General features: G+C 39.8%; 2 protein-coding genes across 2 annotated transcripts in view; both read right to left on the bottom strand.

The window, feature by feature from the left end:
- Positions 1-14,156: 14,156 nt before the first annotated feature.
- wnt10a (wingless-type MMTV integration site family, member 10a) lies at positions 14,157-51,418 on the bottom strand. Its single transcript, XM_058623238.1, has 4 exons — positions 50,719-51,418; positions 48,854-49,119; positions 33,354-33,727; positions 14,157-17,086 (listed from the first exon to the last, which is right to left on the bottom strand). Exons 1-4 carry the CDS (start codon positions 50,778-50,780, stop codon positions 16,526-16,528), a joined length of 1,263 nt encoding a protein of 420 aa, XP_058479221.1. The 5' UTR covers positions 50,781-51,418; the 3' UTR covers positions 14,157-16,525.
- A 10,581-nt stretch (positions 51,419-61,999) lies between these two features.
- wnt6b (wingless-type MMTV integration site family, member 6b) overlaps positions 62,000-62,997 on the bottom strand; it is a 20,857-nt gene continuing 19,859 nt past the window's right edge. The window contains exon 4 of the mRNA XM_058651969.1: positions 62,000-62,997. This exon is cut by the window's right edge and continues 356 nt beyond it. Coding sequence (XP_058507952.1) covers positions 62,892-62,997 — 106 coding nt within the window. The 3' untranslated portion in view covers positions 62,000-62,891.

Here is a 62,997-nt window from a genome sequence, read left to right as displayed (position 1 = left end):
CCGTTCTTTCACCTACTTGTAAATATAATGCAATATAATGTTATGAGAAAGTTTTGTAACAAAAGATATCTGCTGTAGGTGCAGGATGGATGAATGGATGGATGGGAATGGACATCCACGAAGGATGACAAAGACACCATCAGACAAACGTATTCTCGTTAACTTCATACTACCATCATTAGGGTCTCAGCTTTCCACCCAAACATGTAACACAGTGTACTCTCACATAATAGAATGTGTGCCAAATCACCCTGCAGAACCTTAGCAACAGACTTCCTTTATATAAAGTACATACCAGTGTGATTGTTTTGAAGAACGTTTGATTCCCCCAGGCCAAAATTCCGTGTAGGGTCTAATTAAAATCCACCATCAAGTGCAATTTTTCAACATTATATTAATAATCCCAGACAGCTGGAAGAGTCTCAACAAGTGTAAGTTGGTCTAATTTGCATGTTGCTCCTGTTACCAAATCACTACAATGTCTTTGGAGAGGAAACAGGCTTCATGTCTCATTTGAGCTTTTCTACAAAATTAAATCTTGCTGTCCATCAGTTGTTTGCCTTGTATAACTCCTGTTCTAAACATAGCAGCTCAAGATGGTGGCCTTCGTAAAGCAAGGTTCTTTGAAATGCTTATGCTACAAAAAATGATAGACCTTTACAAACATATTTATTGAGTAATACAGTCAATTTCTTACAATAAACCCTCCTAATTGTTTCATACTGGACCTGTAAAGGCCCTGGTATACTCGAATCAGGGTCCACGTAATGAGTATACCAGGGTCTTAAAGGTGACATCGAATGCTTGTATCACACATATGTTAGTTATGGAGGTCTACTTACATATATTAACTTGTTTTCATGGTTAAAATCCTCCTAATCGCTGCAAACGAGACGATCAAAATATCTCCTCACTGATGCTCTCGTCAACCACGCTGTTTCAGACCAAAATCACACCCCCAGAACGTGGACTGTGTTGTGATTGGCCAGCCAACGAGAGCTTTCCCACTGTCCTGTGATTGGCCAGGTACCTGGAAGTGACATAATAGATAGGCCAGCTCTCAGATACACAGCTCCCCCTCTGGCACGGTGGATGCTCTGCATCTCAGCAGCTACAACGAGAGTAGTTCTTCTTCTTCTGCGGTTGAATGTATGCAACCGGATGTGCCCAGACTAGTGCCCGCACCAGGAGGCACTACGGTGGTGAGAGGAGTGGTGAGGGATTCTGATGACGACATCAAATTACGGAAGTGCCGATCTGCTTCGCAGAGCCCAGGAAAGCAATACAACACTATTTTCTCAGCAGTGGCTGCACTGTTTGTTCTGAAACTTCAGGGTTTCATAAACGAGGTAATGACGCAGATACACACACACAAACGCAGTGTTAATTGGAGCTTCTGGTCTATGTGGCCTTTAAGTTGCTCACTTCTCACAGTGTTCCGTCCAACACCTGTTACAAGTCACTGACCCATCAAAATCACTTTGATTGTGTCATTATTTTAAGGTAAACAAAAAGTAAACATTCAATTATTTTTGATTTGGGATATGGTGGATTGATCCAAATACATCACCCATCAGCTGGTCCTCTGCACAAACTAGCCTATTCATTTTATTACCAGCAACAATGAGGACCTCCATAAAGGACTAGGTGTTGGCAGTTTATTCTAACGGCACATACACTCTAGTTTTAGGGTGGAATTCCCCCTTAGGGAGGCACCGTCAGTCATATGACAGTGAGGTATCTCACTTGATCCTCTGTTGTGGTTTCTGTAGGTGAGATGAAGGCTATCACTGTGACTCCGGGAGGCAGGCACTCTCTTAAATGCTCTCCCTTTGTGTCTGATCCACCTGACGTCTTTGTTCCCCTGCACTGCGGCACACGCATGCAGCACATGAATGGGAATAGACAAAGATCAATGAATGAATGCAAGTACCCGCGGACACGCATGCACACATGTTTGTCGAGCCCTGTAAGAGTATACTCTTAATGTCACAACCCCGATAAAAGCGTAGCCGTCCAGATGTATCATTGTCTCTGGCAGATCACGTAAGATGAATTAGTATTTTGAATTGTCTTTCACACACACGTCATCCTGCCAGAAGGTGAGATCATGTCAGTGGTGTCAGCAGTGATGAGACCAGCAGTGGCTGCCTCATACAAAGAGGAATGTTGTTCTTGAGACATCTGGTGCAGTTACGGATGCAGCCCGGTCAAATGGGCTATTATGTCATCATGTTCAGGTGCCGGTGATGAAGGAAGGGAGTGTTTCATCCAATTTGTTGAACACTCAACACACAATGACATAAACTGCCGCACTCTCTTTGACGCACAGCACAAGCACACAATAGCACAGGTGTAATTTTACTTGTGAATGAATCAGGGGCCACTCTCTGGAAAGAATGGTGAGTGTGAACAATTGAATTGTGCTGTAAGATGTTTTTACATACATATTTATTCATTACACTTGTCTATTCTTTTTTTCATTCTTCTCACTCACAGTTACATTACACGTCATTTAGCAGAAGCTTTTATCCAAAGCGACTTACAATGGAATTGAGTACAATCAGGTAGGGGTGGAGTCGAACTGCGAACTGAATTGCGACCATGATGTCTTTCACACACAGGATACTGGTCATAACCACTGAGCCACTCCACCCCATTGCAGGAGCAACCTTTTCACTCATTCTTAATTAACTCGTGTTGAACTGTAACTGCTGAAATCTGTTTACATAATCCATGCATCATGGTTTTAGTGGTCATAAAAAGTAAATCACGCTTGTAAACAAAGAACCAAGGTCAATCACTTATCACTTTCTACTTATTACCATTTTCAATCAATTAAATTCATACCAATTTTAATTTATTATTGCCTTGTGTCTAAACCTGTCCATACAATCTGTTTCCCCTGCATTAGTTATTATTATATCTCTTTTTGTAGGCATTTAAACTCACTGGTTTCTTAACATTTAAAGAAAAAAGAGATGGGTGCCCATGTTTGTGTGGAAATCGATCAACTTCATAAGGGCTTTGCATTTGTGAATTTCTGCCTATTTGTGACTTTGTGTATCGTACACATGGGACTTTTTCTAATTTTCCGTATGAGTACGCACATGCACCTATATATATATATATATACAAGTGCGATCACACGCACAAGCACGGTCACACACCCGCCCTCAGCACGGGACAGGTCTGAACACTGTGGCAGCAGTGAAGCCTTGGCACTCCCCTTCTGACATGTTCAAATCTGTCCTCATCACTGATTTTCCGTTTAATCTGCACTGGATCATGTCCGTCACATCAAAAGGAGATGGGAGGGTGGCAGAAAGACAAATGAGGCATTCTGTGTGTTCCTTCTATATTACCACTGGTTGGTTACTAATACGAGGTTGACAAAGTACTTCTAAGTTAAAGTGGAAGTGAGGAGAGCGGCACCCGGTTGATGTGGTGGTGATGGGGCGGCGGACAGTGGAGAGGACATGAAACAAGAGCTGCGAGCACCAGTCACACCTGTATGAAACAGAAGGTGAAAGTGTTGGGCCGCATTCCGTTCACTCTTCCCTTAAGTTAAACACACAAGGAATGCACTGTGTGCTAAAACAGTAAGAAACTGTGACAGTGCACTGGTGCTTTTCAAAGGTAGACGGCCAGAGGCACATGCATGCACAGTACACTGCAGACTTCACATGGCTACAAATGTGGCTTCTAAAATGGTCAAAGGATTCACTTGTGACATCTTCTCCTTTCTGTGTTTCTTTGTCACAGAAGATGTGTGTGTGTGTGAGCCACAAGACAGAAATGCTCAATAAGTCAAACAAGGCCAGGTCCATCCATCCTTTTTCTGGCACATGTGCCCACGTTCAGCCACATTCTGCAGACAGCGTTGCCCTGCGGCATCATAACAGGGAGAAAGGAGGAATGGACAGGTTGGAAGAATGCCAGGAATGAAGGTTGAGCTCAGCCTTGCAGGTCTGTGCAGCGACAGCGTGCACAGTGAACTCTTGAGAGAGGTTTAAGAAATGGCCCGGGGACACGTCTTTGCCTCTGCCTCTGTATCTGTATCAAGGATTTGCTTCTGATAAAACAACATCTAATCAACTCATCCCTCATTCTCTGAGACTGAACCTGGCCAATGTTAACCATATAAACCACAAGGCAAGTTGGCATATAGGGTTGAGCGATAATATGATCTATATACGGCTGTATCTAAAATTAGCCATTGTATCAATCTGCTGGAGCTTTATACACAGTAATATTGAATACCAAGCCTGGCTCTTTAAGAAGGTTATCCTTGTGGGTAGGAAATGAAGTTTGGTAGAAAGTTGTTGTTAGCTGCAGCTGCAGAGATGTGGTTACATGTGTGCATTTAAGTCACTCATCCCTGTTGTGGACAGTTAGTCACAGAGCAGCTGAGTTGCTGCTTGGGCTGTTTGATGTAACCATTGATGAGATGAGCTCATGTAGCACCAGCGATGTGAAACGTGAGTCCACACCTTCCTCGACCCTCCGAGGATACCTCAGAGGATGCAAGGGTGATAATATCATTTTGGCTGAGACAAAGACAGAGTTAGAGGCTGACGTGCTGTGACTGAAGTGTGTGTGTGGGGGGGGATGGGGGGGCAACAAGCAGGTGCTGTGGCCATGGCTCAGGGCCACTATGGGCTGTCTCTGACGCAGAGAAACTTTCATTGTCATCATTGAGAGCAAGCAGGAGTTGTCAGTAGGCTGAATAAATATACAAATAAATGGATTTTATGAATGGTTCATGGAGTTTAGTTAAAATATTAATTTTATCTGACATGTCTCACTACCTGTTCTCCTGTCAGTAAGTCAACAAACAATGTTGGCAAACGATCTGTGATATATCCTTTATAATATGTTTTCATGATAAAATGTTAAAATGTTGAACTGGAAACATGTGATCAGAAGTGGAGGAAATCAATATCTGTGAGTGAAGTCCTTTTCAATGAAGACAAGGAGGGAAACTTGCAAATTTCCCTCCTTGGGAAGGCCCCTAATTATGATCAAGAGTTTGAATAACTGACATTTCTCTGCAGTGTTAAAAAATGGCTGTTGTTTTTGGTCAGTTGATTTGACTTTCCTGAACAATACCAATGCAAATTGATCAAATTTAGGAGTGATATTGATCACCATCATGTAGCCTATGTGATCGATAATAGATGAACTCACAAAATCAACCTATGCAACAACATGGGTCAAAAGAGATTATCTTAAAGCTACAAATAAGGAATTACTCACAAATGAAATCGGTCGGCTCACCACTAGGTTGTTAGATCTGCCTGTAGAACCACACACACCCTCCGTCTGAGGATTAGTCTGGTTCAAGACCGTGGGTTAAAGTCTCTCATGGGTCACTGGAAGTAAAGATGAAGGTGGGAGGTGGAGAGAAGAAGGGACATAAAACAACCCTCAGAAGAGCTTAAGATTAAAGGGACCACTGCTTGTCCCTCGTTGTGTTATTAATGCCAAAATTACTAATTATACTGTCTCAGATGTTTTTTAAGTCTTGGTTGATGATGCAGCAATTTAACTTGTTTGGGCCAGATAAGTGATCAAAGCAGAACACCCGCCTGGGCCGTCGCGGGGAAGGTTGAAGTCCTTGTAACTATGGGAAAAGAGAGAGAGAGAGACTGTGGTATGAAGCAAGGTAAAGAGAGAGACTGTAGTTGGAAGCGAGGTAAAAACTATACACATTTCTGTTAAGCATGACTGCATGTGAAGTGAATTCCCAATCCTTTGAAGTATTATTACAAACATAGTTCATGTTTTTAAAATGACCTGAATTTAAAATCAAGCAGGTTTACGGTTATGTGGTTATTATTTGGATTAATTCGCACCCATAAATCACGCTAAGTATGCACCTGTTACCTCACTGGGAATTTGTGATGTCAAACGCAACTCTTCCAGAATGGAAGAGTTATCAGTATCATCCAAATTAATTACAGAAACTACTGTGGTTAGCTTAGGGCACCACAGGAATTGTACCTATGACACACGATGTCGGCTACAACAAAGCTACCAGACCTTTTGAACGCTGCGCTGTGTCTGTCTGGTTCATCCCAATTTCTCAAGAATATCTTGAGGCAATCCTTTCAAATTTGGTGCAACCGTTCAGTTGAATTGACAGTTGACATAGGGCGAAAGGCGGGGGAACAGGTCGCCAGTCCATCACAGGGTCACATCGAGACAAGCAACCATCCACTCTCACATTTACACCTATGGACAATTTGGCCTAATCCCCAAAGTTTTTGGAATGTGGGAGTAAACTGGGGAACCAGAAGAAAACCCACACACAAGAGGGGAACATGCAAACTTGTTCTGACCGGATTGTGAATCCGGGTCTTCTTGCTGCAAAAGGTGCTCAAATGATTAGATGTCTGTGGTCAAATGTCAAGGTCACGGAGACCTCGGAAATCGAATTTCTTGACATTGAGAATGAATGTTCAAGAGAGAATCTTTTGACATTTGGCACAAAATGATCACATGGACTCGTGGATTAACAGTTTACGTTTGGGTGGCCCAAGGTGAAGGTCAAGGTGGCCTCACAAAACTTACCTGTTACACATTAAAATCCTTAAAAGCCTTGGGTAAAAATGGACTGAAACTTGTCTTGTCAGCAGAGACATGACCACTGGGAATTCATTCTTGTTGTTATCAATCACTGTCCTTCTTCACCTGCGTTTCTTACTCCAAAGAATGCTATGATCTTCCTTGTTTTGGCTACAGAATGGGAAAGGCATTTCCTCCGTGCTGTAAATTGAGGCGTCATTTTCCTGCGATGGAGACACTGTAGTGAAAGCAAGCAAACGTGGACCAATAGAAGCACGTATGGTGTTGTTTTCCTTTCACCATTACACTGCGCATTGCTTTACTACTACTCTGTTCATGAAAGGATTGTCGTCAACAAGACAATCCAGACTCTTTTCGTGTGTAGTTCCACGCTGGTGGGATGACCTACCAAGTGCTAACAGAACAGGGGTGACCCTGTCTATCTTCAAGAAGCTCTTGAAAACCCAGCTCTTCCAAGAGCAGCTTCCATCCTAGCACTTACCATACCCCCCTCCCCTGCATCTCCTTCTTCACTTGGATCCACCTTGGCACTCTCACCCTCTATCAGTCCACTGTTCCTATCTAGTGGAGTTCTTTCCAAGACTACTTCTATGTTGCTGATTCCTCTTCGCTTTGGATAAAAGCGTCTGTTAAATGCTTAAATGTATAATGTAGTGTTTACTGTAAATACAATGCTGAGTGCACGACCCGTGCAATCACCGTTTTACAGCCAGTTTCTCCGAGTCGGGGTGATGGCAATGAGCCATCCACTAATTAACAATTGAATGGACCTAACAATTTCCATGGATTTCTAAAATCCAGTACATGCAGGTCAGTGGGTGGAAAAGGGCAAGGCAGTTGTAGAGAATGTGTGACAGATGGGGAAAGAATGTAAAGATAAACCAAACTTAAACGGCACATTAAGTGCATTCCTTTATTTGGGGGCCAATAATGAAGATATCATCCATCCAAAAATGTGTCCTTGACTTAAAGTGAGGTCCGGTCTTTGAGATTAACGGTGTAGTTCAGTGTTGAAACTACTCAAACTGGAAAATTTAGAAACTGCTCAGTTCAAAGTTTACAAAAAATTTGCTGACCAGCAACTCTAAAGTTAGCACACCTTATGATGGTTTTAGAAACACTCTGTTCGTTGCCATTTTTAGATGTAGACTAAACATATTTTTGGTTTCAACATGCAGAAAATCCTTTTTTATATTTGAAATAGAAAAAAGATTTTTTTTACTTAGTTTTTTTTTGCTTTTTAACATTCCTTTAATCTTTAGTCTCCTGAACTTTTAATTTATTTTACACTCTTTTTAACAATTTGTAAATGATTGTAATTTTTTTATATCTCTATTAATTTTTTTTACAATTATGTATGACCTATTTTCTCACCTTAAATCTGCTTTTGTGTATGAAAAGTGCTCTATAAATTAAACCTTGCTTTGCCACTAGTTTAATCTCTACAGAAACTGAAGTGCAAAAGTGACATTTATTGAAATAATTGTGTGCTGGACAGGTTGGGGATTGTCTAGCGACTCTTTTAAAATAAGCATATAATAGTTTATCAAATTATTATTAATTGTAATTTGTGATGTAACTGCATCATCCTTAAAATTGCAAAATAGTCCAAAATATTTTAACTACATTTGGTGAAATTAACATACAACGTACAACAGTAATACATCTGTCTGTCTTTGAGCAGCATAACTCAAAGGTTATGATTTTGCTTAAATGAATGTAGGACACCACATAAAAAAGTACTTTTCTCTAGTTGAAATCCTGCTCTGGTAGACTTAATACACTATTTATATCCCCTTTACCAATGCAATACCACTCAATGTGTTAAATGCTATCAGGCTTATATCGCGAGTGATTATGCTTGATTTGATTTGATGGACAGTTGGAAGCTTTGCAATGAACCTTCATGAGCTAAGTTGATTAATTCGAAGCCATGCAATCCTTTAAATAGGCTTTCACCCATATGTCTGTACTTTTTTCCTGCTGATTCATAAAATCTCTCCTAATTCACAGCTCACAATTGGCCAAGGAAGGCCCAAATACCTACCAGCTGTCTTCCACTTGGCGGAGCTTAAAGTGCAACCATTCCTCTGGTAAATCAGTAGAACTTTCTCTTGGAGAAGACCAAAGGAGTTAGACCTCTTCCATATATAGCCCCTCTAATGAGGACATGTTTGACCCTCGCTGATCAATATTTTAGGAAATTGCTCCTCGTGTCACTTCCTATGTCCCGGGATGAAAATGACATGATTGCAGTGTGTCTGAGAGAGAGTGAGAGAGAGAGGGAGACGGAGAGAGAGTGAACCGTCAGCAGGCCCACGGCACAGTTCTCTCTCCACCATCTCATTCCATGTCAGACTTGAAGAAAATGGAACTCAAACCAGTGAACCAAATGTCAGCTTAGGTCGAATGGAACATGTTGCAAATGGTGTTAAAAGCATGTACTTGTCGGCCTCTGCTCTCAATAATGAATGTGTGGGGGCCCACAAAAAAAATGATCCCTGTTTCCCTCTTTGATCCTTCCCTGGTGGAAGAGGTCATGAATTAGTAACACGGATCAAACTGCTGTGTTAGCGCAGATCAAGTATTTGTAAAGAAGCTGAAAGGACTTCATACAAGAACAAGAGAGGTCCTATGAGATAATGTGGATGTGCCTCGGATGTTCCCTGTTCCTGTCACATAAAATTTTCATTTGGAATAGAGCAATTCTACAAGATATAAGAGCAATGCATTATTTATCTAAAGGCAAGACCTATCTTTAGGTCAGAAATGTCTTGAATAAGTTTTTAAAAGCTGTCTAAAAAAAAAAAAAAAAAGGAAAACACAAGGAGCATGAAAGGCGGCAGTCCTCAATCTTCTGGAGAATGTACTTTAATTTAATTTGAAGCCAGCGAACAAATCAGTCAACAACAAATCATTTGTACTGATATAACCTTAGACTTAGGTTGGACTTCTAATTGGATTTAACGATTCACTGTGTGTGGTCTCCTCTGATCTAGACACAAGTAGGGCATCTATGCTGACGTGGTAAAGTCAGCAACTTTAATGCTTCCAAACATTTACTGTAACACGCAGTCATGGCTCGGGTCATGAGCTGTCTATTGCTTGTTGCAGGAGCCATGCAAGACGGGGGGGGGAAAAAGGTGATTATTGGAAGTATCCGGTTACAAACATGGTGATGATAACTGCAAACACCTTTCTTCAATATTATTTTTCACCTCAGTTTACTTGTAGGGACTGGTTCATACATTTGTTCTTTTCAATCCACCCTTGAGGGAAAAGTCAGAGAGTTCCTCGCCGAGCTTGTAGCAGCGAGCTGCCTGTGTGTTTCGTTACCTCTGCTTCTCTTTCTGTCTGTGGCATCGCTTCTCAACTTTGCACAAAACTCCTGCCTGACCATTTCTTAATGAACCTACTTCTCATATTTTTGCTTTGGGCTGCATATTGTGGTTAAGCCAGCGGGGAACGATAGTCGTTGGTATATTCTGTACAGGTCTGTCAGGTGCTCTGGGATATTTCTCTGGTGGTCTGAGCGAGATGTTGTACAGACGTAACCTCCACGAATAACATGCAATTGATCAAATTAGATATGAAACAGTTGGTAAAAATCTATAGCAAATGAGGGCACAATGATAAACAGGAAGTCTCCCTCTGACAGTGGTCCTGGGAACCCACTGCCCTGCATGTTTTAGATTTTGCTCTGCTCCAGCACACCTGATTTAAATAAATGCCTTCCGCAGAGCTTGCTGATGAGCGGACTATTTGAATCAGGTGTGTTGGTGCAGGGCAACATCTAAATATGTTTACTGGTCATTTTGACCTGATTTGTAGATTTTAGATTTTAGATTTGTAGATTGTTTTGGATGATAACAGTACTACGCGTGACACTGGTTTATTTATCTAGTGATTAAAACACATAACACATGACGTCATTTTCAACATACAGTTAAGGTATTGGGTAATTTCGTGCACCCTGTACACTGAAAAACATGTTACTTCTTGTGACCCGTATGCACAGTGACTGTCCATTGAGAAACCATTAGAGCGTGTTTATAACAAGTGATGCAGACTTGCAAGTTCATGCAGAGGGATTGTAACATTCTAAATCATATTTATCAGTATAATGTTTTTTTCAGGTCATATCTGAACTTCACCTTGGGACCTGCTCTCTATCAAAATAACAACCACTGTTCAAATAAGCCTAACACACAAGCCCAGGCCTGACATTCACTGGCAAGAGCTTTTCCTCGTGAAGATTAATGTTTCTGCACTTTCTTTCTTTCTCTCTATCTCTCTTTTTTGTTTTTGTTTTTGTAGTAATCTAATATTAAACAAGTGTTTGTCATGGTCATTATATATCTATATCACGGGCTCTGAACACATTGTATGATCATTTGTTTCTTTACACGTGAGGAGAGATTTTGACTCATTCACGTATCCACTTCTTTGTCTCTCTGCAATAAAACAGATCGGCTGAACTTTGATTTGGCAGCGGCTCAATTTCACTGGTGGAGGATATTGGCAGGGATGTCTGAGCAAGAGTTACTCAACCTTGACTTAAAGTTCATTGTCAAATTATACATACAATCACCGGCTGTCACCTGAATCCGTGTGCCTACAGAAGAAAAGCAATGTACATGCTCACATGCACTTCACACACATGCTGTTGTCGCCACCAGTTTCCCACACATGCACTATTTATGTATGTTGAGAGGGAGATGAAGAGAGTGTTCACTTGGCGCTGTGCATGTTTAACTCGACATGAGAGAAGTTGCAGTGGAAAAAGCCATGTTTCCCCCCCCCCTCTCTGAATGTTAGTTTGGATAAGAATAGAACGGCAAGACTCTGAAATAGCACCTTTTTTTTTTACTGCACATCTGTTTACTTTGAATCTTTTGGATTCTTACACTTGACTTGGTGACTTCATAACTTCCCTCAGGGTGCAGAATACATAAGTGAGTCAGGACACTCAACCTGATTTCTCTTTGCACGCAAGCAGCAACTGGTAAGGGAGGAATATGAATGGTATTATTGGGTCCGGCTATGTCTGAAGGTTACAATGCACAATCAGATGTAATGACTTTAATAACTGCAGTTATATATAATACAAGTATTTCAACAGTGGCTCTTATTTTGAGGTTTTCCAATTAGTGTTGTGAAATAAAATCACCAGCCACTCCTTTTCCCCAATTAAGTGTCCAGTCTGGTCTTCTGCATGCTGTAGTCCATCTGTTTCAAGGTTCAACATGTTGTGTGTTTAGACTTGGTCTTCTGCATACCTTGGTTATAATGAGTGGTTATTAGAGTTACTGTTGCCTTTCTGTCATCCTGGACCAGTCTGGTCAATCTCCTGTGACATCTGGCATCAACAAGGCGTTTTTTAACCAGAGAACTGCCGCTCACTGGATCATTTCTTTTTTTGCAGATTAATTCTCTGTAAAATGCTGGTTTCTAATGCTCGGTTTGAACTTCAGTGCTGTAGGTCATCTTGACCTTGTTGCCATGTGATTGGCTCATTAGATATATGCGTTAATGGATAATTGAACACATTATACGAGTGCGTGTATAGCCAAACTTGCTTTAAAATACCTTTTAAAGAGCTTCACATCTTCAAATGCTCATATCTTTTTTCCTGGATGAATGCCATGCACATATGGAAAACAAAAGTATATATAAAAAAAGATTGAATTGCAAATTTGGTGCAAACTGAATGTTTATGTGATTTGCTATGGCTCCAGAGCAGTTTTCTAAACTTTGGATATCGAGAGATTACTCATTACAAACTGAGGCTAAGGTGTTTCAAAGGTTTATTAGTCACTAGTCATTATTCAGGTCAGGGCAAAATTCTCAGGCCAAGTTTTTCAAACTTTGAAGAGCACTTGCCCAAGAAGGAGCGCAACTCCTAAGAGGGAGTCATGTCGGGAGACAGGTGAGGCACAGAGGAGGTGCGTGAGGTGACTTGTGCAAGTTGCTAGTCAAAAATCTCACATTTTTCAATTATAACTCATAACATGCAGACATGACACACGCATTTGCAGTCTCACTAACGCCGTGGATATCATTATCTCTCATGTCAAACATCCATAAATCTACCGAAAGCTTATCGTGAGAATTATCACAATTATGAAGCGAACGCTTTGCATCAAATTAATCCAATTATTGTCGTCTCTATCGTGCGCTCCGGATAAAAACCCTGCAAATAGCTAAATCAGCCAACATTTAAAGAAATAGGGATTAAAGAAATGAGGCTCAAGTTGAAACACAGTTTACATTCTTGGCAACTTTTCACTTGTTTTTAAAACATCCCCCAAAGCACTATGGGATCTGTGTTCCAAAAACCCCGGAACTTAGATTGGCAGTTGTCTTGTCAATAAATTATCGCTCTGATTTGTTGGAGGGCTGTTCTACAACTGTTAATGATCTAGAATGAAGTGAGGGGTCAATGACCTCTAAAGTACCATAACTATAAATATACCAACAGTTAAAGTGTTCTCGCCAACTGTGTTGAACCTTTCCAAATATTTTTGATCGCATGCAAACATCATAATCATGTCAAGAAGTATTTTATGGCTGTCAGTGATAAACTTTTTGACAGTTTGACAGCTGTCACTGAGCTAGAATGTCCAGACTACATCTACATTATGCTGGGTTTTTTTGTTTAAGAAGACATAAATTCTGCTCAAGCAAGACACTGAATAATGGTGGTGATAAATCTTTGCAGCAGTGTGAGGCAGCATCGGTGTAGCAAGAAATGAACGAGTGAGGAGAGTTAGGAGTGTAAATTGACCGCCTTGGTGTGAGAGTGGCTGTGATTAGAACATGAATAATAGATTGTGGTCAGCAGATTACAGCTGGGGTTTAAGACGAGACAACAAAAGTTAACGAAACGGCCTATCTTGCAAAGTTAAACAGAAAAAAGATCCTGTATCATTCACTCAAAGGTACGTCGAGTCCTTGTATGTACATGCTACAGTCTATATGTCGTCTCCTTCTACTTCCAGGTAAAGGCCGGGGAAAAGTCGTAAGTAGTAATCGGACTATGAATTATCCATTATCCAGGTATGTTAGTCCGACTAAGACTAGCTCTGTTTTAGTCAGACTAACGTGTTTACATGACATTTAAGAAAAAAAAAAATATTTTAAGTTCGACTAAAATTGGACTTTTAACATGCATGTAAACACACTGATTGTTTTCCACTTTATCCTCCATATGAGGGTCGTGGGGGCCTCACTCGGGACATTCACTCATATATTAACACCTTTGGTCCATTAAAAGTGTTAGCGAGAGGAACCAGAGAAAAACAATGCACACATGGGGAGAACATGGGATCCAAACCGGGATGTGAACTAGCAACCGTCTTATTGTAAATGCTCCACACAAAAAATCCTGTATCCATTCCCCTTTGCTTCACACTCCACAACAACATTTCATGCAAATCAGTTCCTTAGTTTCTGAGTAAAAGTCAAACACACGAAGCGAAAACATGCCATCACTGGCAGACGTGACTAAGGAATTCCTCATCATTATGCAGATCAAGCAAAAATCAATTCTCTTACCAAACACACTCTTTTCACATATTTTATTATTCATCACATTAAAGCCCCTTTCAATATTATGCTCTTTCTTTTTGTCTTACAAATATTAATTTATCCACAAAAATAAAATAACTTAGATAATAACCATATTAAAACATAAAAAAAATGAAAACATACATACATTACATTTATGACGTGAAAAAAACAAAAAAACAAATGTATAATAGATATTTTCCCAGAGTTTTCCTGGACACAGTTCTGTGTGTGCAAACTACTTATCAGAACCACAATAATCTTTTGCACTGAAAGCCTAATCCCAGACTTTGTTTCCCCCTCAGCTTTTAACACTTAAACATAATATTTGCTTAAAATAAATTACACTGTCTGATAAGGAGCCTCACTCATACAACTTAACTGAGATCAAATATGATCTTCACAATGTGCACAGGCAGATAAATCCACATCAAACTTTTGTTTTTTTTTCAACATACTTTGAAGTCATCTTCAAAATACCTCCGTTGTACACGTTGACGTATGAAGGAGGTGAGTGTATATTACAGTATATTACAGTATATTACACACATTGCATCACAAAACAGTAAACGCTTTGAATGTTTATAGTGGGATGAACTGAAGCCTGTCCATGTGCACTCAGTTTCCTTAGACACTTTATACGTGTGTGTATTGTTAGTGGTGCAGCATTAATATGTTTTATTTATTTACAATGCTGTTCAGATCATGCTGAAGATGAAAAAAACAACAAAAAAACAAAAGTACAACTGTTATATTAAGGTCTTCTGTGCACTCTTATCATGACACACCACACACAGACACAGTGTACACACGGTACGTTTTGGACACTGTTGATGCAGGACATCTGAGTTTGTGTTTTATGGGGAGAAAACAAATGTACAAGCTTACGTGCTCATGTTTACAAACAGTGATATTTTTTTTGTCTGATGTATGAAGTCTGGTTTGAGTGAGTTTTATTTTATTTTAACACCCACCATTTTATTTTCGAAAAGGAAAAGGATGAGATGCACAAAGTGGCAGCAACAATCAGAGATTTCACAGTGGTCACAATTTATTTAAAAAAAAAAAAAACCTAACTTAAACAGCTATGTAATTAGATTTTCATGAAGCGAGCAACACTTTATGAATCGAGCAAACAAAAATGAACAAATACACAATACAATATCGATTTAATCATTCAAAAATATTGTATTCTATTTGTTTGAAAATACACTTTCCTTTTGTTTGCGCCGACTCTTTTGTGTTTGTACTCCCTGATTTGTTCTTTGGGAAAACTTGGGGAACGACAAACGTCGGAGCAAACATAAAGCCTATTTTCAAACAAATAAAATACAATATCTCTGAACGATTAAACCGATATTTTATTTGCAATTTGTCTGTTTTGAGTTTGTGGTTCATTTTTGTTTGCTCAACTCATCGAGTGTTGTCCGCTTCTTAAAAATCTAATTCCAGAAACAGCTCTGTATGCCCTGAGCCACGATTTGAACATTATTATAAAGCGATGCCACTGATTTTTTTGGAATTATCCGCTATCCTGAGCCAAACTATCACTAACGTGACACCTGCTTAACAAAGTAACAGGCAGGAAATTCTTAAGTGCTCCAAATGTGCTGGTGCTCCATCACAATCCCGTGCATTGTGAATCCTGACGTGTGAAAAGGACGGACTACACTTGTCCCTGTATGTAACAGATAGAGACAGCACATGCCATGTGACATGACTGTGTTTATGCTGTACGTTGCTATAAAGAACTACTGCATAAATTGTGATCTGGTTAAAAACATTATAGATGCTCGCCGGCATTATTTAAGTGTCATAGGATACAGACAGTCTTCCCACCTTATATATCCCTGGTGCTATGAAGCATTATTATTTTTTCTTTATGCATGCAATCTACTCCTCACCCTCCCGACTTCCTCTTCTCTCACTTGTACCTCACGCGGCTGAATGTCGGTCAACATGCGTCGATGAAACAGCAGCAGTTTGTTCTTCCCAGAGCTCGGATCTTACGTTTGGCGTTTGTCAGATATTTATCTGATATGACTATGTTCCTTTATCTCAGGAGAACGGCAGCATGACATGCAGTCTCTCTGAGTTGTGGCAGCTTTGGACAAAAATGCTGCATGTGCACACTCTTTACCGACATGCACGTCTCTCTGCTGGCTCAGCTGCTTCACACGCACGCACACACACACACACACACACTGTCCTCGCTCTTTAGGAAAACAGCAGTCCACCGCAAAAAAATGAACGGGGGTACATATTATTATCATAGTCATATTCCCCTTTCGAATGAATAGTCTCTGATGTCTAACGTCTCTTTTTGTTTGTTTTCTTTGATGTAGTCTTTTTGACGTGTGTTTCTTCATTTACAGACACTGACCCACTCTGTTATCCGGCACTCTTCGCAGACCACATAGCAGCACCAGTGGAACTTGCAGTTGCAGCGTTCACTCCGCGTCTGCTGCAGGATGTTGTGTCCTCTGCCACAGCACAGACTCTCACAGTTGTCCATGCCAGGGCTGGTCTTGTTGCAGATGCGGCCCTGTGTGCCGGTCGAGTCCGACCCCAGGTCCCGTTCGCAGAAGTCTGGAGACTTTTCAAAGTAGACCAGCTCGTTGATGTTTGGCCGCCGCCGGTGTGTGTGGTGGTGGTGATGGTGGTTGTTCTGATGATGGTGGTGGTGGTGGTGGTGGTTGTGGTGGCTGTGATGGTTGTGGTGGTTGTGGTGGTTGTTGTGGTGGGAATGGTCGAGCTGTCCGGTGTTCCGGTTGTGAGCTTTGATAAGTGTGGCGTTGTGGAAGCGCTCTTTGAGGATTGAGCCCACGACACGGAATTCGGGGGTGACTTGCCAGCAGGTCTTCAGCTGGCAGCTGCCCGACGTCCCGTGGCACTTGCATTTCCTTCTCATGTGGTCAAGAACCACCTGCGAAACACAGATGGTGGAGACAGACAAAAGGAAAGAGTGGGATGGTGTGAGGAAATGAGCAGAGGAAAGAAGGAGGGAGGGAAGAAAAGGAGGAGGATTAATAACTTTCTTGGTCACTGGTTGCATTTGAAGTGTTCAAGCTGCAAAGTGTTACTTTTAAATATGAACAAATGTCTGTTCACACAACACTTTCATCTCCACACGACTCTGCGTCTCTCAATGTTCAGACGCAGGACGCAGCATACATTGTTTCTGTTCACCAAGACCAAACAGAGGCAGAATAACAGCATCAACAACATAAATCAACACAAGTTTCACACTGCAGTTTTTAGTACAGTGTGTTGTTGCATGTTGCATCTCGTATTTCATGTGCCAGCTTTTACCTCACAGCTTTTCATTTGTTTATTCTTCTGTGCAACGACCGTTTCCCTGTAAACCAAAAGACACATAATGCCCTGCAGGTAAAAGGTCCCATATTTAAAAAAAAAACCAGGTGGTCCAGGTCTGAGCTGGTTGTCAAACATACTGATATCAAATAACACAGATGGATGCAGGTATTATCCAAACAGATGTGTTTGTCATTATTCATATTTTGGCAGTGGGGTATGACTCCAGGTTTAGCCCACATGTAGTGGCACAGAGGCACCGGAGCATAACAGTATTTACATATTTCCACTGCAATGGTTTCATTCTGGATATTGGAACTGCATGCATGCACAAAACAAAGCAGAGTTTTCTTTTTTTGTTTTTATTGTCTTACCAGAAAACAGAATGAATGAATGAATGAATGAATGAATAAAGCCATTTTCACATACATCTTGACCCAAATCAGAAAATGCTAAAACTCGCAAGGTCAAAAGAATGTGTATTGATGTCTACTGAACATCTGAATATGTGTGCAAGCACAAACACAAAGTATCCTGTTAGAGCATGACTACCACTTCAGGACCTACCCACTCTCTGTCAGTGGCACACACACACACACACACACACACACACGACCATCACATAAATCCTGTCCTGTAATGTTCCTCGAGGCTATGCATGCATGCGTCGACTATAAGTATGTACATTTGTGTGTGTATTTATCAGTCATCACCCATTCTAAACTTTAAGATTGAATTACCAACAGGAAACGGGGGCCACCCAGACTAGTGACAGACGCTTCATGCTGCTCCTGTGCTGCCGCCGCCGCTGCTGCTGCTGCTGCTGCTGCTTTCGCCCCTATATATACATTCCATGCATGTGCTAGCAATAATGGTAATCTGCACCGTAACACAGAGATTATAAGAATGAGACAGAGATGGCAGGAAAACTGGTATGTGGTGTGATGGTAATAGCTGGAAAACAATTAGAGATGTGAGAGATCTGTCATCTACACTTTGAATGGACTGATGCCAAAAATCACATGCTTCACTTTTCTGATCCTTTGTGTGACCCCGCCTTTCTCACAGGGACAAGACCAGGCTGTTTAAGACTGTACTACTTAGTGCCGTGCTTTGGTTTGTGTACCGTGAGGCTCCTTTTCCAGACTGTACAGTTCCAACCCGGTCTGGGGCATGAATGAACGAAGAGGTGGGTGAGAGAATGAAAGTGTGATAAATGGAGCTATACTTGACTCATCTGTTTGGAATGAACGTGTAAAAGAAGCACGGCAAAAGAAAAAGAAAAAGAGGAAGAAATAAAAACAAACTCCTGTTTGCAACAGAGCCAACGTTAACAAGGATCAGTGATGCTTTACAAAAAATTGGGGTTGCTGTTGCAAGTCATGTGGAGCTGGAAGATTAGGATGCATCCACTAAGAGCTGCTACTAATTAGTCGAGCAATACTCAGCTCAAGACTGAAAGACGTGCCAGTGCACTTGTGCAAATATAGCTCTCTTACATATATAGACACATTTATAAAGTCTTTGTAACTTAGTTTGTACATATTCCTATATATTCCTGCGGTCACTAATCAGAAGAAGTGATGGTGTGGATTCAAATCATTCACATGGTATTTGATTACAATGGTGCACAAACGTAAAACGTAAAAAAACGTAAAAAAAAACAACATATTTTGCATGTTAGTGAGTGAAAAGAACATCTGAGAACAGCCACGGTTTCTCTGTAACTGAGAAGAAAGTTGAAAGAAACCGTGATCAGTGGTGAGGAGATAGAGGCCGTACGACTTAATAGTAAACAACACAATAATAGCTCAAGCAGCACTTGCACTCTTGAGTTCAGATCGCAGCTTTCGGCCGAGTTTTTAAAGACAGAGGCAACCCCAGAATCACAAACGCACTGGCCTTAAACACACAGCAAAGTCTGTAATCATAAAACGCTCTAACCTAAACCTTAAGGAGTCAAACTGACCTAACAGTCATAATTGCATCCACATTGCTACTGTTTGATGGTACTTTCACAACAGGATAAGGGTTTTAAAGGACAGTAAAACTACAAAAACAGCCTGAAAAATATGTGATTTCCACTCAAATAGATAATAATAATAAAAAAAAGGTCTACATATTCTGGGAAATGGGGGAAATGTGCATCACAGTATAGCATGTTCTTAACAAACAGTGATCCCATAAAACAATCTTTCCAGTAGTACACACAGCACATCTGGCTTCCATACCTAATGTTCTGAATGCACCATAATTTAATTCACCATTCGCTAAATTCCTCCTGCAAACAGCAGTTGTCCAGTCTTAGTTTGGCACCCGCGCGTCGCTCGGCATGGTGGGTCTGACAAGGCTTGGATTTCTCTGGAGTTATAAGAAAATCTCCACGTTTTGAAGAGTTTGGAAGGAGTCTGTTTTTTCCATTTTACAAAAGCAAAAGTATGAAAGATGTACAAAAAAAATTCAAGGAATGTGTTTGGCTGTTCTGATGTACTATGACAGCGTTTGCGTGTCCGAGTAAACGACCTAACGAGCTCACCACTTACTGTATCGAGTGCATTTCTATGAAATTCATGTTCTTCATTATCCTTGCTCAGGACGTTGTGTTTTCACTAGTGTCGGTCTGTTGGTTTGTGTGTGATTTAGGAAACTATGCAAGGATTTTTTTGCTGATGGGAGCCATTGTGATGGTTAAATGGCTTGTTCTCTCTCCACTCCCCTCTACCTTCTGTTTTAGGAAAAGAAGCCTTGCAAGATGAGGGCTGGCGACCCAGAATCCCAAAGTTTCGGGTCTCACGAGAAACACAAATGGCTTCAGGGTATTATGTACTACACCCTAGCCAGGTACCGGCTATAAAATCAAGGCTGCAGTATCGTTATTTTAGGCGTTCATTATGGCAGAGCCGGGAAAATAGAAGCAGAGAAAATCATTGTCGCAGGAAGAGAGAAGCATGAAAAATGAATGCTGACTGGTGTGGACGTGGCTCCAACACTTGATCTGGACTCTGTTGAAAATAAATGGCCAGGAGTCAGCGAGTTTGTGAGGATAAAGTGGTAGACGATGGACGGATGGGTGTTTACAGTGGTGTCGTAAAAAAAATACGTACACCGAAACTGCAGGGGGAGCTCCATAGAGAACCAGACCTGCAAAACTGACTTTGGTGTAATTTGTGGAGGGATAGGACGCGAGCCAAGAAAAAAAAACATTAAATATGGGCCAATACATTTTGGATAAGTTGGGTGGATCAAGGAATTTAATTAGCAGCTAACTAGCAATGCATTGAAAGGGGAAGTTAAAAGTTGCTGGCTAGAAATGAAAGGCAGTAACATAAAAAAAAAGAAATAAAAGAAATAAAAGGAGTCACACTTGTCTGACAATGTGTGAAGTCCAAATGAGCTGTGCCAAAACACAAAGCTTCATAAAGCTTATAAGCATAGCAAACCAGGGTTGGGCCTTGGCAAAATGTTTCTTTTTGTTGTTTTTTTTTTACCCCAGGTCTCCAATGTTATTCATCATGTGTTGCCAAAAATGATAATGCTTCATTCTAGACATTTGATTTATTTTCTCAGCCTCAGGTTTGCAACTTGTTGCTACTCAACTTAAGTCCAACTGAAAAGACCCATTTGCTCAGATGTGAATAGCAGTCAAATTAAAGTAGCACACCGCTGCCAATTCAACATTAAAGCAAGAGCATGTATGAGCTCTGCTTTAGGGTGGAATTATATCATTCTAACCTGGTAGAGCTTTTTGTTCTAAGAATATTACAAAAGAACATGACTCCAGGTGAGGAGTAGCCCATTATCTCTGAGTGAACATGTGTGGAAGAAGGATGTCAGATATTCCCTTTGACGTGCAGTTGAAAGGCAAGCAGGTATAATCCAGACCCTTAACTGGTTATATAGGAAATAGGGAAGCTGTCTGCTCTTGCTATAAGAAGTGGTCTGTCAGTGTGATATGTGAAGTGCTGATCTATCTAACAAAGGAGGCAGGGGAAACACCAGTGAAGAACATTTTGTACTAAAAGTACTAAAAACGCAGGTGGGGGGGGAATGAATATGTGTGACATAATGAAAAGCAACGTTTTTGAATTTATTATTGAATGACAAAAGTTTAAATAGAGGGTAAGACAGAAGGAGAAACAACAAACTCTTCAAAGACAAATCCTTATCACACTGGATATAGATAAATGATTAGATGAAAGTTTGTAATATTCTTGATTTCTTGTGATCGGTCACACCTGTGCTCTGTGAGGCAGGTGTGTGTGTGTGTGTGTGTGAGAGAAAACACAGAAGAATGTTGTGGGTCTGTCTCTGTCTGTGTTTACGGGATCTGTCTTGACTACTGTGGAGGGAAAAAAAAAAAAAAAAAGGAAGAAAAGTGACGCATGTGATTTATTGTTACCCCGTTGTAGATCTTGAGATTTAGCCCGAAGGACGTGCAGGACTGATGGAGGTGGGGGGCTGGATGCTGGATGCTGGGGGGGGGGGGGGGGCGTATGGTGAAAGGGAGCAGATAGAAGGGCAGAGGAAGAGGAGTGTGGAAAAGGGATGACAGGAGGAGGAGATGATCTGTGGATTATCTCTTTGCTGTCCCTCCAGCTTTTGATTCTCAAGTGTGTGTGTTTGCGTGTGTGTGCATGTGAGCAAGCATTCGTCTTGTGTGTTCTGCCCGATGCACAATGATACTCACACCGGGAAGTTGTGCTTTTATTGGGACTATCATATTAAGAGTATACTCTTACATGGATCCAGTGTGTGATGATGTCTGTAAAAGACAGTGACGACAAATTATGATTCAAACCTATCTTTGTGAGGACATTTTGGGATTAGGATTAGGGAATGCATTGTCCTCACTGAGAATGTAGCACAAGAATGTGTGTCTGTGTGTGTGTGTGTTTGTGTGTATGCATCTTGCATTAAGTTATTATGTACAAATCACCTGTGGGTGTAGTGCTCTGTCTAGGCTAGTCGAGATATCCTGCTGCTATTATCTACGTGAGATTGTAATCAGATCAATAAAACTCAGATATAAATGTAATTTATGTGACTTTGTGCGCTGAGATGCTGTTGAGACCTACATTTACAGAGCACTGCACAGAAAATATAGGCTTGGTGGTTTTTAGATGATACACATGATAATTATAATAATAAAATGTGTTTGTCTAGCACCTTTCATACAAGCATCACAGCTCAAAGTGCTTGGCGATAAAAGGAAAATGACATTTAAAAAGCAAATACAACAATAGAATGGGTGGAATGAAAAGGACAAGTCTACAGTCAAAAAGTAAAAAAAATTAAAACGGTTTTAACTTTGAAATAAAACAAAAGATGCAAATACAACTGTAAAATACAACACAGGGTGGAATGAAATAGGAAAAGGCTCGAGTGAAGAGGTTTGAACCCTGTTTTCACTTTAAAATAAACCAGAAATGCAAATAAAACACAACACAGGGTGGAATTTAAAAAAAAAAGGAGCTAGTTGAAGGCTAGAGTAAAAAGAAAATATCTAGTGAGCTGGCTTCCCTGATGTCTAAGCGTAGTGTGTTCCAAAGTTTAGGGCTGTAAGTAACAAAGTCCCAATTTTTTGTTTTTTTGGGCTGTTGTGGGGAACCTCCAATAAACCAGCAGCGGACGATCGCAGTGTTCTCGCGGTTTAATCATAATAATGATTATTAAATCTTGGGTTACTGGATAAAAAATGACCTGCTTATATTGGCAGTTCCATGACTCATGATTGACACTATGGCTCACACTGCGCGCACACACACACACACACACACACACACACACACTAAAGAGATGCAACTGGTTCAAAGTCACTGGTGGACCACAGTTTGGAGACAAACATCTGGTGTGTTTTTAATTGGCTTAGAGAGTGAGACAGAGGCGTCTATAAAAGAGCCCCAGACGGAGATCAAATACGACATGTTGGTGGCAGATTAGGACTGCAGGCTACATAATACAGTAGACTGGGGATAAGTGCAACATGTTGGTGTAGAGCACAGCAGACTACTGTGCAATGAAGAGGAGTTGTGAAATAAACTAAAGATCAGAGCGTTTGTTATTGCAGTTGGTGCGTTGGCCAAAATTCAAGTGATGTGTGTTTGGCTGACCGTCTCGCCGACCGTCCCGATTTGTGTTTGTTTCCGTGCATGCCAACAACCACTACTGGTTAGCAGGTTGTTAATTCTGTATTCTCTTTTCAAACAAAAGTGTTTGACACATTGTCTCGTTACTATGGCGATTTCCAAATAGTACGGTTAAATCGAAACCATACAAGCGTAATGATGTATTCTCTTTTTCTTTGTTGCATTCAAATGGGTGGTGCAGCCGTGTCATAATAATAAAAAAAAAAATAACTGCGATTCAAGGACTAGAGTTAGTTACCACACTCCTGTTACACTTGTTTTTGTCACCCTGACCAAATATCATACTCACTGACTGAGTGCTTATGAATAAGTTGATAATGACTTACAGGATTTCTTTTTTTTTCCTTTTTCTTTTTGTGAGGAGGGAAGGTCCTGTGGTATGACATTTACAGCACAAAATGGAGAGGAGAAATAGCCAATGAGGAATTGACAAGTTTGCCTGTCTGTGCTTGTTACACCTTTTTTATGAATCCCACGCCATATAAAATGTATTGTTTGTGTGTGTGTGTGTATAGTGTATGATCTCATCCCCGCAGGCAAATCGCACACAAGATGGGAAGTCTAGATTAGTCAGTTAATGAATTTGAAATGCTTTCCAATCGCTATTATCCACATAAATAGTTTTAAAAAAGCAATACAATGGAAGTAAAACTGGTATATGTGCACCATGTGGACGTACAGTAGTTCATACGCTGCAGCACGATTTGCGCCGCACTACCTATTTTCTTTGCCTCGTTGTCTTTAATTGTCGGCCAAGTGCGTAATCACTTTGGGGAAGTCCTAATCTGATGTCTGTGTGTCCCACGGGCGACCCTTCTCGCCGCTAATCTGCAGGCTAGTCTGCGTGATGCCTTGTGTTTTGTCAGTTCAAAGACAGATCTGCTCCAGGACCTTTTAAAGCCACGCAGAGAGCCACGGCAATATCAAAGCACACAAACAAATCCCACAGCCGCACATTAAGCCCAGACATCACTTTAAACAAATCAAACGCCTTGCTTCAAAAGAACAATTACGGGCGCGCGGGAAAACGCGCGGGCACGCGCGCCAACACAATGACATGCAATTTACTGAGAAGATGCATATTTACGGTACACAGTGAAGAACTATACTTCAGTGGAATGTGCGTGTGCACATGTGCAGTATTTACTCGCTGTTAATTGCACACAATGTCCACAGCTCTCATTTAGAGACTCTAATAAAATGTTATTACCAGCATAAGCACTTCCACCTGCTGAGCTTTTACTGTGAAGCCTTCTCCTCTGTGTACTTTTGGGTGAACGTGGATGTGAGTAAAAGAGAAAGAGAGTCGCGAGGATAATGCGTGTGTGTGTGTGTGTGTGTGTGTGTGTTGCAGGTATTACTCATGTTGTGGAGACCTAAATCTGGACTTGTCTTCCTCACGGAGACAAAAAGCAAGTCCCCATGATGTCATTTTAAATTGAAGATATGTTAGATGATTAGGGTTAGGTTAAGGTTAGGTTCAGGCCAGTAGTAGTTATGGTTAAGGTTAGAGTGAGTGTACAGGAAATGAATGTAAGTCAATGTTATGTCCTCTGAAGTCATGGAGACCAGACTGTGTGTGTGTGTGTGTGTGTGTGTATGCGTGCACAAGTGCACATGTATGTGTTGGCGTGTGCACAGTGTGTGGTGGGTCACATCAAATGCCCGCCCTCCGTACTGTCAGGACTCAGGAATGCTCCGCACACCACGGATGATATGAATTGGCCTCTGGAGAGTGCGGGACTAACCCCACGCTAATGTTGCTATTTATGATCAAACACACTGTGCTTTTCGTGTGGGTTTCTGAGTCAATGAATTAAGGTGAATGGGATCTCCAGAGCTAGACATAAAAGGGATCTGGGATCACTATTTGCCAGTTCGGGTCAAGCCAGAGGGTGCACAGCTCCAATCCATTATGGTTTAAATAAATTCTAAAGTATGTTCAGTGCTCTAGTGAAGTAAAAATGTGCCTTTGTGCAGATAAAGTAGGTCGTCAGTGGTCCTTTCCTTTGACACTGAGCTTCATGTGAGTTCCATGCATTTTCAGTTGCTCACATCAGACGCCAGTGAATCTGCCTTTTGCCAAGATAAATGTCATTTTCTAACCCTCAGCAAGGACAGAATCATTTGCAGTTTTAAATAGGAACTAGCCTCAGATGCTAACGCAGTTCCATTACCACCGAATACTATGTGAATTTGGCACTGAGAAACCACACTTTTGGAGAAACTATCACATCATACAAAACTGCTCTTGACCCTAAAGGCCTCTGGTCATAGACAGCAGTGTCGGAGGGTGTGTGTGTGTGTGTTTGAGTGTCACTCTTCCACACTGCCATTGTTTGCACTTCCAGCAGCATGTGATTACACTGTCAGTGTCATCGGTTTCTGTCCTCCTCCTGATTTAACAATGCAGGTGAGTGAAGAAGACGTGGCTAGTATCCGCAGCTCACTGAGGCAGCATCGTCAATAAAGCATGCCGATACTGTACGTGAGACACAGTCAGCAGTGTGAGGATTTGGACGGAAACACTCCCATTCATCATTGTTTTATGCATCAGGTTATACATGTTTACATATCTATTGGTATTATATTCACTTTCTGCCCATACACCCTTCTAAATGTCACACACTAGGCCTTTAAAAGCCAAGGCTGCACAGTCTGATCACATCATCCCGCCGTTATTCATCCACATCGTGAAAAGGACAAATTCCAAATTACCACAGACACAAGCGCCATCACGAACACAACACTTAAACAATTATTTAGGGAGTCGGAGCAAATGTCTGCGTCGTTTTGTCAGCATTGTGCTGTGAAATGTATCGTTTCCTTCCTAATAAGAGCCACACCATCTCTTTTTACTCCCCTGCAGTTAGACCGTGCTGGTAAATTGTAATTACTACAGGACGCTTGCCAGTAACACGACTGCTGACTGTTGCACAGCCAGCACTGTCACCACTTGCCTGACAAACAGACAGGATTCAACAGAACCTCGGCATAGCGTGAAGCTCTGCAACACAAGAACACAAGAAAGCGTGCCAAGCATTTGCTTTGAGGTGTGCTCTCTAAACGATTGAGAAAAACACTCAGGGAAAAAAAAAAAAAAAGAAAAAATTGGCCGAGAAGTTTACTGCCTTGGTGGAGTATCTTCATGTCATGAGCAGGCACTTTAGCATGTAGCCAAGCCTTTAAAACGGCATTTTATTAACTTCTGTGCTCTGGTTCACTGCAGCAACACATTGGAAAGCTTAAGTGTGAATGACCTGAATTAAGGAACTAACAATGATAGTGAAAGAAGAAAAAATATTCTTTTTGCATCAGTCAAAATAAAAATCTGATCACTTTTGTAAAGTAAAGAATATCAAGCAAATAATAAGAGTTTTTTACTACAATGATGATACTTGAACACTTTCTTTTCCTACACACTCAAGGGAATTTTGTGTTTTTGCCCCGGACTTAACCTATTTGTTGATGTCGTACCATCGTCTGTGCGGATCGCCACCTCTTTTTTGATGGAATAACTCCTTATTCCATCATAGAATACAGTGTTATTTTTGTAATCAGCTTTGCTGGAGAGATGTCGGTGGAGGCAGAGCAGGAGAAGGGAGGGAAGGAAGGGCGAATCTCTTTCTACTTTCCGCCGCGACGTTTGAAGTCTAAAATCTTTTGCAGGGTTTTAAACATCTGTTTCCAAACTGCCAGCAGCCACTAATTAGGGCTAAAAACAAGACGGGACGTCGTGAGAACCCTGGGGTGGGCATGAGGCGACATGCACGCCCCGCAAAAAAAAAAACCCACCGCATTCCTCTGCCTAAAGACTACTTCTCTGAAAGGGGGGGGGGGGGGGCAAGGGGTGGAGCGCAGCAGAGGGAAGTTAGATGGTGGGTCGGTGGGAGGAAAAGAGACACGGGAAGGGCAGGCATTATTTTGAGGCCCCACCTGTCAGTGTTTTGTGTTTGATTCTAGGGGCCGTGCGTCTGCGTCACACGTGTGTGTGTGCGCGTTGTGTTGTGAGGTCTTAGGGGGGCTTTGTTGTGGCTTTCTTTACTATTTGAAGTCATCAAGGTGCATGGTTCTCTCCGGCACAACCGCTCTGCATGTCATTGTATGTTTGCCCTCTGTCCTCACTCAACTCCCGCTCTGTGGGCTAGATGCAGCAAAACACTGATACCCTCTATGGAGCTCTGTGAGCCCAATTTCATGCCTCTCAAACCATGAAAGGTGTAAAAAGAGGTGGGGAAAAAAAATAGGAATTGAAAAAATGTATTCAAAAAATAGTTTTCTCCCCTAAAAGTAGCTGTTTATCAAAAAGACATTCTTCATTTCCATGTTTTGAGAGTCTCGGTTCATTGTGGTCCAGCATTTTATTTTATTTTCTTATTGAATACTGAGTAGGCAAAGCTAAAAAACACTTTATTGTATTGTATTGTATTTATTGTATTGTTAGCACATAAAACATTCTGCTTTCTAACTGTCCTATTCAGTAAAGATAAACGTCAGACTGACTGACATGGATGTGTATTGATTTTGGAAAAGTGACTTATAATTATTAAATTTAGGTTTAAAGGTCAAGTGTATGTAACGTTGTTTTTGGTTACCCCAGAATGAGCCTCTAACATTTATACCAAGTGTTAAGAAAGCATATCGTTCCTGCCCTTGTGTGCATCAATCTTATTTTGTAATTAAAACAGTAGAAATAATAGTAAGGGAGCTTTAATATCTCTTCCCAAAGAAGCTAGGGGTTTTGAAGATGTCTGTGTCGCAGTGTCGTATCACTAGATGCATCACGTAGGCTGGAGGGCAAAGGACTTTAGCTTTGAACCCTGCCAAGGTCATCAGGGGTCACCCGGCTTGTGTCAAAACGCAAGAGGTACGACCACTGCGTGTCATTTCGCCTCTTCCGGTTACAACCAGAGTCTTTGCCAAGAACAAGGCACAGGCTCTTTGATGTTAAAGACTATGTGTCTCATTTGATGTATGTCTCAACTCACTTGGCTGGAAGCAAAATTTATCGAGGAATCTCTGAGCCAATGTACGGCCTTTGTTAAATATTCTGGAAAGATCAAACTGTAAATTAAAATGAAACCATGTTACAATTTGTTTTCTGTGAGCTACTGCTGTACGTCTTAAAGTTTAAAAGTTGCTTTACATGTTTTGATTGTTGCGAGACGTTTTTTTTGCGGTGGAACCTGATTTGATAATCTTGCTAATGATGTATTCATTTATGTAAAATGATTTACAGTTGATTTACATCAGAAATCAGAAAAAAAAGTGATGTTGATCTGATTCTCAGAATTGGGCTTAATTTTTTAACCTTAAAGTTTTGCCGTGATTGGAAGTAGCTCTTAGCTCCACCCAGATATTTTTAAAGGAATAGCATGTGACGAAAAACATCCGTTCTAACTTGATTTTTGGAGTGACAGCCCTATAGTTCCTAATCACTTCTGAAAATGAAGTTGGTTTTCAGACACAATGTTACAGATCTTATCTTGACTTTCTCTCGCACACACACTCACATTAAATAACATTAAATAACATTATCCATTATCCATTATAATTATCATCAGATTAATCGCCTCCACAGTTGCTTGAAGCAAGACGAGTGCATGTCCTCAATTAATAAGATCCCATCATATAATTAGGATTATGCCTTTTGTGTAACACAAGTCAAAAGTACATATCGTGCTAATGGGCAGTTTAGTTAAGTATCTGTCACATCACATGATTTCTCATGTGACTTGGTGGGGATGCATGCTATCATGTGTGTCTGCTGCCTCTCTCTCTCTCTCTCTCTCTCTCTCTCTCGAAGAAGAAGAAGAAGAAGAAGGGTTGGGCTCAAAACGTTACCTGATCTGTAATCAAGATTGTTTTGGAAATAATAACTAGTTTGCAAACACTTTCTGTTTTTTTTGTTGTTGTTGTTAATAATGCCTATCACCCACATGTCACATTCAACTATTTGACACTTACAATTATCTTGACACTCACTCTCTTCTCCTATGTGCTTTTCAAAAACAATAAATTGGATTTTTGTTCCTACATGATGAGAGGTTCAAACCCATATTTACTTATGGAAACACAGGATTGGGATAATTTGGATGTGGGACAATGTACTCTAAATCTCAGGCAGCATTTTGATCCTCTGTGAGAGTTTCATAACCTTACTCACAAACATTGTTTTTGTTCATAAACTAATGACATGCGAGAGAGAAACTTTACTCCCATGTCCACATCATTGATTAAGATTTATGTGACAGTTTCTACCATTGCAGCTACCGCAGGGAGGCCAGCTGTTGAGTATGTTTGACGCTCTTCACATGTGTGTTTTGTCTGCATAATCAAGGAAACCAGAAGTAAACTGATGGAAAGATACAGGCCCAAATTACTCAGGAGGAAACGGGGAACAATGAGCAATTTACGGTCGCTTCTTGTCTGTTTTACCACAGAACTGGACATCGTCGAGCCTTATCACCGTCATTTACGATTTCTCTTGCACTGGAAAAAAACACTTGACAGTGAAAATAAGGAATAACACCACAAGAGGTTCTTAAACACGACCCAATATATTAATATAACAAATATTTGTATAACGGAATACAGCAGTGTTTTGGTGTCATGGGTACACTTCCTCTGTGTCTGAAAACCATGACCCTTTATGACATCCTGACTGATAATTGACATGACACAGTCGTTACACAACCAAAATCACAACAAAACAAAGTTCATGTAAACTCACAACTTCCCCCTATCGGTCTGAGAATGACTTATTTGTCCACAGTTGCTCCGTTCTTCTTTCTCCGATTTTAATCTGAGTGAATTTAAGGGAACAATGGCATTCAAAGATATAACGACAAAAGACTGAGTTTATCCGACTCCCACAGTTACATACTGATCCACGAGGCTGTGTGTTCAGGCAAGCCCATTACATAAAAGGAGAATCACACTGTAAATTGCCATAGCGACCACCTTAACCAATACATCATCACCATTGTTAGTTTGAGCACCTTTTTTTTTTTTTGCACTGCAGACAAACTCGTACTCGTAGTACTTACTTAATCATCAACCTACCTCTTTGTTTTGGGTCTTCACGTGTAAGTTATTCCCATAATGCCTAGGCAGGGTATGTAATGTGTAGCATAATAAAAAGTAGGGTCATCTCATTTCGCAGGGGGAAGATTTCAAGCACTATCCACTAACCACTCTCTCCTTGTGTTTCTTTTGTGGTACGCCACAACACAATGCTGCCTCTACCTGACCAAGTGCACCAGACGATTGATTTGTCGAGGGCTCAAATTTCCATCTTTCACTGTAACTACCTCTTAATGCAATTCATAATCATGTCGTTTACTGCTACTTCTACACAACTAAAACCAGTACTAAAACCTCCAGTATAACCAATCTACTGCATCTGAATCTGCCTTATAAGCCACATGTATAAACTTATACTCTTATTATAACGACCAGTAAGCAGATACACACCATGTTTCTCTAAAAGTAATATAAGTACGTTTACAGGATACAACTGTGGTTGTGACTTATTTATTTATCTAATTCCCCCCCTGTGAAACATTCTGTCAGAATTGTTGAATCAGTGAATATACAATTGATGAATGAATGAATATCCAATGTAGTGATAACTGATAAAAAAAAACAAAAAAACAACGTAAATATTCCTCGTCCTAACTTTTCCACTGGCTATTTGAACTGTAGAGAAAACATTACAGCAAGTGGAGCTTGGGCAAAACCCAATAAAAAAAAAAGAAAGCAGTGTAATAACGACAGACCAATAAAAGCCAATGAAATCAGATTATGTTGTGAACTATAACATTATCATTGGCCCAGTCGCCAGCAACCCACCCACTGTCCACCTGTTTTATTGTGTAATAAATTATACTGAAGATAGTGTCATGTTTTTATTGAAGACAGTACAATATTTACATTAATAGCAGAGATTATTTATCTAACCACTGTTTTACTCCCTTCATAATGTTTTTAGATACTCTGTGGGATAGAGTCAACCCAATTAAACTTGGTCAAATAGTGTGTGGTGAGATATATTACACGGTGATATCAAAACTGTGGCGTGTAACTTTCAAATGTGACTTTATATTGTAAAACGATGTTATGTTGTGTGCATGTTTCTCTGCAACTAAGCAGGTGAGGCAGAAGAAACACACCGCAGCAGTAAAGCGAGACAAATCTCGTACAACAGCCCAGCACTAAGGCTGTAAACACAAGGAAGAAAATATCATGGTCATGAATTTAGCATCACGCAAACACGATCAGCCGATAAATAAAAGTGCGTACGCCACCAACAGCGCTCCCCTTAACAGCTACCTGACTACCTGCATGTGCCTGTTTCTACACCTTACAGCTCCAAGTTTCCTGAATGCAATCCAGGGCAAGTAATGACACCATAAAAGATGATAAGCGATACATAAATTAGCAAAGTACAAAGAATGAGTATAAAGATACCTGGAAACCTGTTCACCAACTGTTCACAAGTTCAAACTTAGCCTCGTATACGAGTGTTTTGTAAATGCAGAGTAGCACATCAATATTTCATTATGTAACGAACTGAGCCAACTCACATAAAGTAAAATATTAGCTTGCTAATATACTATATATATGCCAAAGTCCTTAAAGGCAATTCTTGCCTCTGCGGGCTAACAAGACCAGGCTCCTTTGTAAATGAATGAAGACCGAGCCAGAGCGACTCAACAACAAAAAAAACCTGCATGTGCACCATTTACACTCAAATATGATAAAAAAAAGACAAAAAGAAACAGCTTGAACATTGAGGAGAGTTTGACCCCAAATGAGGTTTGCACTTTTGGCAAAGGTTAACCTGCATATGAACTTGTTTTTATAGCGTAATCCAGAAGATGCCCTGGTAGTGCAGTGGCTACCACGTGCCACACAGCAGGAGGGTTCTCAAATTCCAGTTCAAGTAGGGCCTTTCTGAGTGAGAGTTAGTATGTTCACTCCGGGGAGTCACCCACAATCCAAAAACATACATTGGGGTTAGGTGGATTTGGAGACTATAAATTGCCAGTTAGTGTGAATGTCACAGTATGTTTCCGGCACGTTGGTCGTGTGACAGGCAGGAAACCGATCCATCCATCATGTACCCTGCCTCTCCCCTGATGCAAGCTGCTGAGACTCTTTATTTATCTCTAAAAAACAACTATTCACATGTACCTCGACAAGACCAAAGTTGCAGGTATGTGTGACAGAAAACCGTAGATGTGCTGTATGAATATGGGTGTGAATGTGTCAATGAGCCAAAACCTGTAGCACACTGTTAGTGGTCATACAGTAAATACAGATCATTTATCTGGTCTTCAAGCCTCCGCCTCCACAAATATTCATGGAGAAGAGCTCAATAGTTTTTAGTAATCCTACTAACAAAGAGACAGATGAACAGACCCACGCTGTCTCCATTTGTGTGTCTACGAGCAGCATAGCTCGAGAAGTAAAAGACAGATTTCAATGGGGATGTATTTTATCACCCAAGGAAGGAAATATTCGACTTTCTTGACCTTGTGTATTGACTGTGGGAAACTGAGTGGCCGTGATGAAGGTTTGCCCTCTCTGAGAGCTTTATCGAGGTTTTGCATGTTGTGAATTAGTGGTCTGTGCTGCGAAGCTGTTGGAAATTTGATATGTGTAAACTGCGGGTTAACCGGTCACAAAACAGAAAGCACACTCACACCCTGCCCAGTTCCCACTCACCTGTCTCCCAACTCGATTATTGTGTAGCCTCATACGGGCATGGATGTCTTTGTAGGTCTCTCGGGCATCGAGGAAGTCCCGGGAGAACTTCTCTCCGAATTCCACATCTGGGCTGCAACCACCCCACTCCCAGGAGTCCTGGGGTCCTGGCAGGTCAGCGGGGAAGTGTTCCATGACTCCATGTACCATACCCTTCCCCCGGTGAATGGCCTCCAGCTGCAAGCGGTGCAGTTTGATGCGAAACGCCTCCTCGTCCCCGCGTCTCTTCTCATCACAGCTGCACGCTTTCAGTTTGCCCATGGAGCACGCGTTGGCCACCGCGTGCACCACACCTGCCGCCGCTATGGCATAGGCAAAGGCACTCTCTCGGAAACCTGCGGGCAGGTGAGAAAACAAAAGTATAGTAACTACAGAGCAGGAGGTGTAAGGTGAAAGGTTGAGAAATGAAAGACAGGAATATTTTGTCAAATGTCAGCACAACTCTGCAGATTATGGAATTTACTTCCTTTGAATGACATAGCTATGTCCAAAATGACACATGAGAAGTGACTGATTGACATGAGGTATGTGTCGGTTTTCAGGAATGTTCCATATTCTGCTTTCAAGAGGTCACCGTAGACACATTATGAAGGAGTTTTTGAAACCTGCTGGCAAAACACACTGAAAGTATTGTGTCATGAGAATGAGAAGATCACAAGAAATGGATGATGGAGGATGATATCTGCAGTTTGTGTGTTTGTTGTAGCTGTGGTACAATTTTTTATTTTTTTTTTCATAAATTACACCCAAAAAAAACCCCCGATCAGAATAGCAACAAAACTGGTTAATTCCCCTCATTAAAGTTGGGTTGTGAAATTGCTGAATAAAACTTTAAGATGTTAAGCCATAAAACCCCACTCAACTTTTAACTGCAGCACAGTAAACAAGACACAGGAATTTTTAAACTCTTCTGTTACCAACTTGTGTCACAATGTTCCGGGAGTTTGAACTTAATATGTTCAATAAAGCTTCTTTATTCTTCCACTATTTTCATGGGATTGTGCAACATTTATTTACATATTCATTAACTGTACATGACATGTTTTTATTTTAGTTTCAGCTTCTCGCTCTCTAGGGGTCACCAAGGCAGATCACAAGCATATTTGATTTGTCAGAGATTTTACACCGGATGCCCCCTCCTCCCCCGGCCGGGGTCAATTTAGAGTGTTTAATTAACCCAATCAATGCGTAGCAATGGGAAGTGGGTGCCATGGTCAGAAGTACGTCAGCCTTCTTTGACCTGCCGGGGATTCCAACTGGCACTACTCTGGTTACAGGTTACCTTTCCACTATACATAATATTAACTCAAATTAAAGATGTTATAACGTTCGCAAACTATCATGTTTTTAAAGGGGGTTTGGTGGGATGTTTATGTTTAAGTAATATACAGTTTGATACAATTAAACCACACGGCACAATGCGATGCGATACGATACGATGCGATACGTTATGATACGGGACAGCATGATACGATACAATAGATAAATATTAGCCCTGTTAATAATTTAACAAATATTCTATTAACAAAGGTTAAAAAAGAATGTGCATTTGCTGTAAAACACCAAGGAAGAAATCGGAGAAGAACTAACCTCTTCTAGAATGTAGCAGGCAAAAAACTTGTAATAAATTGGAAATGCTTTTTGCAGACAGTTAATCTCAAAAACAAAGTCAGGGCATACCATAAACACTAAGCTGCTGTGATTAATTAATAGAGTTCACAAGATATTTAGCTGACTTGATCACTTTCCTTAAGTAATATCTTTCAATACAGTTTAGAATTTAATTTTTATTAATCCCCTTAGGGAAAGTATTCCTCTGCATTTGACCCAACCTAGAATTAGGAGCAGTTAATGCCACACTAAGTAGCACCCGGGGAGCATTGGGGGTTGGGTACCTTGCTCAGGGGTACCCCAGCCCTTTTTGGCCAGGTGGGGATTTGAACCGGCGCCCCACCGGTTATAAGCCAAGTTCCCTTTCCACTTGTCCACGGGCTGCCACTGTTAAGACCACCGTTTTGTTTCTCTGTACTTCACCTGCACGTATTTGTAAAGATAGTGAATATTGTGCCACACGATCACTTGTCACACTGGCTCACGTGGACTACAGGAAGCAATAAAACGAAATAAATTAGTGCCTGCTGCTGCAAGGCATACTAGTCAGGACTCCCTAGAGTGTAGAGTAGTATGTCGTCCAAAGAAGTCATAGTATAGTATAATGACACACGAAACTATGACATTTTTCTCACATTTTGGACAACATACTAAACTATGACATTTTTGTCACATATTACACTACCAAAGTTTCAGGACATTTTGCTATGACTGGGAAGCTCCGTTTGGGACTTGAACCTACAATCCTTGACTCAGTAAGACACTGTTTTTCCCATTAGGCCACAAGGGCTGACTGCTTTTCAACCTTGTGGACGACATACTATACTTTGACTTTTTTCTCACATTTTGGACGACATACTATACTATGACTTTTTTCTCAAATTTTGGACGACATACTATACTATGACTTTTTTGTCAAATTTTGGATGTTATACTATACTATGACTTTGTTTTCACATTTTGGACGACATACTGAAGTACGACTTTTTGTCAAATTTTGGACGACATTAAAGTATGACTTTTTTTGTCACATTTTGGACGACATACTAAAGTATGACTTTTTGTCAAATTTTGGACGACATTAAAGTATGACTTTTTTGTCACATTTTGGACGACATACTAAAGTATGACTTTTTTTACATTTTGGACGACATACTAAAGTCTGACTTTTTTGTCAAATTTTGGACGTCATACTATACTATGACTTTTTTGTCAAATTTTGGACGTCATACTATACTATGACTTTTTTGTCACATTTTGGACGACATACTAAAGTATGACTTTTTTTCACATTTTGGACGACATACTAACCTTTGACTTTTTTGTCAAATTTTGGACGACATACTGAAGTATGACTTTTTTGTCAAATTTTGGACGACATACTATACTATGACTTTTTTGTCAAATTTTGGACGACATACTAAAGTATGACTTTTTTGTCAAATTTTGGACGACATACTATACTATGACTTTTTTGTCAAATTTTGGATGTTATACTATACTATGACTTTGTTTTCACATTTTGGACGACATACTAAAGTACGACTTTTTGTCAAATTTTGGACGACATTAAAGTATGACTTTTTTGTCACATTTTGGACGACATACTAAAGTCTGACTTTTTTGTCAAATTTTGGACGTCATACTATACTATGACTTTTTTGTCACATTTTGGACGACATACTAAAGTATGACTTTTTTTCACATTTTGGACGACATACTAACCTTTGACTTTTTTGTCAAATTTTGGACGACATACTGAAGTATGACTTTTTTGTCAAATTTTGGACGTCATACTATACTATGACTTTTTTGTCAAATTTTGGACGACATACTAAAGTATGACTTTTTTGTCAAATTTTGGACGACATACTAACCTATGACTTTTTTGTCACATTTTGGACGACATACTAAAGTATGACTTTTTTGTCACATTTTGGACGACATACTAAAGTATGACTTTTTTGTCAAATTTTGGACAACATACTAAAGTATGACTTTTTTTGTCAAATTTTGGAAAGACATACTATACTATGACTTTTGAGTGATTTTGGACGACATACTATACTATGACTTTTTTGACTAATTTTGGACGACATACTAAAGTCTGATTTTTTGTCAAATTTTGGACGACATACTGAAGTATGACTTTTTTGTCAAATGTTGGACGTCATACTATACAATGACTTTTTTGTCAAATTTTGGACGGCATACTAAAGTATGACTTTTTTGTCACATTTTGGACGACATACTAAAGTATGACTTTTTTTCACATTTTGGACGACATACTAACCTTTGACTTTTTTGACTAATTTTGGACGACATACTAAAGTCTGATTTTTTGTCAAATTTTGGACGACATACTGAAGTATGACTTTTTTGTCAAATGTTGGACGTCATCCTATACAATGACTTTTTTGTCAAATTTTGGACGGCATACTATACTATGACTTTTTTGTCAAATTTTGGACGACATACTAAAGTATGACTTTTTTGTCAAATTTTGGACGACATACTATACTATGACTTTTTTGTCAAATTTTGGATGTTATACTATACTATGACTTTGTTGTCAAATTTTGGATGTTATACTAAAGTATGACTTTTTTTGTCAAATTTTGGAAAGACATACTATACTATGACTTTTGAGTGATTTTGGACGACATACTATACTATGACTTTTTTGACTAATTTTGGACGTCATACTAAAGTCTGATTTTTTGTCAAATTTTGGACGACATACTGAAGTATGACTTTTTTGTCAAATGTTGGACGTCATACTATACAATGACTTTTTTGTCAAATTTTGGACGGCATACTAAAGTATGACTTTTTTGTCACATTTTGGACGACATACTAAAGTATGACTTTTTTTCACATTTTGGACGACATACTAACCTTTGACTTTTTTGTCAAATTTTGGACGACATACTGAAGTATGACTTTTTTGTCAAATTTTGGACGACATACTATACTATGACTTTTTTGTCAAATTTTGGACGACATACTAAAGTATGACTTTTTTGTCAAATTTTGGACGACATACTATACTATGACTTTTTTGTCAAATTTTGGACGACATACTAAAGTATGACTTTTTTGTCAAATTTTGGACGACATACTATACTATGACTTTTTTGTCAAATTTTGGATGTTATACTATACTATGACTTTGTTTTCACATTTTGGACGACATACTAAAGTACGACTTTTTGTCAAATTTTGGACGACATTAAAGTATGACTTTTTTGTCACATTTTGGACGACATACTAAAGTCTGACTTTTTTGTCAAATTTTGGACGACATACTATACTATGACTTTTTTGTCAAATTTTGGACGACATACTAAAGTATGACTTTTTTGTCAAATTTTGGACGACATACTATACTATGACTTTTTTGTCAAATTTTGGACGACATACTAAAGTATGACTTTTTTGTCAAATTTTGGACGACATACTAAAGTATGACTTTTTTGTCACATTTTGGACGACATACTAAAGTATGACTTTTTTGTCAAATTTTGGACAACATACTAAAGTATGACTTTTTTTGTCAAATTTTGGAAAGACATACTATACTATGACTTTTGAGTGATTTTGGACGACATACTATACTATGACTTTTTTGACTAATTTTGGACGACATACTAAAGTCAGATTTTTTGTCAAATTTTGGACGACATACTGAAGTATGACTTTTTTGTCAAATGTTGGACGTCATACTATACAATGACTTTTTTGTCAAATTTTGGACGGCATACTAAAGTATGACTTTTTTGTCACATTTTGGACGACATACTAAAGTATGACTTTTTTTCACATTTTGGACGACATACTAACCTTTGACTTTTTTGACTAATTTTGGACGACATACTAAAGTTCTGATTTTTTGTCAAATTTTGGACGACATACTGAAGTATGACTTTTTTGTCAAATGTTGGACGTCATCCTATACAATGACTTTTTGTCAAATTTTGGACGACATACTATACTATGACTTTTTTGTCAAATTTTGGACGACATACTAAAGTATGACTTTTTTGTCAAATTTTGGACGACATACTATACTATGACTTTTTTGTCAAATTTTGGATGTTATACTATACTATGACTTTGTTTTCACATTTTGGACGACATACTAAAGTACGACTTTTTGTCAAATTTTGGACGACATTAAAGTATGACTTTGTTTTCACATTTTGGACGACATACTAAAGTACGACTTTTTGTCAAATTTTGGACGACATTAAAGTATGACTTTTTTGTCACATTTTGGACGACATACTAAAGTATGACTTTTTTGTCAAATTTTGGACGTCATACTATACTATGACTTTTTTGTCAAATTTTGGACGTCATACTATACTATGACGTTTTTGTCAAATTTTGGACGACATACTAAAGTATGACTTTTTTGTCAAATTTTGGACGACATACTAACCTATGACTTTTTTGTCAAATTTTGGATGTTATACTATACTATGACTTTGTTTTCACATTTTGGACGACATACTAAAGTACAACTTTTTGTCAAATTTTGGACGACATTAAAGTATGACTTTTTTGTCACATTTTGGACGACATACTAAAGTCTGACTTTTTTGTCAAATTTTGGACGTCATACTATACTATGACTTTTTTGTCAAATTTTGGACGTCATACTATACTATGACTTTTTTGTCAAATTTTGGACGACATACTAAAGTATGACTTTTTTGTCAAATTTTGGACGACATACTAACCTATGACTTTTTTGTCACATTTTGGACGACATACTAAAGTATGACTTTTTTGTCACATTTTGGACGACATACTAAAGTATGACTTTTTTGTCAAATTTTGGACAACATACTAAAGTATGACTTTTTTTTGTCAAATTTTGGAAAGACATACTATACTATGACTTTTGAGTGATTTTGGACGACATACTATACTATGACTTTTTTGACTAATTTTGGACGACATACTAAAGTCTGATTTTTTGTCAAATTTTGGACGACATACTGAAGTATGACTTTTTTGTCAAATGTTGGACGTCATACTATACAATGACTTTTTTGTCAAATTTTGGACGGCATACTAAAGTATGACTTTTTTGTCACATTTTGGACGACATACTAAAGTATGACTTTTTTTCACATTTTGGACGACATACTAACCTTTGACTTTTTTGACTAATTTTGGACGACATACTAAAGTTCTGATTTTTTGTCAAATTTTGGACGACATACTGAAGTATGACTTTTTTGTCAAATGTTGGACGTCATCCTATACAATGACTTTTTGTCAAATTTTGGACGACATACTATACTATGACTTTTTTGTCAAATTTTGGACGACATACTAAAGTATGACTTTTTTGTCAAATTTTGGACGACATACTATACTATGACTTTTTTGTCAAATTTTGGATGTTATACTATACTATGACTTTGTTTTCACATTTTGGACGACATACTAAAGTACGACTTTTTGTCAAATTTTGGACGACATTAAAGTATGACTTTGTTTTCACATTTTGGACGACATACTAAAGTACGACTTTTTGTCAAATTTTGGACGACATTAAAGTATGACTTTTTTGTCACATTTTGGACGACATACTAAAGTATGACTTTTTTGTCAAATTTTGGACGTCATACTATACTATGACTTTTTTGTCAAATTTTGGACGTCATACTATACTATGACGTTTTTGTCAAATTTTGGACGACATACTAAAGTATGACTTTTTTGTCAAATTTTGGACGACATACTAACCTATGACTTTTTTGTCAAATTTTGGACGACATACTAAAGTATGACTTTTTTGTCAAATTTTGGACAACATACTAAAGCATGACTTTTTTTGTCAAATTTTGGAAAGACATACTATACTATGACTTTTGAGTGATTTTGGACGACATACTATACTATGACTTTTTTGACTAATTTTGGACGACATACTAAAGTCTGATTTTTTGTCAAATTTTGGACGACATACTGAAGTATGACTTTTTTGTCAAATGTTGGACGTCATACTATACAATGACTTTTTTGTCAAATTTTGGACGGCATACTAAAGTATGACTTTTTTGTCACATTTTGGACGACATACTAAAGTATGACTTTTTTTCACATTTTGGACGACATACTAACCTTTGACTTTTTTGACTAATTTTGGACGACATACTTAAGTCTGATTTTTTGTCAAATTTTGGACGACATAGTGAAGTATGACTTTTTTGTCAAATGTTGGACGTCATACTATACAATGACTTTTTTGTCAAATTTTGGACGGCATACTAAAGTATGACTTTTTTGTCACATTTTGGACGACATACTAAAGTATGACTTTTTTTCACATTTTGGACGACATGCTAACCTTTGACTTTTTTGTCAAATTTTGGACGACATACTAAAGTATGACTTTTTTGTCAAATTTTGGACGTCATACTATACTATCACTTTTTTGTCAAATTTTGGACGACATACTAAAGTATGACTTTTTTCTACGACATACTAATTTATGACTTTTTTGTCAAATTTTGGACGGCATACTAAAGTATGACGTTTTTGTCAAATTTTAGACGACATACTAACGTATGACTTTTTTGTCACATTTTGGATGACATACTAACCTACAACTTTTTTGTCACATTTTGGATGTCATACTAACGTATGACTTTTTTGTCACAATTTGGACAACATACTAAAGTATGACATTTTTTTCCACATTTTGGACGACATATTAACCTATGACTTTTTTTTCACATTTTGGACGACATACTAACCTCTGACGTTTTTGTCAAATTTTAGACAACATACTAACGTATGACTTTTTTGTCACATTTTGGATGACATACTAACCTACAACTTTTTTGTCACATTTTGGATGTCATACTAACGTATGACTTTTTTGTCACATTTTGGATGACATACTAACCTACAACTTTTTTGTCACATTTTGGATGTCATACTAACGTATGACTTTTTTGTCACAATTTGGACAACATACTAAAGTATGACATTTTTTTCCACATTTTGGACGACATATTAACCTATGACTTTTTTGTCACATATTACACTACCAAAGTTAAAGGAAATTTTGCTATGACTGGGAAGCCCGATTCGGGACTTGAACCTTCAATCCCAGACTCAGTAAGACACTGTTTTACCCATTAGGCCACAAGGGCTGACTGCATTTCAACATTTTGGATGACATAGTTAACTATGACTTTTTTTTCACATTTTGGACAACATACTAACCTATGACTTTTTTGTCACATTTTGGACAACATACTAAAGTATGACTTTTTTTACGACATACTAAATTTCGACTTTTTTCCACCACATACTAATTTATGACTTTTTTGTCACATATTACACTATTAAAGTTTCAGGACATTTTACTATGACTGGGAAGCCCCGTTCAGGACTTGAACCTACAATCCCAGACTTAGTAAGACACTGTCTTACCCTTTAGGCCACAAGGGCTGACTATTTTTTCAAGATTTTGGAGGACATACTAAACTACTACTTTTTTTTCACATTTTGGACGACATACTTAAGAACGACTTTTTTGTCACATTTTGGACGACATACTAAAGTATGACTTTTTTTCACATTTTGGACGACATACTAACCTTTGACTTTTTTGTCAAATTTTGGACGACATACTATACTATGACTTTTTTGTCACATTTTGGACGACATACACTACTATGACTTTTTTGTCAAATTTTGGACGACATACTATACTATGACTTTTTTGTCAAATTTCGGACGACATACTATACTATGACTTTTTTGTCAAATTTTGGACGACATACTAAAGTATGACTTTTTTGTCAAATTTTGGACGACATACTATACTATGACTTTTTTGACTAATTTTGGACGACATACTAAAGTCTGATTTTTTGTCAAATTTTGGACGACATACTGAAGTATGACTTTTTTGTCAAATTTTGGACGGCATACTAAAGTATGACTTTTTTGTCACATTTTGGACGACATACTAAAGTATGACTTTTTCTCACATTTTGGACGACATACTAACCTTTGACTTTTTTGTCAAATTTTGGACGACATACTAAAGTATGACTTTTTTGTCAAATTTTGGACGTCATACTATACTATCACTTTTTTGTCAAATTTTGGACGACATACTAAAGTATGACTTTTTTCTACGACATACTAATTTATGACTTTTTTGTCACATATTACACTATTAAAGTTTCAGGACATTTTACTATGACTGGGAAGCCCCGTTCAGGACTTGAACCTACAATCCCAGACTTAGTCTTACCCTTTAGGCCACAAGGGCTGACTATTTTTTCAAGATTTTGGAGGACATACTAAACTACTACTTTTTTTTCACATTTTGGACGACATACTTAAGAACGACTTTTTTGTCACATTTTGAACGACATACTAATCTATGACTTGTTTGCCATATTTTGGACGACTTACTAAAGTATGACTTTTTTTCACATTTTGGGCGACTTACTAACCTATGACTTTTTTTCACATTTTGGACGACATACTAGAGGTATGACTTTTTTGTCACATTTTGGACGACATACTATACTATGACTTTTTTGTCAAATTTTGGACGACATACTAAAGTACTACTTTTTGTCAAATTTTGGACGACATTAAAGTATGACTTTTTTTGTCAAATTTTGGAAAGACATACTATACTATGACTTTTTTTCACATTTTGGACAACATACTAACCTATAACTTTTTTGTCACATTTTGGACATCATACTAACCTATGACTTTTTTGTCACATTTTGGATGACATACATACTAACCTATGAGTTTTTTGTCACATTTTGGACGACATAATATCCTATGACTTTTTTTTCACATTTTGGACGACATATTAAAGTATGACTTTTTTGTCACATTTTGGACGACATACTAGAGGTATGACTTTTTTTCACATTTTGGACGACAACCTAGAGGTATGACTTTTTTTTCACATTTTGGACGACATACTAACCTATGACTTTTTTTTGTCACATTTTGGACGACATACTAATGTATGACTTTTTTGTCACATTTTGGACGACATATTAAAGTATGACTTTTTTGTTACATTTTGGACGTCATACTAGAGGTATGACTTTTTTTCACATTTTGGACGACATACTAACCTATGACTTTTTTTTGTCACATTTTGGACGACATATTAAAGTATGACTTTTTTGTTACATTTTGGACGTCATACTAGAGGTATGACTTTTTTTCACATTTTGGACGACTTACTAACCTATGACTTTTTTTGTCACATTTTGGACGACATACTAAAGTACGACTTTTTGTCAAATTTTTGACAACATTAAAGTATGACTTTTTTGTCACACTTTGGACGACATATTAAAGTATGACTTTTTTGTCACATTTTGGACGACATACTAAAGTATGACTTTTTTGCCACATTTTGGACGACATACTAACCTCTGACGTTTTTGTCAAATTTTAGACGACATACTAACGTATGACTTTTTTGTCACATTTTGGATGACATACTAACCTACAACTTTTTTGTCACATTTTGGATGTCATACTAACGTATGACTTTTTTGTCACAATTTGGACAACATACTAAAGTATGACATTTTTTTCCACATTTTGGACGACATATTAACCTATGACTTTTTTTTCACATTTTGGACGACATACTAACCTATGACTTTTTTTTCCACCTTTTGGAGTACATACTAATTTATGACTTTTTTTCCACATTTTGAACGACATACTAAAGTATGACTTTTTTGTCATATTTTCGATGACATACTAACCTATGACTTTTATGTCATATTTTCGATGACATACTAACCTATGACTTTTATGTCATATTTTGGACGAATGACATTTTTTTCCACATTTTGGACGACATATTAACCTATGATTTTTTTTCCACCTTTTGGACTACATACTAAAGTATGACTTTTTTGTCATATTTTGGAAGACATACTAACCTATGACTTTTTATTCACATTTTGGACGACATACTAACCTTTAACTTTTTTGTCATATTTTGGACGACAAACTCTGGTATGACTTTTCTGTCACATTTTGGACAACAAACTCTGGTATGACTTTTCTGTCACATTTTGGACAACACACTAATTTATGACTTTTTGGACCACATGTTACACTATTAAAGTTTCAGGACATCTTACTATGATTGGGCAGCCTCGTTCAGGACTTGAACCCACAATCCTTGACTGTCGACGTGATTCCACCAAAATTTTCACTTTTCTAAATACTTCAAGTTTTAAAGGTTCAATTCACCCAAATGTTACTCCTTTACTAGTACAAGTCCTACACCCGACGACATCAGCAGCAAGAACAGCAGGCAAGCTAAAAATTTTGCCGCAGAATTTTCTAGTCTCTCTATATGATGCGCGATGACTGTTGCGTTTACAGTAAAACACATCTGTTTCTCCTTGAGGAAGTCTGACCTGCATGTGGTGCATGCAGTGAGCAGCTCCACCACAACCGATCTGTAATTTAGAGGACTAATGTTGCACTACTCACATGCACAATATAAACACAGTGCGTTTCTCCCGTCCCATTTCTGAAGCGTTTTTGTGACAAAGTTCACGTTTAAGGGCGGAATCCGGACGATGAAGGATGGAGTGAGACACCAGCATTTGCATCATCTACAGTGTTTGTCGTTGGATATCAGCTTACTGCCTGTGAGCTTGGTGCCCTTAGGTTCTATAAAAAAAAAAGAAAAAGTCCAACTGGTGGATACTTAAGGGTGTAGAAGACAGTGAAGATTATAATGGAAACTTGTAAAGAAAACATGAAAAGAAACCACTTACAAGTTTATAGCAAGCTGCTTGAAGGAGCAATGATTCAGGCTGGCTGTTTGGGAGTTAAATAAAAAGCCAATAATTGGAACTGCCCCCTTTTTTAAGACATGTTTGATGTGACTTGATTATGTATATGTTTAAATAAATGGGACGTTAGTTTGTTTTTTGTGAGACACAATGTCAAGTTTCACACAGTGGCTTTCGTCTGTTTGTCTGCAAATCTCTACGAGCCTTTGTGAGACAAACAAAAACACAGATTACCCACAGAGGCCCAAAAAAGTGACTGTCTGCGTAAGAATACAAAACTTGTGCGTTGTTAAGTTTTATTTGAACTATGTGGAGAACTTGGCGGCATCGAGGAGTGAAGCTGCAGTTTGCAAACAACTGAAATATTCCTCATGTCACATTAAAACAAAGGCAGTTTTTACTATTCTGACAATTCCATGTGGACACATGGAAGAGGAACTCCTTATATTTATGGAAGCGACTCGTTCTAACCTACTGAAAAGAGAAAACTCCTAGTTTCAGACATGAAAATGACAAAACATAATCATCAAATCCATCCCAATGGATTTTTATGGCAAATACAGTGTCAACAGCTCCTGTGACACAGTATTCCTACAAAACTGCAGAGCTGAGTGACAAATGTAATATCGAGGAGGAGCTACAGTACGTCTTCAGCGTGCAACCGATAATTTTAAACGTGGTTATTATAAAAACTGATTTATTGTTACAGCAGGGGAAAAAATGCGCACGTATACACGACGACATATATAATTTGACTCACTTCCACTCCCACCTACCACCTTGACGGTACAGGGAGGGGGAAGCCAGAGGAATGGCACTTAGGCACATCCTCATACATACATAGAAAGCCTGTTTTAGCTCCAGCCCCTGCTCTGTTGACGGGCTCCCCCGGCCCAGGCCCCCGGAAGACTGGGAACAAATCAATCTAACAAATAATTCACTGGCTGCGGCACGCCCGGATGAACTGATGGCAGAGGAAGTGGCAAAATGAATTAAAGATTCAAAGGAAACTGTCACTTTGTGTTACAGAAACCGACTAAACAGGTTTATGCTTTTGCCACCAGAGTTGGGAAAGTGCTGAGAGCAAATTCACAAGCACTTGCACTGGCAAGGGAAGTAAAAGCATTAGGATCAGCCCAGAGAGGGAGGAAACAGACACAGTCACACACAGAGAGAGAGAGAGAGAGAGAGAGAGGAGGAGACCCAGAAAGAAAGAGAAAGATTCTCCTATTTCTATCTACGTCTATCTGTGACTCACCTATTGTCTATTTTTATTAATTCAAGCTGAATGAAAATGAACACATAAATCTTATTATCTATGCATACGTATGTATGCAGTAACATATAGACACCAAAACAAGGCGCTTTGTAACGCACTCAGTTCTCGTTGTATCACTTTTATAAGACACAATTTCTGAGGAATCGCTGCTTCACAGGCTTCATAAAACATACATTAAATTGTCGCCCTGTGTGACACCACATTGTTTCTTTTTCTCTTTGCAGTTGCGCTAAAAGAAAAAAAAAAAGAAGAAAAAAACTTTTGTGTTTGTTGATCTCCACAATTGCATCGAATCCGCCACTGTAAATCTGTCGCAATTAAAGCACTGCCAGTAGCTACACGCACTTATAGCCGCAGCGTGTTTACTTGCATCAATTTTTTAGCTTCTGTAGAGCAGAATGTATCAACATGTAACAGATGAATCATCCAATTTAAAGAGGTTGTTTATGTCAGTGGTTTGGACTTTCTGCGCCCGAGGCAAACCAGGGATGCCAGACAAAAAGCAACTGCCTCTACTAATAATGACAAACAGCCTCTCAATGAGTCAGTGAGGAGTGAAAGTATACGTGCAGCAGAGGTGTGTAAGCACATGCTTTTGTCCAAGCGAGTTTTTTTCTGTTGCTGTAACAGGTTATAAAATCATAAATGATGGTTGTAAAACTCCTCATTTCTGGTCACACCCCCTCAAGGACAAATCCTTTGTTTGGGATTATTTCATCAATATATAATCGAAAAAAAACGTTGACGCACGAGATAAACAATGCAGCAGAGTGGCAATTTCTCACTGATTCAAGTCTGAATTTATGACAAAATATTCCGTTTTGAGCATGCATCTCACCCCAAGACTCAAAACTGTGAACTACCCAGTGTGCCGTTCAAATATCCAGGTGTTTCGGCTATACTATGAAATTGATTCCAGTCAATAACCTGGGACGGGTCCATCTACAAGCTTCCCCACTCGAGAGATCCTCTTTCATCCTTTTGTGGTTGACTTGCAAAGCTTTGACGACTACAAAGCGTCAGGGAAAGCTGATCTGCGGGAGGTTTGGTAATCTGGAGGTGACTAACTGCTTTTGAAGTTACCTGCTCTTTTGTACAGGTTGTTGCGGAGATACCGAGAGGTGGTTGGAATACAGATCCCAGTCTGCTAGTCACTGAAGATAACCTAACTGCGCAGAGGGACCTCATTGTTGTGAGACAACAATCAAGAATTGTCTGTAGGAGGAAAATGATCTCTCTTTATGGCCTTGTGGCCAACTGTGGCAGCGAATCTTTACAAGACGATCCGTTCGCGATATTAAATTTAAGAGTGTTCGAATATAAAACCACAACCTGTTTGAAGATGTAACTTTTGAACTTGCTCTGCTTTTAGCAGGTATAAGTAACCTCTGTGCCTCTGCTGCCTGATCCTGAGTCTGGAAATATCCTTGTTAAATTTTTCAACACCCCTCGCTCTCAAACCACTCTCTGTATTGTGTGTGTTTTTTTGTTTCATGAATTTATTGTATCGTATTGTTTTCATGTGACAAGTCTATTCTCTATACTATTTTGTAACTTTTAACAACTACACAACGTTGCTTCCCACCGTTTTGTAACTACACATTTCCATGAAAGAGACGCACAAAAATGTCAGACAGAAAAATGAAAATGGAGTTTGCACTGAAAGTAGTGTACTCTACTGCACTTTTGCATATTTTGTGAAATGACCATGTAGCTGAGCTGACCTCTTTTAAAGACTATGCTGTCGTATGGTATTTTGTTCCGCGTCTCCAGACTGGAGCAGTTCCAGCGGTGCCCTCGAAACTGGTGCTGGCACTCGTGGATGGCAATCTGGATTCCCTGGATTGCTGATGCCGTCACATCTGGGTTCCGCATGCACACCTCCAGCTGGCGCCGCGTCAACCCCGGTAGTGTCAGACACACTGTGTTGGCGTTCAGGATTGGGTCAATGTTGGGGAGCTTCAGGCCCAAGATTTCATTGGAGTCTACCCTGCATGGAGCACACAGGTCACGTTATTAACAAGACAAACAACACTTCACGCTCCTCTGCCCCTTTTGTCTTTTCCCAACAAAAATAAAAGTTGGAACTCGTAAGCTTTCTGTTAATGTGCCGTCGGCGTCACGGCATCACCCACAGTGCCAGACAGGCGCCCCGACATGATGGTCCCCACTATAGTTGATTGCTGTAAAACCTCAACAATACACTTCTGAAAACATCTCCAGATGCTGCCGGAAAGAGAAATGCACTCACAGGCCAATTTGTGCTTTGTTTTCCAGATTAATGCAGTTTATGATTGTGTGAAGCTGTTGCTAGAATCCAAACATGCAACAACAAAAAAAAAGAGGCTGACAAAGTCGTACTGCCAAAGAATAATAATAAAAAAATGGCTCTTAAATTCTGTGTGTGATTTTCAACAAATGCTTTCTTACTTTAAGCTTCTTGGAGCTATAAAGGTGCCACAAAATGCCGCTTATGTTTGTATTTTGGATTAATTTAAAGTTTGTTTGCCACTGTCAATGTTAGCAGTGCGTCAAACAAGTAGGGGAACAAGGGAGCGCAAAGGCGTGAACGTCTTAAGTCTTGGTGGCAGTTTTTGCAAAGTGTGACTTCAAGGAAACGTCAAGGACTTTTTCAGTGTAAGGTGTGCGTCTTCACTCAGCAGCCTCCCGCCTGCGTTGTAGATCACTCATGTGAGAAACAGTAATTCAGCTGACAGCAGTCGGAGCGCTCCTCTACTTCACAGAGTCACAGTCACCAGCAGTAACAAGGAAAACACAGGCTTGAGAGGCGAAATGTGCAGCACACTCTTCTTCTCCTTCTTTATTCTCATTTACGAGGAAAACACAGGTGGTGTGTGTGACCGAGACGCACAACCAACACACGCAGTGAGGAGCGTGCACGACCAACGTCCACATCCAGGTGTGGGGAGGTGTGTACACACACACACACACACACACACAGAGAGTTGTAAATGCCACACTGCAAGTTTGCATAAACTACATATTTTCCCATGCAAGCGCTGAATCAGAGCAACATCACACATCACCTTCTGCTCTTTTTCTGAGTGAGTCAGAGTCAGTTATACATGCCGCTGTGTGTGACCTTAAATGTTCATTTGTATCATGGTGCCCTACCTTCACGTTAACATTTGCAAGCATGGGATTCCGGTAAGTTTTCTGTTGCTACCTGTTGTGTTTCCTGCCATGACAGTGGACCTGTTTCAACAACAACTCTTTTCTAAATATAGATCATTAACAAGCAACATTGTTTGGGAATCATTGAGCATAAAATGACTCACATAATATAACAGGGGTGTGAAGTGAGGTGTATTTTTCTTCTTTTAATGTGTCAGAAGGAGGCACGTGTGTGTGTGTGTGTGTGTGTGTGTGGCACAGTGTGTTATTTCACTTTAAATTAACATTTAAATGAAACATGACGTTGGCACTGACTTGCTATATTGCTTACTCACGATCTTGTTGATACCTATTTCTTGCAATGACAACATAATAGTCATGACATTTAGACCTGCATGTTGCTTGAATAATACAGGATGATTAATACAGCTTGAATTCAGATATTGCAACTCACCTTCTATCCATGAGGCAGATAATCACCAAGATGATTGCTATTCTGAGGACTGGGTGTTCCATCGTGTGCCTTACTTATAAAAAATAAAATAAAAATAAATCACAAGATAAAAAATGTTAAAAAAAAATAAAAATACAAAATCGGAGTTAAGAGTCCAGTATTCCACCTCTTAATTTAGAAGAGGACAAGGGGATAAAAGAAGAAGAAGAAGAAGAGGAAACAGGGGGTCAGGGCAGGTCCGCGTAAAAGTTGGCGCTGGACTTGACAGCTCCGCGAGAGTCCAGATGTGGCAGCCAGAGGCGAGACACTCATTCAAGAAAAAGTTTCATCAACCTCGCAACTCACTGAATGAAGGAAGTTGCAACAAGTTTGAGGGCAAAGTCAGTGTTTCGCGGTCTCAAACACGTCCGCGTACATCCCAGTTACTCCGCCAGCGAGCTCCTCGCGAGGGTTTTAACATCCGAGGGGGGAGACCGAGATGATCCAGGAGAGTCACTCTAAATGAAGGGCTGCAGGACTGGTGGTTTTTCTGCGCGCCCCGGTACTCCTCCAAACTCCTGCACTTAGCGCTGCGCCAGCCCACTTTCTCCGCGTCACTCGGGGAGAAGGAGAGCGCCGAGGGAGGTCAAGTGCCTCGTTAGAGCAGGATAGAGATCCTTTTAGATAAGGAAACCAGAAACACTTAGCGTGCGCCCTCTGTGAGGGAGAACATTTCTATTCACTGTGGAGGAGAGGAGGAGATCAGGACTTTTGGACTTCAGAGATTTGTTGACAGGGGTGTTTTTAAGGGTGGTGATGAAGAGGGGAGGACAGAATGACGATGAAGTTTGAGGATGATGAGTTTTTTTTGTTTTTTTTTTGTTAGTCGTAGTTCTACCTCTGTATGTCATTTTTATGAAGTTAAAGCACAGTTCGTTTTCTTTCTAAAGTAACACAAAAAGGGTCAATTGAACACAAATTTTGTAATGTTATTATATTTACCGTAAGTCTAGTGTTACAGGTCACATTTAACACTATTCTAGAGTGCATTTAACTTGTTAGTCTAAAAGAGTAAACATTTAACAATGTTCCAGAGTGTATTCATCTGTTTTAGTCTTAAAGTAACACTAAAAAGTTAACCCTTTAACACCTTAGCTTTTTTTATTTATCTTATTTTAATCATAAAAGGGCCAGAAAATGTCCTGTGAGTAAGTGTTTTTGCCCTTTTTTTCTGGAATAACTTTCCATATCTGGCAGTTATTTACAATATACTGCATGTTTAAATAGTGTATTAATTTAAATTGAAGAAAAACAAAAAAGAATGCTGTAGCTGTACATGAACACCAGAGTACACCAGAGTTTGAAATTTCAACGGTATAAAACATATTTTAAATACTTTTTTTTTTTTTGAGTTTTTGTCTGTACATACGGGAAGTTTTTCAACAAAACAACTTTTTCCCTTTCTGGCGTTATTACCGTAATAACCACACGTAGCTTCATCGCATAATTACGTTAAAGGGTTAAACATCACAATGTTCGAGAGCGTACTCATCTCTTTTAGTCTTAAAGTAACACTAGAAGAGTTCAACATCACAGTGTCTTTGGTCCTAACTGGTGTCTAACACTGTTGACCCCGTAAAAACATACGTAAAAACTTTAAAAAACAATATCATTTCTCAGACCCAGAGTCACAAAAGTTCATACAATCAGGTATCAACCATAGTTAATTACTTTTGACTTGTGTAACCATGTATTTCATGTGTCACGTGAAGCCTTTTGTCTTCAGAAAGAAAGAGATGAGGTTTGGTTCAAATATGCCCGCTGACGTTCTCATTACGCTCTAACCTTCCCTGCGTGTCGTGGCCTTTAATCGTAATCTTTTAAATGGCTGTAAAGCAAAACAAAAAAAAAATCTCCATTGTTGATGAACACCACATGATATCACTCATCTCAGAGCTTTATGAGTAGCTCCGAATAAAGATTCACAGACCACAAATAAAAAAGGTTCCCCCCCTCCACCATCACCACCATTGGAGGGGAAGTAAGCATTCTGCCAGCATGGAGTCACCAGAGCAGTAAAACACTACATTCAGACACAATTAAGTTGCCATACACAGATTTAGAAGATCAGGGGAAACAATACCACATCAAATTTTCTCTCCGAGGGATTTATCGCAGCAGCACCCTGATCTGGAAGGTTCTGGCCTGGGACGGCAACTTTGTGCCTAATTACTTCAAGGCATGTAAGGAAAGCAGGCTTGTTAGTGGATTTAATAGGGTTTTTTTTTCTTTCTTTCTTTCTTTCTTTCTTTCTCCCCTGACTTTGTGTTCAGTTCTACACGCTGTCATCCCGCTCCTTCTGCTCCTCGCATAAATGTGACTCATGCATCACTCCCCCTCGCTCCACTTGGAGAATCAAACACAGAAGCAGAGATCACTGTGACCCCGGTGGGTGCGTGATCTTATAAACCAAATTGTGATAGAGGTGATAGAGTAAAATGTTAATTAGATAAAGCTGTAAAAAATGTAAGCGTGTAAGTCTGTCGACTGGATATAACTTGTTTTATTTATTGTTTAAAGTAGGTTTAAGTTTAGCTGTCGATGAACCTTTGCCACTGTGCACAAATTATTGAACGCAATAAAACTGTATCACAAATCACAATAATGAGCCGATAAGTGACACGTTTAATTGAGAAGTCACTATTCTGAGAAGGCAAATGAAGCAGTTTGGCTCACTTACATTAATTATTATAATTACCTTTTAATTTTATCCCACTTTTTTCCTCGCCGATTTTCATCGAAAGGAACTTTGTTGTGCAACAGAAAGTCCTTGTGCTCAAATTAGACATGATCGAGCGATAAATTATTCAGCCTACCTGGTATGACATCAGTGTTTTTTTAAGCAAAAAAATGTCTGAGGGAGCAATATGTTTTTAGAGAATGGTGGTGCTATCATGACTCGGGGGCCTCTTTTTTATTTTTTGAATGGCAAATGTAGGTCCCGGCAGACGGCGTACGTTACATATTCATGCCGACGACCTACTGCACATTATTCATAATGAAAAAGGATAGCACATGCAGACATCTAATACACCCAGCTTCCATCTGGTCTGCAGCAAGCAGTGGTGTCTATGGGTTTCTCCTCCCTCTCTCTCTCTCTCTCTCTCTCTCTCTTTCACACACACACACACACCTTTAATTATTTTCCACTCTTCGGTGGAGAGCGCGTTCCCACTCACTTAAATTTGCTCGAAATGATGTGGGAAACATTTCAGCTCATGGTCTCCGATCAACTTGACTCCCGTGTCTCCCGTGACAGGGAGATTTTGATACTTTAGTTAAACGCACATGCCAGGTTCATTTCATACTTCCCTATTTTGAGCCCAACTGGTTTTTTTCTTTCTTTTTTGTCCGAACATGATTTCCATGTAGCCCTCGAAACGTGTATTATTTTTATCTCGCACTGCTCTTTCTGCAACATGAAACACGAGCCCCACTGCACAGTTAATTCAATAATAAACTAAAACACGGTGTTTTCCCAATAGTGCTGGTGGTTTTTTTGTCGAGCTGCAGCGTCTGGTTCAATTGAAACTTTATTGTCCTGCAGGGAGAGACACGGTCGGGCAAAGGTTTCGCAGTCTAGCGGTGGGTGCCGTGTAAACACATTATGTCATACTGTATTTATTAATATATAGCATGGTCTGGTGTGGCTGCACTGTTAACTTTGAGTCTGGTATCGTGGAACAGCGGTGATTTATCACGTTGGTGACATACACTATAATATATGATGTTATGTTCTCCACTCGTCTGTTAGTTTGGGGTTTAAAGGGTTCTTAGGGTTGCACGTGCAGCTTAAGGCCTAAACTCAGCAAGTGTTTAAAGTGGATTTGTCGCGTGGCCTTTCACGTTAGGGCTCACCGTCTTAGTGTGAGAGACTTTATTTGGAGCCTAAGGTTAGGCTCAACTTACCGTCTCTCACAGTAAGACACGGATCATTTCAATGTTCCAGTGATCTTCCCAATTAATAACTATTTGTTTGAGGGACACTTTGAAAACCAAAAAGAATTTGTTTTTTTGGGGTTTTTTTGCACACACACCAATTAGTGATTATGAGCTTGTCCTCTGCATTTAACCCATTCTTATTACACAAGAGCAGTGGGCAGGACTTATCTGCTGGGATTGGATTCCTTGCTCATTGGTCCCCCGGCCCTCCGCGGTTTGGACCTGCAACCCTCCAGTTACAAGTGCCTTTCCTCTTGGCCACGGGCTGCCAATAAACACATAATAATGTCAAAGTGGACTAATGGTGTCATTTCATTTGTTTGCCTGCATGTAAAATCCATACCGTTCTCAGGCTTAGCTTAGACTGGCAACAGTAGGAAACAGGCTAACTTAATCTCAGCCTGGATTTGGTTTTGATAAACAAACAAAATGCATATTACTCTGTGAGCTTACATACATACATGAGAGTAATACTGGTCCACTTTTTGACGTGAAACTGCTTTAAATGAATGTAAATTGGTCTTTGACAGTTTCCTCCATGTTAACTACGAGGGTGAGCTGCATTGCTGCGCTCATACTGGGTTAAAAACCCTGCTAACTTTATTCTGATTATTTTTTAATTTTTTTTAAACCCCTGTAAAATAAGCGGTGTTGTAAATTGCCCTTTTGACTCTGGATGGATCCGATTGTACTCTATTCAGCGCAGCAGTGATCTCAATAGTTTGGACGGATCCCATCGCTTATTGCCAATGGACTTTTCCAAGACTGACTTTTCTGTTGCAGAAATAGAAAAAAGAGCGGATGTCACGGTAGCGTTCACCGTGTAATGCTCGCGCGGGAACATCGTGAACCCAAACCACTGTTACTTTCAACCTGGGATCTCCTATGTCCCAGATTAAGTATAAGGTACAGTGATAGGATTTACGATAGGAGGTCAAAAATAATTACAACATACAGCCATTTAAAGATAGCTTGTGGCTATTTTGCAAAAATCCTTCATCTCCCTTTCTGTCCCCCCCCCCTCCCCACACAACTTGACCTCCTTCATCTTCCCTTTGTCACAGCACATCGGGCCGACACTGCTGCGCGTTCACTGACAGCAGAAAGTTATACCTTCGTCACACCACCACCACCACCGCTTTCTGCGTCTCCCCGAGAAGAGAGAGACGGACGGGGAGTTCACGCGAAGTTCATGTTTCTTGGAGAGTTTTGGCCCGAGCTGAACGAAAATAAGCAAGGCAGAGGAGAGTGCGGCAGAGCAGAGGTTAGGCAATTACAAGGCTCGACACTAGTAACTAACTTCTAACAAGCAAATTCTTGGCCCCGTTGTGTGTTTGTGCGAGCACATGAGAGAGGTAGAGGAAGAAAAATAGTGTGGGTGCAGGAGGCTGTCAATAAGGGAGGGTGGGGGGGGGGGGTGTTGCATGCAGGGGACTCATGTTTTGGGAGTGATATTGTGTGAAATGTGGGGAGTAGGGTGGACAGAGGAAGGTAACAGATGAACAATTATAATATCAGGAGCTGGAACAAATGACAGGCCTGTTAAACGATCATTATACACAAGATCGATGGCCAGTGAGATTGAAATGCTGGTTTGAAGAGGAGAAAGTCAGGAACAGAAGGTACACTTTCATGTCGTACACAGGACGCTGCACAATTACCTGCTGGAGGGGAAAAACATAATGTAAATGTGTCTTAATCTAAACTGCAAATTCTTGTTTTCTACAGTATGTGCCGTCCAATGCCAGCAACACGTGGACGTTGTTAAAACTGTCGCAAAGTTGTTTCGTACCGTTTTTATCTGTGTTGCAATCCCCATGTCGAGACTCGAGACTGTGGTGTGGTTCTAATCAATTAACCCGGCTTTGTGGGGGATTTGAAATGTCCCAGGGCTGTGAGAACTGGCTTTATTTTGGATGATCCTAATGATGCACACGGAACACATGCCAGAGAGGAGGTAAAAACTTCACTGAGGATTCTTTAACAAAACAGTGGGATGCACAACTTCCATGTGTTCCCCTCCGCCTCTGGTGATTGGAAATGAAAATATTTCATGGGTTGTATTTTTTGGGAGGCAGAGAAAGCCAGAGTCGTGTTTTATAAGCTCGGTTCAAGCAAAGTTACTGCGGTAATTGTTCACTTTTAAAAGGGATTTTTAAAGGGGGCACCATAATGGATTTCTTAGAATTCTTTTAATTATCTTTATAAATATCATAAAAAAAAAAAAAGCAAAAAGTTAACTTGCATGTAGTTACCTAGTTTGCTGACGTCATTTTTCAGACATCTTGCCTCATGGAAGGATGTTGTGTTTGTGTCCTGCACTAAACACAAAATAAAACACCATGTCGCTGTCCTGATGGCTTTTATGCCCAGTCTATGGCATTTTGCAGAAGTGCCCCCCCCCCTGCACTTTTCAAAAGAGATGGAATAAAATGACAGGGTTTGAACCTTAAACCATGCCCTCAAACCAAAGAAAAAATAAAAATAAAAATCAGCACAACACACTTCTTGCTTCAACCCAATATTGCACCAGGAATTAAAATCACATCCTGGATTCACCTGAGGATGAGACTCATGGTATTCTGAAAAAAAAAGATCCATATAAAATGCAAATATGTGTATGAATTTACACACACACACACACACACTAACTTGTAACGTGGGAAGTATGCACGGTACAGCAGGCACAGTCGATCCAAGAATGTGTTTACAAACACACAAATCACAGCTCCAGAGCAAAATCACCATATACATACATATATATATATATATATATAACCATTGGATAATTATATGGTTTGCTTGGCTAAAAATGTCAATAAAAAAAAATCAGAGTATCTGACAGACATGTTCTGGCACAAACAAATAAACAAAATATGAGCTAAAGACTGTAAACTAATACAACAGGGAGTGATTTAAATCAAGCTAGATCACTTACAGTAAAATACCTTCAGGGGAAAATCATGTGTTTGTGCCATGTTTGTCTTTAATCCATCATTTTTTGGTCACTCTTATCATTACATCAGTCCTTAAAGTGCACCCTGCCATGCCTGACAGGATGGAAGTGCAGCGTTGCAGTCCCTTTTTGCTCCAAGGGCGCCATCTTGTGTGTAAAGACAGAAATGTTACAGACCCTCTCAGTCCACAGTGTGCACTGCAGCCTGTGATATTCTGCTACACAGAAAACTGCATTGTTGTCATTCTACACCGCACACGACGCACATACACTGGGGGATTACAGCAGCTACTTGTAGATGAGATGCAAAGTTGAGATGAATGCTGGGACAGAGAGACATGAACATGGAGAGGAAGCTTTAAAAAAAAAACCATCACACTTTACTATTGCACATGTGCATGCACTCAAGCAGGCAGGTCTTCTGCTTCCCATCAAAACATTCCCCGGCTCTTATTGTACAAACAGCCCTGTTTATTGTCTCTGTCCTAAAGAGAAAGAAACCTGCCCCGTTTCTCTCGCGCAGGAACAGATACCGAGCCAAAGCAGCCACAGTAGACAGCAGGCCCCCCTCCGACTCCCAGCAACACCTCTCGCAGCCATGTTTTCACAGCCCGAGATTACAGAGAAGAAGAGGGTAGGGGGCAGAGGGAAGAGACAGTTACGGTCTGGACTTTGACAAATGAGTCAAAAAGAAAATCACAACTTATTTTTATAGCTTATCCATCCTAAATGCTAGCGTGGGTCGACGGGTGTGTTCCTCGATTGTTGTGGTCAAAAAAGGAAGCGTGATTTATGTTGAATACAACAGGGCACAGAAAGAAACGAGGACGTGACAAACACAATAAATGACGATATATAAACTCAAGTTCTGCTCAGTCTAAGACGGGCAGATATTGTTGTAAACATCATCTTGTGTTATTATGCTGGAAGCTGCAGTGATGATAGTAATAAACTGGCTTTGTTAATGTTTAATCCACATGCTTAATGATGAAATAAATGACATATTGCTGCATATCCTGATTGCAAAAAATATGAAAAAGCAGCGTGTTTTCTTGTACAGTACGTCCCTAGAGGAGTAGAGTCATTTTTATAATAACCCCAATCCAACACGGGCCCTAATCTGCACTGCGATTCCTCTGGCTCGGCCCTGGACCAAACACTCGTGTTCACGTACGACCTTGTGCAAGATTAGTCAAGTCGCTCACGTCAGTAACTCCCCGTGTGTTGGTGTTGTACAGAACACGATAGTGAAGGGTCCCGAGGCGAGCTGCACCTAAAAGGAGATGCACTGATGTGAGCAGAATGGACTATTAAATCTCCTAGCCTGAGCAGCCGATTTGGGTGGCCCCGTGGAACTTAAGGCAGCAGCTGAGCCATCACCTCCAGGGCCTGCATTAACTCATAAAGATCACTGTCTCCTCCAAAACACCCAGAGCCAAAGCCGAGGCTGCGTGTGTGTGTGCTCACGGGGAAGTGCGCTATAATGTGAGAATGTGCGTGTCTCCTAAGAGCATGACAAAGTCTGCTTTTAGTGCGTAATTTATCTACGAGACCAGCGAGATCGCTTCATTTCACGGCCCGCGTTAAACATGCCTGTCTCCCCCACTCATATAATTACAGTCATTGCTATCAGATGAAACCCCACACAGAGCTGATCTCTAGATGTGCCCTTTGTGTAAGCAACATCTCACTGCTGGATTGATAGAGGATTGGAGGAGAGTCCACACAAATGGAAAGGCATTATCGTGTCAGGTTACCACTAAGTTTTCTTTCTGTCTCTTCTCCCTCTCAGCCTGTCCCTCCTCCCCTTTTGACTCTATTTGTAAATTTTCCTTCCCTTGTTGTTCATTTCCCCTACGACGACCCACTCGTTCCTTTTGACACGAGGCCACGTTTTTGCATCTCCTGTTGTTCTCCTGCATGTGGACAAGCGTGGCAAGGAGAAGCAGGGATGACAAAAACGCCTCTGAAGGAAGATACGGAATGGCAGGGCCCAATTTGTCTGACTGATCTACGGAAATGACTGTCTGCAGCGCAGCACTGTAGAGCCATTTACAGTGGCAGCCCTTCATTAATGCCTGAGTCAGCGTAGCCGGAGACACAACTCATCTCCACTGGGGACGACGTTGCATTCCTCAGGCACTATTTCCCTCTCGGAGGGACACATGGAAAAATACACTCCATCTAACCTGGCCCGTGCACTCCCACACACACACACACACACACACACACACACAGATACTGCATGCACACATGCACTGACTGACAAAGACAGACACATGCTGCCACATGTACACAGATGTCGACAGGCAGATCTATTTATACCAGTGCTACAATAAATCTATCTGCTCACTTGTCTATTTTCTCTGGCTTTGCCCATGCAGTGTTGAATACCTGCACAGCTTAGACAGACGGAGAGGAGAGAAGAGGAGAGGAGAGGAGAGGAGAGGAGAGAGGAGAGGAGAGGAGAGGAGAGAGAGGAGCCTGGGGGAGACAGAAGGAGACGTGTGCGTGCCCATGGCATTTTTCGTCCTCTCAGGCCTACGTCTCCATGTCGTCAGTGCAACTGCTGCCCTGGCTCCATGCTATACACCACTGTGCAACAAATTCCTGGAAAACAAGAACTTGTGTCAACTTGTGCAGCTCAAACTAATACAGGCCAGTGTGCAAACCCCCCCCCCCCCCCCGTCTTTCCACTTCTGACGCCTCAAATACCTCAAAATAACACTTGTTTTTGTTGAGGGGCAGAAAGAATCGAGAGATACAATACACAATAAGAATCTACTAGAGTAAATGTATTCTTTAGGCATGTAATGCACATTATAACAAGGTGATTTTATGGAAATTATTAAAATACACTTTTCCTGAAGGTTGAACTCTCATCATTCTGACAGGAAACAGTTTTGAGAGAGAGTTATAAACAGTATAGTGACTTTCAACACGTATGTTTTTTTTAATGAAATTGCAGTGTAACATCCAGATATGAAATGATTTCTGTTGAATACACAAAATAAAATCATACATACATACACACATACATTGTATGACAAAAGATATATTCTCGGACAGTTGCTCTACAAAAATGTGTTGAATTACGATTGAGCTTAGGTTTGTATATTTCGTGTTTAACCGCCAAACGTGCAGATTTTTTGAAGTGCTGAGTCGAACACGGGCGTTTCAGGTTTCTTGCCAAATCATTTGAAAAGAAGTGATGATGAGCGACTGGTGTATCTCTATTCAAGATGGAGCACGGGTGGAACAATAGTGAGCTGTAATGTGAAGATGAAAACGCACATTTTTCCATCAGTGCGCGTGACTGAAAACTCTGGGGCATTAGAAATGTGTGTGGGCACGAGCTACGGCTGAAGTCTTAAAGGTAAATATGCATCAGTGTTAATTATTATTAATAATAATAATAATAATAATAATAATAATAATAATAATTGGTGAATTGTTACGTTTAACAATTTGTGACAGGAAAACTGGCGCCTGTAACAAGGCCAGTGCAACGCGTCAGACGCAGTGAACAGGGCTTCATCAAACTCTGCTGAAATGCATCGTAGGTCACTTCGCTTGCATTTGCACGCATCTAAAGTTGAGAAATCTTTAAACTGACGAGCATCAGCCAATTCAAACCGTGTTAGGCAACGACGCGGCCCACCCAGACAATGGATGGGCCAACAATGGAGTCACCGTCTTTAGTAATTGTTGCGTAATAGCTCTGCTACCTACAGTACCGAGCATCAGGCCCGCCCACTGTCAAGCGCTAAAAGCCTTAAAGTACACACAAGTCCATTATCAGCAGGAGGTCATTTTGGGAAAACATAGTGTATATCTCCCCCCCCCCCCCCCGAAAATGAACGACACATAAAACATCTTGTCCGCCTCGCACAGAGACAGAGCGTCGAAGAGCTGTGTGCTTTTAATAACCAACACAATTGAAATTGTCAGGAAGCAAATACACGGTGGGAGTGAACTGTGAAAAGTGGACAACCTAGGAACTGGACTGCATTAGGGGTCGCACGTCTACAGTCTGTTGACCATGAACAGTGCTTTGCCGTGTTTTTCATTCACCCATTCATACACACATTCAGGGAGATTAAACCAGGAAGCACCCAAATCTGCTCTCTTATGTTCACTCACACACACACACTTATCAAATGAAAGGCAACATCCAAAGTGCATTATTATATTAGCCCTGTTTATCGTCACAGATAAACAAAAATACATCGTATACATTTTCTCCATATACCAAACGACGACGTGTCGATAAAACCTTTCTCTTTTTGGTTAACGATTAATCCGCCCCCCCCCCCCCCCCCCAACAACCCCCTCCAAAAAAAAGTATCTTGTTGCCAAACTTATTAAGGAAGTCCATGGCAGCCATCACATCCAAAGTGCTTCTGAGAGGGAGATGGAGTGAGTAGTCTTGTCATCTTTATATAAATAACTGTCTTTGCTGACAGGCTAAGTTCACACCTGCAGAACATGGCGTTGACGTTAATCTTCAAAAAAAAAAAAAAAAAAATGATAACATGATATAATTTCCCATTTTCCCTTTTATGTACATGAGAAAGTGTTTGTTTGCAAGATTGTGGGAGACGACAACTTAAGAAAAGAAACTCAAAAAATGCCACAGCGTCCTGCGGATAGACGACAGTCTCTGAAGGACTTTTAATACCATAGAGTTCCTGGAAAACTTTCAGAGACCTAACAGGTTTCATATACTTCACACAGTTATATAATTAAATCAGGTGGATCACTACATGTTTGTTGTTGTTGTTGAAGAAGGAGACAAAAAATACATCTGGTAGCCTGGTCCTCTCGGTATCATCTCCCCTCCGGTTAGATGGAAAACATATTTTCACATTCTTTGGTCCTTTTTCATAAACTAGAACTAAAAAATAGGTAGCTCAGAGAATAAGAAACTCTTTATAGTATTACTTCTTTTCGTCCCTCTTTCCATTGGTTCCACATGGTTCTGTTTACGCTCTTGCACCTTGTGAACCTTTAGGCCAGCAAACCAGGACGTTCTGGAAGTCAAATACTGTCTGAAAATCAAATTTTGGGGGCATCGTCTGATCGTGAGTGGTGCAAAAAAAAAATCAGTATCACCAAAAAAAAAAGAAGTCCCTCTTTGCTTCTTTCAAACAACCCAAACTAAAGAAAACACCTGAACACCAGAAGTAATCAGAATGAACTACGTCGTAGTGAGCGCCCCCTTCTCATCAGTTCATCAGTGACAGAGACTAAGGTCTTTTCGGACCAAGCACTTCTTGCACTGGACCACACAGCACCAGTGGAAACGACACAGACAGTTCTCCTCAAACACCACCGTTTCC

The sequence above is a fragment of the Solea solea genome, chromosome 2 (assembly GCF_958295425.1).
Source record: "Solea solea chromosome 2, fSolSol10.1, whole genome shotgun sequence".
Taxonomy (NCBI): Eukaryota; Metazoa; Chordata; class Actinopteri; order Pleuronectiformes; family Soleidae; genus Solea; species Solea solea.
Note: the sequence above shows the minus strand (reverse complement) of the source record. Positions and strands in the feature narration are given on the sequence as shown.

What these genes read in the sequence shown, in the direction of transcription:
- wnt10a (XM_058623238.1), bottom strand. Translation starts at nt 50,780, where the DNA reads ATGGAACACCCAGTCCTCAGAATAGCAATCATCTTGGTGATTATCTGC. An exon ending in CAGCATAGTCTTTAAAAGAG is followed by an intron (nt 33,728 to 48,853) that starts GTCAGCTCAGCT and finishes ACCTGCCCGCAG; the next exon opens with GTTTCCGAGAGAGTGCCTTT. An exon ending in ATAATCGAGTTGGGAGACAG is followed by an intron (nt 17,087 to 33,353) that starts GTGAGTGGGAAC and finishes TGTGTTTCGCAG; the next exon opens with GTGGTTCTTGACCACATGAG.